The 72,089-nt window shown below is 40.5% G+C and overlaps 2 protein-coding genes across 2 annotated transcripts; one reads left to right on the forward strand and one right to left on the reverse strand.

Moving 5' to 3' along the window:
• Window positions 1-18,290: 18,290 nt before the first annotated feature.
• Window positions 18,291-19,860, reverse strand: LOC109432973 (uncharacterized). The gene is made up of 3 exons (XM_019709326.3): window positions 19,571-19,860; window positions 19,376-19,509; window positions 18,291-19,315 (listed from the first exon to the last, which is right to left on the reverse strand). The coding sequence occupies exons 1-3, from the start codon at window positions 19,647-19,649 to the stop codon at window positions 19,058-19,060; spliced, it is 471 nt and encodes a 156-aa protein (XP_019564871.3). The 5' UTR covers window positions 19,650-19,860; the 3' UTR covers window positions 18,291-19,057.
• Window positions 19,861-31,442: 11,582 nt separating this feature from the next.
• LOC109426049 (protein pangolin, isoforms A/H/I/S-like) lies at window positions 31,443-37,826 on the forward strand. Its single transcript, XM_062856547.1, has 2 exons — window positions 31,443-32,395; window positions 32,617-37,826. The coding sequence occupies exon 2, from the start codon at window positions 33,450-33,452 to the stop codon at window positions 35,709-35,711; it is 2,262 nt and encodes a 753-aa protein (XP_062712531.1). The 5' UTR covers window positions 31,443-32,395; window positions 32,617-33,449; the 3' UTR covers window positions 35,712-37,826.
• The last annotated feature ends 34,263 nt before the right edge of the window (window positions 37,827-72,089 follow it).

The following is a 72,089-nucleotide window of genomic DNA, read 5'->3' on the forward strand; positions in this document are numbered from 1 at the left end:
TCATTCTCCCTCCTGCCACGCTAGTTTTCCAGTTTTTTCCCCGTCTGCTTCCATCCGTTTTTACGTCCTTACCAAACCAACATGTAGAATTGTAGAGAGTCAAACAATTTGGAAAATTTATGTCGCTTCACCGTATGGCGTTGTTGTACCTTGCATTGTCCTGAGGCTTTCTGTTGTTCCTGTTTCTTGGGACCAGCCAGCGCTGCCCATCAGACTTTGCACAAACAAGACGAACTTTTTTTTTCTCGTCTTTGGATATGACAAATAAAATTGGAATGAGACGACGACGATGACGACGATTCTAGCAATAAGATAGACGTCTGGCTTGGTGGGATCAAATCTTGCGTGGCACTTGCTGAGTTTGGTGGAATTTTGGATCATTTATCATCTGGGTGTGGTAAGAAATCACTTGCAAAATTGAGTTGAGGAAATATTACTGATTTTTGAGCTTTTGGTAACACGACTCGAAAGTATTGCTGTTTTGTTTTCTTCTAACTATACAACTTTTATTTTTCTTTATTCGTTTACTTATAAATTTAACCCGAGAGCGGTCGCGTCTTGTACTGAGTACACGTACCATGAAAAATGCACGCTTGTGATACACAGCGTGAACGTGGTGCCGTTGAAGGTGGTCGAAGACGCGACTGCTCGAGGGTTAAGATGATCATAACAACATGTAGGTAGTGCCCAGTGGGCAACAACCGTTCAATAGGATGCAACTGCTTTGGGGCGATTTAGAATCTGAAGTGCATCATTTTCCGTTAATTACCCCTCCCCCCATAGGTTTTTACTCTTCTTTGTGGGCTTGTGGGCTTCGTGGCCAAGCGGTTAGCGGCGTCAGTCGTTTAGGTGTCTCGTAAGCCTCGGAGTGTGGGTTCGATTCCCGCTCCAGTCGGGAAAAACTTTTCGTCAAATGGAAAATTCTCCACTGGGCCACTGGGTGTAATATGTGTAGTCCGTTGTCAAATGTTTGTAATGTTCAGTCTGTAGAGGCCGTAAGGTCGAAGACGGTGTAATTGTCTTTTTTTTTTCTTACCATAGTAATACTGAACATACTTTTCCTTACGTTTCGTTATGCTAGCTCAAGTTTCAAATTTTATTTTGAATGTTTTTCAATGTTGTGACGGAATTTCCTTCCAAACAATCTAAAAACTCTCATGCTTTCACCTGCAGTAAATCGTACAATGCAAAACCTGCTATTATTGGCCTCTTCAACTTGTGAGGGCACCTCAATCTGGTAGGGAGACCTGGGGTAATATGCACCCACGAGAGCAAGACGCACTCACGCTATTTCACTAACTGTGACAATGAAGCTTAGGAATGTTAGAGTGAGATGGTTGTAGCTACTAGAGACCGAGACCACTCTGCGTCCCCACAAACAGCACAGATGGGGTGGTTGTTAGTAGGGTAGAATGTGAGATCTAGAAGTCACCTTTGGTCGGTGATGCGTTCTATGGACAGGGGATCTATTTAGTTAGACGGTAGATTTTATGTAAATAGATTACTCTGAAGGTGAAGCGGCACAATTCACTTGGCTGCATAACTTATGGGCATTATATGATAGATTGGCACTGTGCTGGGAGAATTGCAAGGAAGAGAAACGGCTCTTTCAACCCGTTCCTGTTGTACCTACACTGAAAAACGGCTTGCGGTTGAAATTACTATTCTGAGGGTCAATTTAAATACACGACGCCACTAAATTTGTGCAGAATGAATTTCGTTCCATTTCAACAGATTAATGTTTTCAATTTTACCATGAATTCGATTTACAATTAAAAAAGTTTCCGTTGGCAACCCGATTCGAATCAAGAACCTCGCACGCTACTATACTACTAGATAACTTCAGGCGGGATTCTTGGAGAAACACCAGCAAAAATACTTACAAGAAACCAAGGGAATCCCACTTCGAATTTCTTACGGGTTTCTAATGGATGAATCCCTGGAAGTATTCTGCCGTGAATCGCAAGTCAGTCCCATCTGCATTTTGGGCAAAAATGAGTTAATGGTTGTTTTCGACCTTTCTTCGGATGATCTATCTGCTACATGAATAAAAATATATAGTTTGTTCAGTAAAATTGAAAAACAACACCAAGCCAGATTGTCCCATAACGAAATGTAATCGCAAGTCAGTCCCATTACGAATACAGGGGATACTCAAAATAACTGGGATAGGTAAAATTTATACTTTTCAAAAAATGTTCAACTCGCTGTAACTTTTCGAAAAGGGCATCAAATATTCTCAAATTTTTACTGTAAGTTCATCAACTAGTTGTGTATCAGTGGTCAAAATTTTGAAAAGGTCGAGCCATTCTACACGAAGTTATAAAGGTTCTAGAAAAAGGTATAATTATCCGATAGCCAACTTTGAGCTGTTATATCTCCGCATTCAATGAACCGAATGCGATGAAATTTTGATCATTTATGACTTACATAATGAGCTATCAAAAACTTTTGACTAAACTTAAAATTCTTTACACGAAAGAAAATTATTACGATTGGATTATGTTTCTAATATACCATTAATTTATCCAAAACTGCATTATCGTTTCAAAATTTGAAATAGTAATTATAGTTCATTTAAATTCCCTCTAATTGACTTCAATATGAATATGTTTTGAAAGGAAGTAACAAAATAACTGACATTAAATTGAAAAAGTAATGGGATGCATATGAAAAATAGATAAATTTACTAAAAAAACATAAAATACATGAAACCGTCATAACTTTTTTTCTTATTAATTTTTTCAAATTAAGTAAACTGTTTTTCAAAGTTCATTATATGAGTCATAAATGATAAAAATTTCATTGCATTCGGTTCATTAAATCCGGAGATATAACAGCTCAAAGTTGGCTATCGGATAATTATACCTTTTTCCTGAACTTTTATAACTTCGTGTAGAATGGCTCGATCTTTTCCAAATTTTGACCACTGATACACAACTAGTTGATGAACTTACAGTAAAAATTTGAGCATATTTGATGCCCTTTTCGAAAAGTTACAGCGAGTTGAACATTTTTTGAAAAGTGAAAATTTTACCTGTTCCAGTTATTTTGAGTATCCCCTGTAAGTGTACCCTCCAGTACAACACCTAACACTGTTTTAGCCAGTTTTATATTTTTCACTGTAACGTTTTTATGTTTGACGCAATGTGTGAAAGTTTCATGATGATCGCAGAAGTTTTCAATTTATGGCGATTTTATGAAGTTTCTCATAGAAATAGTATTTAAAAACTTCAGAGTCCATTTTCTCAATGCCTACTTTTTACAGATGGGACTGACTTGCGATTCACGGCAGTATTCCGACAGCAATTTTTGAAGCAAATCCAAGTAAGAAATCTACAACACAAAGCTCCTAATAAATATCTGGAGCAATCCTTACAAGTAAACCTTGAGGAATCCCAGAGATGCCGGAAAAAAGAAGTAAATTTGATGACTTATGATCACATCAACAGGCAGCGTTTGTGGTTTGTTCTGTTCCAGAGAATATTAATTAAGAGAATAGCCTTTAAGCTCATAAAGCCGATGGTGAGTGCACTTGCAATGAGCAATACCATGCTAAAGGTGGTGAGTTTGATTCCCGGTAAGCCCTGTGTCCGTTTCATGATCGACATTTCTTAACTAGCCTGTGTATACATATGCAAATAAACATTGATTGTAGGGGTTAAAGTTTTTGAAAGTTCTCTTAAAATGCTAAACTGAAGAGCAGGATGTGTCCCAGTTGGAACGTTGCGCCAAGAAAAGAGAGCTGGAATATTTAAGCCATTTAAAACAATATTGATTTAAAACATTGGCGAGGGTTGGGTGTTAAAACAGCATAAATGTTTTAGAGCATGAGCATGAGCATGAGCATAGATGACCGCACAATTCGTAGTTGCTACTCCGTGATTGACCAGAGCAATCGAAATTGCACAGGGAACCAATGAATAGGGCTTGGGACTAGCTTACTATTCTCAATGTACACAGTTCGAGAGCTCTCAACTTTTATAGGGTCAATAACGGCGCCGGCCACGTCCTTACGGTCATCGAGGATGGGAGGGAATGTTAGTAAGACAAACGTTGTTATAAAGACCGCGAATCGCTGCATCCCAACGTTTGTCTCAGGAAGGATTTTTTGTTAGTAGGGTAAGGTACATTGTCAGTCCGGGAGTCACCTATGGTTGGTGATATGATTTGACAATGGATCAATACATATACACAGACCGCCGTTAACAACCGACCACTTTTCGACGCAAAAACTAGCCAAAAAGAAAATGCTATCGCGCGTCTCCATTCCACTAGGGAGCAGAAACCTTTAGTCTATTCCACACAGAAATACACTCAACGCGACTCACTTGTCGGCGCCCGGATTTTTTCTCGACCGGCGAGCCCGAACTAACACTTTTCACTCTTTTGTGTAAATGCAAAAAATGAAAGAAAATATTTATTATCAACTAAAAGTGTATTGGGAACTAGCGCCGACGGGAAGCGAAAAATTCGGAACCGACTCGATCCACCGCACACTAAATTCAACCGCGTCGATTTTATTCTTTCTCGTTCACACTGCAGCGCGATGGGAAGAGAAAAATTCGAAACCGACTCCGCCGTCGAAATGCTCACTTGGGAATAGAAAAGGAAAAAAATCGAACCACCGAAGCAAACGCGCGCGACACTGGCACCCGGACGAAATCCCATCACACACTCCCGTCGAAATGCTCACTACCGAATAGAGAAAAAGAAAAATAATCGAACGACCGAAGCAAAAACGCACGACACCGGCACCCGGACGAAATCTTATCACACACTCTGTTAAAACAGCATAAATGTTTTAGATTGCAAAAAAAGTTTGGCCGTTTTTAAAAGATAAAGGGTGTCCACAATGAAATTGGCAAACAGAAAATATATAACTATATGTATAACTTTTGATTGCGTTCGCCAAAACTGCTAATTTTTTGACCATGAATATTATATTATGTGTACCTAATACCATAAAATTTTCATTAAAATCGGTTGAGTATTGGCTCAGATATTGTCGATATCATAAAATGAGATTTTTGAAAATTTGGGCACCCATTTCAAAAAATTGCTTAGGCTGTAACTTTTTTGTTACCTCATCAAAACGTTTGAAAATTTCACTCGATATTTTTAACACAGTATCAAATAAGTGGTAAAAATTTGATCGAAATCGGTTCAGTATTTTTCTAGTAAATATACAAAGCTCAAATCGTTCCAAGGTAAATTTTAGGTACTTTTTGACCATTTTTAATTTCGCGTGCACTATTTTGACTGTAGAACTGGTAACACCGATTTTTATAAAACTTTGAGAGTGTAAAATTGTTGTGTTAAACTGTTTACAGTGAAAATTTCAGCCATTTTTGTTGAGTACTTTCAAAGTAAAAGTAGTTTGAATTTTACTATAGAGTAAGGTGGGGCAAAAGTTCTACCCTAGTTGAAAATTCAATTTTTCTCAAAAAATCGAAGCAGATAAAAATAAATGAATAACGTGTGGTGATTCTACCATCCATCAGCTAAAATTTTGCTGAACAAAGTTACGCCAAATGTCTTTTCAGTTTTGAGTTACAACACTTTTTGTATATGTGTGTCTTATTCGAACTCTTGCCCCACCACTGGGGCAAAAGTTCGAATCTTGTGTTTGTGGAATTTTGCTAACCGTAGCACACTATTTTGATACTTTCGTAATCGTATATGATGTTGGAACTCCAGTTAGCCTAGTGGTTAAGGCTATGGATCGCCAATCCGGAGACGACGGGTTCGATTCCCGTTCCGGTCGGGAACTTTTCTCGACTTCCCTGGGCATAGTGTATCATTGTCCTTGCCTCACAATATACAAATTCATGCAATGGCAGGCAAAGAAAGCCCTTCAATTAAAAACTGTGGAAGTGCACAAAGAACACTAAGTTGAAGCGAGGCAGGACTAGTTCCAGTGGGAACGTTGAGCCATAAAGAAGAAGAAGAAGAAGAAGAAGATGTTGGAACTGGAATACACTTTGAAGTTCGATCTGCATTTTACCGAAATGAGGGTTAAATTTACTACTCCAAAAATTAGTAGTTTTCCGCCAAATTCAGATAAAACAACATTTCTTTTCAACTTTGATCGAATTTTCCCACCAATTCCATCATTTTTAGAGATAAAAGGTACATTTTGCCGAATTTTAGGTTTTTACCTAAAGTTGCCACATGACTCGAACTCTTGCCCCACAATTCGAACTTTTGCCCCACTATGTGTAAAATATGACTTCCAAATCTTTTTTGCAAAAAGTTATACATGCTCAAGCTTCTTCAAAATATACCTAGTTACGCCCCAAAACAAAATATTGAATTCGATGTCATTACAATTCCATTCCATGCGTTGGAAGGATCATCGCATGATACAATTTTTTGATCAAAAACCAACATTTTGTCATAACTTTTCGAAATATTGATTAATTTTCATAATTTTTGAAGTGAAAGACTCTTTTTCAGAAAGGCTTCGAACAACCTTGACACCCGAGAGTAATAATTTGAAATGAGTTCGAAAACTTCAAAAGAAACTTTTGCCCCACTCGAACTTTTGCCCCACTTTACTCTACCAAAAACCACATCTGCTTATTGTGACATAGTGCGACATATATGGCTGTAACTTTTTAACGGTATGATCAAATTGAATGAAACTTTGACAAATTAGTTCTACATACATACTCTACGTACATAAAAATTTTCATTGAAATCGGTTCAGTATTTTTGGCGCCAGAGTTGAAACGGCAAAAAAGTGATATTTTCCTAAATGTTTGTTTGCACAAGATTCTCAAGTGGCAGTTCCGTTGTTTCAACGATATCTCCGCCAATACTCAACCGATTTGAATGAAAATTTTATGGTATTAGTTACACATAATATACTATTTATGGTCAAAAAAATTGCTATTTTGGCGAACGCAATCAAAAGTTATGCAATATTTTCTGTGTGCCAATTTCATCGTGGACACCATTTACACTAGTTTTGTATATAGTGTAATTTTTCTATGACGCCTAAAGACATCAACTGCATTACATTGATTATAAAATTAAAATTCTGAATGAAAAACATATTTATTTTATCACTTCAAAAAGGCTGACAAAATCGGGTCCTCACTGTATATCAGTGCAAGTCAGCAATACAAGCGGGAAATTTTACAGATTGTTTTCCCCTTTTAATTTTTCAGCTCCTAAAATATAAAGCAGTGTCTAAGTTAATGTACTACGCTACTAAATTGTAGTTTTATTGTCACGTTTGCATAGATGGTGCGTTATGCCCCGCCTTCCCCTACCGCAGAGTCAACAGTCGACAACCGCCACACAGAAAGCAAGCAAAAATGAAATGGTTAGTCGCATTCGCATTCAATGGTCTAACCACCAATATAAAAAATGTACGATCAGGGCGATTTGTTCGGGACGCTAGATAATTAAAGAACCTACAAAAAAGGGCTACTCGCTTTCAAGCAATTATCAAATCATCATCCTCTGATTCATAATTATGTGATTGATAACTGCACCACAGAAGCCTCACAAGGAAAGCAAAGTTCGTTACCTGTGCCTCATAAAAAAGGAAAACGACAAACCGTATAATTTCTTGTTAACTAATAAACAGTTTGGGCTCGTTAGTTCGACTGCGGAACCTTTTTCGAGGCTGCGGTGTGGCTCCAGGATCACCCATTCGCCGTGGTGGTTCCTTTCTTTCCTCTTTTGACATGTTTATATTGACACACACTTCCAACATCATCATCATCGTCCGCATCAACCACGGATCGTTACGGAACATGCAATCGATAAAGACCCCGCTCTTTGGTGCTGCCGACACCGCAGAGCAGAAGCATAATATTCTCCTCTTGCAGGAGATGAACCACCAGCAGGGGGAATCCTTGCGTTCTCGTGTCGAGGTTTTCCCTCCTTAGGAGTCCACATCTCGAACGGTATCATACCTTTGAAGTTTTTTTTTCGTCTTCCGAAGCGGCTCGGGCTCGTCTTGACCCTAAGGGCACGAATTGAATTATCAGGTGATGCCGCTCGCAAATGACGATCGAGGGACAGGAGGGATCAAAACAAACACGTGAGGCGCCCAATAAAACTAGGGCAAATATCTACACGAGGCGATGAATGGAACGAACCACCCGAATGGATGAATGAAGCGAAAAAATCCCGGAGGCATCAAAAGTCGATGACCTTCAACAGCCTCCGGCAGAGCGGTAAAATCGCGGTTCGTTTGATTATTTGTCTGACACGACGACGACGGCACAACAAGTCATTTGTGTCCCTTTTCTACGAAGAGATACACCTATTCGCTGAAGAAGATGTCCTTCTTTTGCAATCCCCGGCTAATCCCCGGAGGTATTCTATTTCAAGCATGACCGTCGTGGCGATTACCACCGACAAGTGGTGTTTGATCTTTATGGACTGGAAATACTTGTTTTCTGGATAAAGGACCCTCCTTCTGTATTGGAAGGATAACATATTTCAACTCAAAAGAAGGTCAGCAGAAAGGATATGAGACTTAAACTGCATAGTGAGATATTCACACCGAACATGTAAATGAAGTGATGCGTAGGAAGGGATTAGGGTTTTCAGAGAGTTGTCTATGGATAGGATGAGAGTTAGGGAGCATTCACAAACAACGCATCATATTTTAGCCACATTCTGGCTTCGTTTTCCCTATCATATCCCGTTGTCTTATACCTATCGCAGACTCCCGCCTATTTTCTCAAATACTACGTAATTTATGAATGTTCTGTTAGAAGATAGCTGATCTATGGAAATGAATAATTATTAGAATTGGTACTATTCGTGAACGCTATTGTTATATATTATCCATGAAAACTTTGGCACTGTCGCTCATATTTTAGAAAGTTTATGAGTAAAACATATTTACTGGAAATGGAATGAATAAACTTTTTTTATCACGTTGATAAGATGATACTTTTTAGCTGAATATAGGGTAAGTGTACCAGTTATCGCCATAGTGGTTCCCTATTTGGCCATAGTAAAAATTTAGAAAGTTGTCAAGCTTTGACCTATTATGAACATTTTAGTAGCAAGGATTTAAATGTATTTTGTCATCAAAATTCTGGAAATGATTTAATTTTTTAAATTATTACAAATAACCACTATGGCCAAATAGGGAACCACTATGGCGATAACTGGTACACTCAGCCTACAACAAACTAGTACTCAAAACTTTGTTATCATATCATCACTAGTTGAACTCTGTTACGATGCAGAGCTAATTAATCGTTATCTTGAACCATAAACTCATACTCATTAGTGTATAGGGTTAATGTACCAGTAGTGGTGCTATTAGTAGCTCCTTGTAGAAAAATAATTGAATAAAATTGATAATACCACAAAATAAAAAGCCTGAAAACGTTAATCGGTAGTTTTTCACTTAAATTTGCTAGGAAAAATGTAAAAACCATTGTTTATTACAGTTTTTGCTAATAAATCACTTGCACCAACTATAGGTACACGGTTCCTATTATGGAGGAAAAATTTAGCATTGGTTCCTATAGTGGCGCATCCCGTTGAATTCTTATGGGACCCACCACTATAGGAACACTACCACCACTATAGGTGCTAAGGAGCCAACAATTTAAGGAAAATAATTGTTTAAAATAGGTTTTTCGGCAAATCCTTAACACAAAACTGAATTAATGTCGAGCACTTGACACTGAAGAAGTCTGTAAGTCACAGACGAAATAGGCCTATCTGTCCGAAGATAAGCACAGTAGTAGAATTAAAAGGAATTTGCTCGTCCTTTCTAGTTTTTCTTTAAAAGAGTTATTCATTTTTTATTTTCTTTTGCAAAAGTGAAGTATTAGTGAAGTGTTTTTAAAACTAGAGTCTGAAGTGAATTAATGTTATAAATTGATTATGATGCATCTATTAAAAATGTCATTTGCATGCTTTTTGTTTGAAATAGTGCTAAATTGGCACTACCACCACTATTGGTACTACCTCCACTAAGGGAGCTTTTACCCTATTATATATTCTTGTGCTATTTTTGATCAGCTTAACTGGGTTATTTAGCCCAGGAATCCAGTGCTTGAACTATCCAAAATGTCCATTGGGTAGATAAACATGAAGACTGGGTCAACACAACTGTCGAATCCCTTTTTGGTCTTTGACAAAGTTTTTCGGCACATCCAAGACTATTTCTTAACGTCGGTCATATAGTTGATGAAAAAATTTCATTTTTAAATTTCTTATGAGAAAAATGCAAAAAAATGAGTTTTTCTATACAAAATTTCAATCGCAATGCGAAATGCGGGAACGCTACCAATCGCTCTCAAATTATGCATAGTTATTATGGACGCTAGAAACAATAAAAAAAATTGTGTTTCTGGTCGATGCGCTCAAATTTCAATTTTTGAACCTCGACAATACTTTTATTGAATTCCATAATAGCCCAACTATCATGGAACCCTAAAATCTGACATAAACTGAAAATGAACTGAAACTCAATGTTTAGAAAACAGAAATAGTCATCGTTCGAGATAAAGCTTATTGGCTCATTATTTGAAATGCCTGTAGGAGTCCCACCGTAGCTTATCCCGGAGGGTCCATCAGATTTTATTTTTCGGGAAATTAAACCAAGATCGGTGGTTCTGATCTCAGATTTCTTCAACAGTTCCATCTAGAATTTCATCAGCATTTCGGTTTAGGAGTTTGCCAGAAGCTCTATAAAAAAATAGTGCAGTTCTAAGTGGGATATCTCCAAGAGTTGCATCTGGCATATGTGCTGGAGTACTATCTAGGGATTTTCAGAAGTACTTCCTGAAATTACACAAAGAGTTTTCTCAGTGATTACCCAGAAGTTTTCTCTTGGATTTGTGGTATCCGGAGGAAGGAACCGACACAGCAGAAGGCTTTTCAATCGGCTGAAGCCCAATTAGAGGAAATCAAACACAATCTCCTTGTTTCGGCACGACTGACGTTTTATTTACATTTCCTTCATTATATGAGTCCTCCAGTAGTTGCACCCCTCAAAACCTTTGGAAGTTCCACCAGGAATTCTTGCAAGAGTTTCACCAGAGAATTCTTCAGGATTTCCATCAGGGATCCCTTCAGGAGATCCACCTGAGATTTTTCCAGAAGTTCTATCTTGAATTTCATCAAAAGTTTACTTGGAATGTCTCCAGCTATTCTATCAAGGATCTTCCCAATCCTCGTCAAATATCCCCTGGATGCATCGAAACCACCATTTCGGTACACTAAAACCTCCATTTAGGTAATGAGTCGGGACTGCCTAAATAGAATTTTTACCTAAATGGATTCATTACCTAAATGGATTCAGTTTATTACCTAAATGGATTACAAGGTTGCAAAGAAGTTCAACAAGGGAGAGTTACTAGGAGATTTAAAGGAGATCATGCGGAGTTTCAGATGGCTTTCAATGAGTTTCAGGAGGGGGTGGGTTTCAGGAGGGGAGGGGCTTCAGGGGCGTTTTCGGGGGGTTTGGAGGGTCTTAGATCAGAATTGTCATTCAAATGACTAGCTGGGAACGAAACACGAAAAACCTAGCGAAAAACCCTGCAAAATTCCGCCAGACTGAAAAATTATTGAATGTCGGGTCAAAGTCGGGTCAATTTTTATCGTATGTTGGGCCATTGTTGGAGCAACATCGAACAACTGTTGAGTCTATATTGGGTTTGGTGGCCAAAATAAAAACAGGTGAATGATAGGTTGATGTCGGGTTTGACGTCATCAATGCTGGAGCTGATATCAATGGAATGATGGAAGAATAGTTTATTATCTCAATTTCAACTGGAAATGACGCTGGATACTGGCACTTTCAACACTGCATGGGAGGGGGGGTGTTTAGGGGGCAACATTGCACCACCACCCCCCATACCCACCCCCTAACACCACTCACTACTTCTTTCCCATAAACCAGTCTTATACCTAATCTTAAGTACTCCAATTGATTTGAACACAATCAAATTCCATTTAGGTAACGTTACCTAAATGGAGGGACCTAAATAGATTTTACCTAAATGGATCCTACCTAAATGGAGGTTTGAGTGTAATAAGTCGGGACTGCCTAAATAGAATTTTTACCTCAATGGATTCATTGCCTAGAGGTCTCCAGTTAGCCTAGTGGTTAAGGCTATGGATCGCCAATCCGGAGAAGGTAGGTTCGATTCCCGTTCCGGTCGGGAAAATATTCTCGACTCTCTGGGCATATAGTGTATTATTGTGCTTGCCTCACAATATACAAATTCATGCACTGGAGCGGACCTGGTTTGATGGTTAGAACACTTGACTATCACGCCGAGGACCTGGGATCGAATCGCACTTCCGACAAACTCGCAAAAAATGTGAGTTCTTCCTTCGGAAGGGAAGTAAAGCATGGGTCCCTAGATGAACTAGCCTAGGGCTAAAAATCTCGTTAATACAGATAAAAAATTCATGCAATGTAGAAGTTCTCACGGAACACTAAGTTGGCGAGAGGCAGTCCAAGATCCAGTGGGAACGTAGAACCATACAGGAGTAGAATAAGGATTCATTACTAAAATGGGTTTGAACGTTGCATAGAAGTTTAAGAAGGGCGAGTGGCCTGGAGATTTAAAGGGGGTCTTGCGGAGCTACAACAGGCTTTATATAAAGGGAGTTTCAGGAGGAGGGTGGTCAGAGGTGTTGCATTGCGACTTCAGGGGTGTTTTCGAGGGTTTCTGAGGGTCTAAGGTTACATGGGGACCGAGGGGGTTTTAGGCTGATTTCGAAGCCATTTCAGAGGATTTTGGGCGTTACGTAGGCGTTTTCGGGGGTTTCAGGGGTTTCGGAGGGTGTCAAGGGCGTTACAGGCGGTTTTGAGGAGGTTTAAGGGGACCTATAATTTCCGTAGATACATTTCAGACCACTACTCTTAAGTGAGCTTCAGGGAGATTTCAGCGGCGCTTTAAAGCGTTTCATAAGCATTTCAGGTGGTTTCAGAAAAGATTCAAGTCGTTCCAGACCGATTACACTTGTAGATCCAATGACCTCATCCGATTAGATCATAAACAAACATTGAACTTACCAAGCACACAGTTGCATGACTTTGGGGCTGTCCATAAACCACGTGGTCATTTTTTTGGGACTTCTCAACCCCCCCCCCCCCCCCGCGTGGTCATTTGTCCATACAAAAATTTTTATTCGTCCATACAAAATGCTCATAGGCCAACCCCCCACCCCCCACCCCCCTCATGACCACGTGGTTTATGGACAGCCCCTTTCATTCAATCATTCAAGCACACAAGTCATGCATGTAGATGCTCAAGAAAGTCTTTAGGTAACCTTAAATCAAACCACCCCCCCCCCTCTCTTGTCGCTCCAACTTGAGCATGCCCTAAACTCCTCTTAATCCACTCGCTAACTCATTCCTGTAAACTAACCATATCCCTAGTGTTAAATACTTCAACTGCTCTGAACACAATCAGATTATATTTAGTGACGTTACCAAAATGGAAGAACCTAAATAGATTTTATCTAAATGGAGTCTACCTAAATGAAGATTTGGGTGTATTTTCAATAAGCTTTTCGTAAAAAAAAACAGAATATGCCCCAACATGAAGTTATCACGGGAGTTCCATTCGAAAATATTTTTAATATATGCGCTACGGATTTGTACATTGCACAGTGGTCCACGAACCAAATTTACGAGGAAGAAGCATTTCACGCCTTCAAATGAATTTTTAGACAAATATGGTCTTCTACAAAGTTGTCCCTAATAATAAGACCCTCTTTCCAATGTGCATGAAAATTAGGGTAGTCCATATTTTCAAAGAAATTGGAAACCAAACTTTTTTATTTGCAAGAATAACTATATACATTCTTCGGAAAAGTTCAATCAATTTTGAGCAAGTTTGCTGAAGATAGTTTTAATGTAGCTTTGAAATTGACCGATCTAGAGATATTTTTCTGAATATGCCTAGGGTGGTTCAAGAAAAACCGGTTTTTTTTTTTTTTATTCTTAATCACTTAACCTAATTTACAGCTCTATTGTCCACTAGGGCACTACGTGAGCGTTTTTCAATTGACAGCTATACCTATTGTACAGAGCCTAGATGTATTTTATTATACTTTATACTTTATCGAACTGGTTGCCTTTCTGCTGCTTTCACTTTTCTACTCTACATGTAGAATGATGAGCACAAGGATGGATGATAGGTGGCCGTTGTTCCTTTCCAGTCCGATTGGGGGTCCATTATGAGTAGCAGTTCGCCGATGTCCAGGTATCCGGGTCCGTCTGAGCCATGGGGCTCAGAAGAGGGTCAGTGTCAGCCACTCTCGGTGAAGAGCAACTGACGAAAAATTGCAAGTGCCGGGGCTGGGAATCAAACCCATGACCATCCGCATATGAAGCGAACGTGTGACCAACTACGCCACGGGCCCCGGCATAAAAACCGGTTTTCTGACATTAACTTTTCCAGTTTCGATTTTTCATCAAAGTCGCCCAAGAAACACGTTGCATTTGAAGACGCGTCGTTTCGTGCACTGAGATGGTCGTTATCTCTTTTGCTTCAATAGTTAAAGGTGTTTTTTTATAAAAAACATAGTATTTTGAAAAGGTGATATGACGGGTTGGGGCAAACATAAAAAATATCTTTTGTCATTCAAAAGAAGACATATTATAAATTAGAGGTGTATTATTTTTGTAACTCAAGTAAAAAATACTTTAAAAGTACCTATTTTTTTTCTAGATAATCATCAAAATCTTTTGAACAGAATGACATAGCAACATTCCCAGCGCACAAAAACGTGCGTAGTCTAAGAACCACTTTTAGAACTTCAAAAAACGCACATTTTCGTGCGCTGGGAAAGTTTCATTGATCATGAAATCATGAAAGATTTTCATGATTTTCTAGAAAAAATAGGCACTTTTTAAGTATTTTTTACTTGAGTTACAACAATAACACCCATTGTGCAATGCCACTATTGCAATTTTACAGAACTGATGCATCCATGCAAAATTTAAATTAATTACAGTAATAAGCCATACATGAATGTTCTGAGCTAATCTGAGAATTTTTAGGAACCTTCACAATGATGTCGTGAAGTAAATCTGAAAGAAATTTCCTAAGAGCTCTACAGAAAAAGAAACGTCTGAAAGAGAACTCCAAGAAGAACTCCGGAATAAATTACTGGAGAAACTTCGAAAAGAATCCCCGGAGGATTATAACTCTAGCAGGAATTCTCAGATCAGATCCGGAAATAGTTTCCGAAGTAGCCCTACAAGAAAGTGAAGTTCCGGAAGTAATTCCTGGAGGAGCTCCGAAAAAAACTCTCAAGGAGCTTCGAAAGTAAAAATCCGGAATTAATTCTTACTGATGCTCCAAGAAATATTCACCGATATACTCCAGAAGGGGTTTCCAGAAGGAAATCCATAGGAACGCCGAAAGAAATTCCTGGAGGATCAACTCACTCAGCAACATAAGAAGAAATTCCTATTTAATCTTCCGAAGAAATTCACGGAGACACTCTGCAAGGGACTCCCTGAAGAAGCCCAGAAGAACACCTGAAGAACAGAAAAAGAAATTTTATGAGAATCACTAGGATACGCTTAGGATAAATTTCCGGAAGATCCAGAAAGAATTCTCTCCAAAAGAAAAATCCGAATGAACTTTGTTACCAGCTTCCATAGGAGAGGTGGAAAGGTTTCCGAAAGAACACCGGAAGGAATTTGCATATAACCAGCGGAAGGAATTACCACAGCTAAAGGATTTTCGGTACACGGTACATTTCCTAAGGTACTTTATCTAAAGAATTTTCCATTTGATGAAATTGTCTATGGAACTTAAGGAAGCTGTTCTGGAAAAGCTGTAGAAGATTTTTTAGGAGAACCTTCGGAAGGAAATTCATAGCGACTGCAGATTGCCATTGCTGGAACTTCGAACTTTGAAAGGAGATTCCAGAGAAACTGTGGATATAACTTCGGAAGAATTTTCTGGATGATATTCGAATAGAATTTCCTGACAAACAGGAAGAACTCCGAAAATTTTAACAAAAACTATTGTTGGAGCTCAAAATTGAATACCTGAAGAATTACCGCAGGAACTCTTGAAGATATTTCCAGAAATTTACATAGGGTTTCCAATTCTAATTCCCGTCTATCTTAGTACCGACCAAAAATGATTGAATTTGTTTTTTCACATAGCCTAACATCTCATGGCCAATTTGGTATCTTTTACTAATTTATAAATTAGCTTCCATATCATGTAAAACATTAAAAAAACTACAATTTCTTGAATATAAAAAGATTGAATAATTGTCCCACGAATTATGTTGCCTTCTTTTCCATGTCTATTTTGGGCACAACCTGAATTCAGTTTCCGGTATACCTTCTTTGGTACATAAAATGGTTAAAAATTATGACTTGACCGTAGATGTTGTTTATTCTAAAAGTCGGTCAAATTCTTCCCAATCCTAATCAAATCATGCATTCAAAGAACGATTTAGCAGCAAGATTCAATTTGCGCTAGAATAACTCCCAAAATATTTCAAATTATATTATTCCCCACCAAATCGTAACACGCCATCACAGTGTAACGAAGAATTATTTTTTGTGGTTGTGAAATACGATATTTCATACGCAGAAAATCCACGCACACATTTACTTGCATCCTTCTTAGGCAAAGCAACTGTAAGCAAACATTTTATCGGCGCGAAAAAAAAAATGTTTAATTTAACAACTATTGCTGCATTCTACAGTAGTGAAGTCAAACTTTGAAGTGCTACCGAGCTATTTGGATCATCAATTGAATCTGGTTGACTGAACGGTGATGAAGAATAATTTGACTAGCTTTGCCTTCGTCGTACCCAAACGAGAAAAATTGTCAACTCGTTAGTGAAATTTAAATGTAAAATTTAATGTAATTATTTGATTTCCTGTGACAAAGAGGCTGGTTATTGATAGTCTAAATCCTTTTACTCCTATTGAATGCAGCATTGGCAAATGTAAGTCAGAATATCTGTAATGATTGACTATTTTCGGTGTGATGTGACGAGAATTAACGCATATGACGAAGTAAATGTTTACTCTATTTCGTCTTGGATGCCAATCTTAGACAATTTGGAGTGGCCCACACTTATATGAAAAACAAAAAAATCGAAAAATGCCAAGTCTTACCTCCTAAATCAGTTGCTTTGGACTCCCAGAAGCTACGTTCAAAATTTGAGCAAAATCAATTAAGCCTAAGGGGGCGCTCAAAACTCGTGAAGTTTGTATGGGAAAACTTGGCCAAATGTATGCAGAAATTTTAGGTTTTTGAGTTTTGCCGCTAGGTGGCGCTGTAAGCGTTCAATAAATAAACCCTTTGGTATTATTGTAGGTGACTACATGCCAAAGAACTTTGTCGAAGACCGCGAAGTGATCCGACGGCTGCGAAAAAAGTTATACCCTAGGCAAAGTAAGGCAAAGTATTGAGATTTCATTATTGATATTATTCGGCAAAAGGTTATTGCAGCCATAACAAATTACAAATGCTCCATAGAAAAACAAAAAGCGCTCCATAAAGAAAAAACATATGTTCCAGGAATATGTGCAATGTTACCCATAAATAATTCAAAACGTTCCATACTTTATGAAAAATGCACCTGTAAAACATAAAATTTTCTCATCAAAAATGAAATTTTGCACCAATAAATAATACTAAAATGTTCCATAATAAAATACAAATGCTCCGTAGAAAAATGCAAATGCTCCATGAAAAATTAAAATTGTACCCATAGAAAATTGAATATTGCTCCATAGAAAAAATAAATTTCACCATAAAAAATTAAAATAGCACCATAGAAAATAGACAAATGCTCCATAAGTATTATCAAACTGTACCACATAAAATACAATTTGTTCCATAAAAAAATGAAAATTCTCCATAACTTTAAACATTTGCACCAATAAAGCAGTGCAATGTAAAACAATTCAGCCCTGTCAAATTTAATTATGAGAATATGCTATCTATGGATGGTTTTTAATTTTTCATGGAGCAATTCATATTTTCTATGGTGCAGTTTGATAATACTTATGGAGAATTCATCTATTTTTTATGGTGCAATTTCAATTATTTATGGTGCAATTTAATTTTTTTATGGACTTCTGCAGAAACGCCTGAAGATATGTACAATATACCAATTCTATCCATGGGCATTTACATCATAACCATTATAATCATATTCTTGCCACATATATCATATCCCTCGGTGTAGAAATTAGACACTTTATCGTGCAGTCAAAGTTCGAAACAAAACCCCACCAGTAGGAAGAAGACCCACTTTGACAGGCACCCAGGGAGAGAAACTAATACACTCAGGAAAAAATCTTCATTTGATCTATGTGCCAACCCCCATGGATTTTTGCAATGGGGTTTGACTCATGAAGAGTATGTGCAAACTTAATGAATCATCGCCAACAGTTATTTTCATTGAATCGAAGGGGAGATTCCATGGAATCCATAACCAAGGCACATACTTTTGAAGGATTCTCCCAATGGAATGCATTGATTTTATATATCGTTTCAATGTGAGGTGTTTTATGTTTATAGCATTGGGAGCAGCACTCGAATAAAGCTTTCGTTTCATGTATCAGAAATAATTCAAACGAAATTACATTCAATTTGCAACTTTTAAACATTTTAAAATACATATAGTGAATGATTGTACATTGAATGTAATTTCGTTTGATTTTTTCTGATACACGAAACAAATGCTTTGAAGCTAATGTTTTACAATAGGCAATGATGAGGATTTTACAATATTTTTTTATACGAAATAATATATGACAGTTTAAACTTCAATCAAGATTTGAATACAATTTTTCAGAAACATGTATCATACTCTTTATGCAAGGGTAGTTATAAATCCATTGAAAGGAAATCAGTCTTTTTACGCACATAAAGTTTGTTCAGTACGTTATGAGGCATGACTGGCGGACCATCTACATCATTTAAGCTAAACATTTTGTAGCTGGAAGGTTTCTCTATTAATTCGTATGCAACATAGTGCTCATTCAGTTCGCCTACTTTCCAAAAAAGTGCTATCACGAAAAGATCATCTTTTTCAGTTCTCAAAATATCTACTACTTCACCTCGGAAATGTTTGGCTGAATAGCGATGGGCGAACTTGGTGGACTCGGAACAGAATCGACGTTATTCTGCGGCAAAACCTTTATTGTCCGGTTTTGGGTTCCGAGGACTTCAGATGTCTCCGTTGAATCTGTGTCATTTGCAGGCTCGTTCTCTTTCCTGGATGTGTTCTCCTCTGACTCTTCCGGACTTTCACAAATCAGCCAATCCTCGACGATTTCGACGTCTTCGAAGCCAATAATGCCGAATCCCTATGAATGAGAAACCAATGCAAATAAACCATATATGGCAGACATAAGCTAAAATCTTACAGATTCTTGGCGCCAAACGAGAATTCTTCTGAAAATTTCGTCGATGTTCCAAATATCAAGAGGTCCGGAGCCCAGTACTGCCTGCAATTCGTCTCTCGAAATTCGCGACAACCGTACGAAGTCGATGTCAGCACCTTGGAAAAAGTAATTATTTGTTATTTTCGATTGTAAATATATTTATAAAAATACGAATACCTTCAAAAACTGTTAAAATTTCGCCAGGTAATTGGAGATCACGCAACACGAGCTCGCGGAAACTGTTTTCTTCGGCCATCTTTGTTTTTTTTAATGAGTTTCGTTTCCCATCCGAGTATGAAGCTGGCACATACCTCGGATGAGATGTCAAATGACATATATGCTAGTCGCAAATGTGCGACATTTGAACATGGTATAATGAGTATTTGATACAAATGGAATTAATGAAGTTGATAAATTGACTATGGTATATGCATCTGCACATGAATCAAATGAAGATTTTTTCCTGAGTGTATGAACCTACCTCACGCCTAACTCGTTTGTATCTACACACACATTCCTAACCAGTATCATCCTCATCATCGCCGTTCTACCTATTGGATACCAGCCCTCGGTAATGGACCCGACTGAATGCATTCTCCCAGTCCAATCCAAACATTCAGCAGGACCTGAAGCCCCCTTACTGTGCAAGAGTGTCTCTAACTGCACCACTTTTGACAGCGTGTGTAATATGATTCTCCCAAAAGATATAACCCGTCGAGCATCCCAATCCCAATCTCAATCCCAATCTTGAAACCAGCTACAATCCAAATATTATGAGATGTGAAATGCTTACCCAGCTAGAAGCCGCACACGGATATCCTTGAGAGTCTCATTGCAACCAAAACCTTAGTAACGTCCCTTCGAGGGACTGCCCGACAAATTGAACTGCCAAAGATCGGACCCAGCTTTCGGAGTGGTTCTAATTTTCTCATTCGGAGGAATTCTGGGGGCTCAACGCAAAATCCGAAGCTAATTTTCGAGTGCAAAGGTATTTGAAAAATCTCAAACGCAAACACTGACGCACATACACGGTTTCCGAAGCCTTCGGGCATGTCCAAATATTAGCTCACGTACAGGGGGTAGACAAAATGATCGGGACAGGCAAAATTTTCACTTTCAAAAAAATGTTCAACTAGCTGTAACTTTTCGAAAAGTGCATCAAATATTCTCAATTTTTTACTGTAAGTTCTTCAACTAGTTATATATCAGTGGACAAAGCTTGGAAAAGATCGGACAATTTTTCACGAAGTTATAAAGATTTTAAAAAAAGATAAAATTATCCGATAGCCAACTTTGAGCTGTTATATCTCCGGATTCAATGAACCGATTGGAATGAAATTTTGACCATTCATGACTTAAATAATGAACTCTGGAAAACATTTAACTTAACTTGAATTTTTTAACATGCGAAAAAGTTATAGCGATTTTATTTTTTTTCACGATTTTTTAATAAATTGGTCTATTTTTAATATGCATCCCATTACTTTTTCAATTTATTGACGGCTATGTTGTTACTTTCCTTCAAAACACATTTATATATAAGTCATTTGGAGGGAATTTAAATGAACTATAATTTGCATCTTGAATTTTGAAACGATGTTGAAGTTTTGGATACTTTGGTGTTTTATAAGGAAAATAATCTAACCGTTGTAATTTTCTTTCGTGTTAAGAATTTTAAGTTGAGTCAAACGTTTTTTAAAGCTTATTATGTAAGTCATAATTGGTCAAAATTTCATATCATTCGGTTCATTGAATCCGGAGATATAACAGCTCAAAGTTGGCTATCGGATAAATGTACCTTTTTCTTAGAATCTTTATAACTTCGTGAAGAATTGTCCGATCTTTTCCAAATTTTGTCCACTGATACACAACTATTTGAGGAACTTACAGTAAAAATTTGAAAATATTTGATGCACTTTTCGAAAAGTTACAGCTAATTGAACATTTTTTGAAAAGTGAAAATTTTGCCTGTCCCGATCATTTTGTCTATCCCCTGTATAAGGCGAACACCAACCAAATCAGATAATTAAAGCAGACCAAAAAACGAAGATTGACAGCCTAAGAACAAAGTACCTGTTTGCTTTTGCTATCTAGACCAACACCAACGGCAAGGCTTTCCAAACACGTTTCCCTATCGAAAGAAAAAGCTAAAGGAATCCAGATTTCTAGATTTCGTGTTTATTTTTCTGCACTTTCATGCCCTGTGTTTTTTTTTTTCGACGCACGGAGCCAGAACAAATTGTGCGTGTATGGCGACGGATCCGACGGAGGTTGCAAGGAGGCTCTTTGTTTGCTCCGGCTCCTAATGGTGGAGGTCCTTTTTCTCTATTGGCATAACTTGTTGGTTGTTCTTCTACCACCACCTCACGCGTAATATGGGCCCACGTCGGAGCCTATATCCGTACATATTGAGGTAAATCACACCTCACAGGAGAACAAATCTTTTGACTATCACACGTTACCCTCGTTTCGCCGTGCTGCGCGCAGTGCAGGCAGTGTAGGAAGATTCAGCTTTTTTATAAGAATTAGGTATATTCTAGAAATATATTTTTGCGTAACTATACATTTTTATTATACAGACAGTTGACGGAACGCAAGCACACCTGAATACTCGTGGAGATTCCTCTTGGAATCTCGTGGAGATTCCTTCTGGAATCTCGTGGAGATTCCCTCCGGAATCCCGTAGAGATTCCTTCCGGAATCTCGTGGAGATTCCCCTCGGAATCTCGTGGAAATTCCCCTCGGAATCTCGTGGAGATTCCCTCCGGAATCTCGTGGAAATTCTCCTCATAATCTCGTGGAGATTCCAATCGGAATCTCGTGGAGATTCCCCCTGGAATCTTGTGGAGATTCTCCCTGGGATCTTGTGGAAATTTCCCTCTGGAATCTCGTGGGGATTTCTCTTGGAATCTCGTGGAGATTTGTCTTGGAATCTCGTGGACACTCCTCTTGGAATCTCGCGAGGATTTCTCTTGAAATCCCGTGGAGATTCCCACCGGAATTCTGTGAAGATTACCCTAGGAATCTCGTGTGGATTTTACCAGTAATTTTATGAGGTCCCCCCTGGATTCTAGCGAGGATTCTCCCTGGAGTCTCGTGAAGAGTTTTTTCTGGAATCGCGTGGAGATATTATCTGGAATGTCGCGGGGATTTCCTCGGGTCTCTCGAGGAGGTGTTCCTTAAAATCTCGTTGAGATTCCCCCTGGAACTAGCCCTGGGATCTTGTTGAGATTCCCCCTGAAATAATTGTGAAGATTCTCCCTGAAATCTTGTGGAGATTCGCCCTGGAATCTTGTGGAGATTCCCTACGGAATCTTGTGGAGATTCCACCTCGAATCTTGGAATCTCGTGGAGATTCCCTCCGGAATCTCGTGGAGATTCCCTCCGGAATCTCGTGGAGATTCCCTCCGGAATCTCGTGGAGATTCCCTCCGGAATCTCGTGGAGATTCCCTCCGGAATCTCGTGGAGATTCCCTCCGGAATCTCGTGGAGATTCCCTCCGGAATCTCGTGGAGATTCCCTCCGGAATCTCGTGGAGATTCCCTCCGGAATCTCGTGGAGATTCCCTCCGGAATCTCGTGGAGATTCCCTCCGGAATCTCGTGGAGATTCCCTCCGGAATCTCGTGGAGATTCCCTCCGGAATCTCGTGGAGATTCCCTCCGGAATCTCGTGGAGATTCCCTCCGGAATCTCGTGGAGATTCCCTCCGGAATCTCGTGGAGATTCCCTCCGGAATCTCGTGGAGATTCCCTCCGGAATCTCGTGGAGATTCCCTCCGGAATCTCGTGGAGATTCCCTCCGGAATCTCGTGGAGATTCCCTCCGGAATCTCGTGGAGATTCCCACCGGAATCTCGTGGAGATTCCCTCCGGAATCTCGTGGAGATTCCCTCCGGAATCTCGTGGAGATTCCCTCCGGAATCTCGTGGAGATTCCCTCCGGAATCTCGTGGAGATTCCCTCCGGAATCTCGTGGAGATTCCCTCCGGAATCTCGTGGAGATTCCCTCCGGAATCTCGTGGAGATTCCCTCCGGAATCCCGTGGAGATTCCCTCCGGAATCCCGTGGAGATTCCCTCCGGAATCTCGTGGAGATTCCCTCCGGAATCTCGTGGAGATTCCCTCCGGAATCTCGTGGAGATTCCCTCCGGAATCTCGTGGAGATTCCCTCCGGAATCTCGTGGAGATTCCCTCCGGAATCTCTTGGAGATTCCCTCCGGAATCTCGTGGAGATTCCCTCCGGAATCTCGTGGAGATTCCCTCCGGAATCTCGCGGAGATTCCCCTTGGAATCTCGTGGAGATTCCCCTTGGAATCTCGTGGAGATTCCCCTTGGAATCTCGTGGAGATTCCCCTTGGAATCTCGTGGAGATTCCCCTTGGAATCTCGCGGAGATTCCCCTTGGAATCTCGTGGAGATTCCCCTTGGAATCTCGTGGAGATTCCCCTTGGAATCTCGTGGAGATTCCCCTTGGAATCTCGTGGAGATTCCACCTGGAATCTCGTGGAGATTCCACCTGGAATCTCGTGGAGATTCCACTTGGAATCTCGTGGAGATTCCACCTGGAATCTCGTGGAGATTCCACCTGGAATCTCGTGGAGATTCCACCTGGAATCTCGTGGAGATTCCACCTGGAATCTCGTGGAGATTCCACCTGGAATCTCGTGTCCCTTCCACGATTTTGCCACTAGACGGCGCTAGTGAGTAGGCATGTTATACACTATTCAGTGTCGGACAAAACAATGAGACCACCGGTCCTATCTCATACAAAATGGCCACGTTTGACGATATGGTACACGGATGTAGTGCAAATATTGAGTACAAAAAGAGAGGTATTTTATTTCTGTTTGGTCGTGGCTTATAAAAATCTACTTCAAAACAAAGGGTAAAATTCCTAGCTATAACAGATTTGCTGTATTCTGTTCTCCTGCCAACCATGCCACTTACAGGTTGCTCAACAAGTAAACCCCTCTGATCAAAATACCGAGAAATATATTCGATACGGTAGATTAGAAAGCAAACACACAAAAAATACCTTCTCTACTTCGCACCTTATCCTCAGCATCCTATAGCGATCGCCGAAGCACAGATCCACCGCAGAGAGATCCTTTCAACGCCGCAGGTCCTCTACCAGCGGCCACATATTCCCCCAGAGCATGTGGAAACCCCCGAAGTGCACACGGAAAAGGGACACACACCCGAAGGCACCAGGGAATCGTGGTGTAAATCATATCTCCTCTAGCCATCGCCGAGACGATTAGGATTCTCCGATCACCTTCTTCATCTCGGAACCGGCCTCGCCGTACCTACATCAGAAAAGAGTAAATAAATAAACATAATAATAGATATTGAACCATATTTGCACAGCACGATAACAAAAGGTTTTTACTATTTATTTGTAGCTCGAGCAGCTCCGGTCGTTTGGAGGAACCTTCGAAGGGACCGCAGGATGTCGAAGCGTCGTCGGTCGTTGTTGTTGTCAGCCAGCCATCCAGCAGTCGTGTAGGTATTGTGTGCTTGTTTGCTTGCTCACGGACGACGACGACAGGAAGGTATGCTGCCCAAAATGCCTTGTACAATTTCTTTCTTACTAATTTTCTACCTGTCCTACCGTGACCGGCGATAAGGACAAGGGCGAGGACCAAGACGAATGCGGCCAGCCACACGGACGGAGATGATATTTTATGGCTTTGGTAGTTTTGTTTTCGTGTGCTTCAACGCGTTGAGAAAATGTGTGGACGAAGGGAGGTAAATAGGCAATGAAATTTTCCACGCAATCTTAAACTGGAATCTTGCCCTGCGCTGGATCAGCCACGTTCAGCTGATTATTGTACAAGAAGAAGGAATGGGAATTCCTAAGGACATTGGTGTCTTTATTTGGTGAATGTGAAAAGGAAGTGCATGGAAACTCTAGCTCAGCCTTGGGTAATCAATTCCGGTTGTAATTTAGGTTGTGCTTCTACAAAATGAAGCGCCTTTCTCCATATTAGGAGATCCCAACATGAGGAGTACACGTCCCTCAAGTTAGATCATCATACGAGTGCCAGTGAGGGACTCAAATCAATACTGTCAATACAGAAGTCGGAATATCCCACAAAAAGTCGGCTTGTCCACTGAAAAGACGGCAAAACCGTTTGTCGGAAGGCTTTTTCCGTTTATTCGTCTTGATAATCCGTGGATCCTTCAAGAATTCTCCTGAGAATTTTATAACAAATTCCTCCGGAAATTTCACCTGGAATAACTTCAAAGGCTCATGCAGTGATTGTTTCAGTGTAGTATTTCGGGAGGAATTAAATTCGTTCAAAATTTTTATAAGAGATTCAAAAGTTAATCAAGAAATTCCTTCAAAATATTGTACAAAAACTCCATTAGGAGTTCATCAAAGGATTCCTTCAATAATTTGTCCAGGAATTCGTTTAGAAAGCTCTCCTGGGATTTCCTAAGAAATTCCTCATGCGAATGCTTCCGAGATTCCTCATGGGGTTTCTTCAGGTATTTTTTCAAGACTTTCTCCAGGGGTTCACTTGGTAAATTTGTCTGGGATTCTTTCAGGAACAACTCCAGGGATTCTTAAAAAAAAAACCATCCAGGAACTCTTCTTGGGATTCTGTATAGGAATTGTTAAGGAATTCCCTCAGGAATACCTCTTGGGATTGCTTCCGGGATTCCTTCAGGAACTGTTACAGGGATGCCTCTAGAAGTTTCCCCTACAAACTCTTCACAGGTTTCCTTCAGGATTTTTTCAAGAAATCCTACAGCGATTTCTTCAGTACTTCCTCCTGGGATTTCTTCAGAAAATCCTCTTGGGATACTTCCGAGGATTCCTTCAAGGATTTTTGCAGGGATTTTTCTAAACAATCCTCCAGGATTTCCTCTATAGTCTATATATTTCTCCAGAAGTTCCTTTAGATATTCCTCCAGGAATTATTCTTGGCATTACTCCAGCAACTCCACCAGGGGTTCCTCCAGGAATTACTCCTGGGGTTCCTCCAGGAATTGCTCCAGAGATTCTTCCAGTGATTACCCCAGGAATTCCTTCAGAAATTGCCCCAGAAATTCCTCCAGGGATTTCCCCAGGAATTCCTCTAGAGATTCCCCGAGGATTTTCTCAAAAGATTCCTCCAGAAATTCTTACAGGCATGTCTCCAGGAACTTCTCCTTGGGTTCCTTCAGGAAGTGCTCCAGAGTCTCCTCCAGGAATTCCTACAGGAATTCTTCCAGACACTCCTCCAAACATTCTTCCAGGCATTCCAACAGAGATTCATCTAGGAATTACTCAAAGGAACCTTCAAGGAATTTCTCCAGGAATTCCTTCAGGTATTCCTCCTGAAATTCCTCCAAGAATTTCTGTAAGGATTCCTCTAAGGATTCCGCCAGAAATATCTCCAATGATTCCTCCAGGCATTCCTCCGGGATTTTCTCCTCCAGAGATTCCTCTACGGATTTATCCAGGAATTCATCCAGAGCTTTCTTCAGCAATTCCTACAGGAATTCCTCCAGGAATGCCTCCAGAGATTCCTGTTGAAATTGCTCCAGGGATTCCTCCAGGAATTCCTCCAGATATTCCTCCAAGTGTTCCTCTTGGCATTCAACTAAGCATTCCTCCAGGAAATCATGCAGGATTTCATGCAGGAATGCCTCCAGGGACTCCTCCAGGATTTTCTCCGAAAATTCCTCCATGCATTCCTTCAGGAATTCCACCTGACATTCTCCAGGAATTTCACTAGGAAATCTTACAAAAAATTTTCAAGAAATTTCTCCAGAAATTTCTTCAGGAATTTATTTTTTGAATTCAATCAGAGATTTCCCAGGGTGCTCTAGGTATTCTTTTAGGAAAATTAAGGGGGCTTCGTGGCCGTGCGGTTAGCAGCGTCAGTCGTCTAGGCGTTTCGTAAGCCTCGGAGTGCGGGTTCGATTCCCGCTCCAGTCGGAGAAAACTTTTCGTCAAACGAAAAATTCGCCATTGGGCCACCGGGTGTTATGTGTGTTGTCCGTTGTCTCGCGTATGTAATGTTCAGTCTGTGCAGCCTCTGGCTGAAGACGGTGCAGTGTCTTTTTTTTTGAAATCTTCCAGATATTCCTTCACAAATATCTCCAGGGATTCCTCTAGGGATTCCTCCTGAAATCCTAGGAGCAATTCCTGCAGAGATACCGCCAGGAATTTCTCCAGGGATTTGTCCAGACAATTCTCCAGGCATTCCGTTAGGAATATTGCCAGGAATTCCTTCCAGAATTCTTCCAAGACCTCCTCCAGGGATTTCTTCAGAAATTTCTTCATGATTTTCTTCAGAAATCCCTCAAGAAATTTCTCCAGAAATTTATCCAAAAATTTCTCCTCCATATATTCCTCCAAGAATTCCACCACAGATTCCTCTAGCGATGTTTCCAAGGATGCCTCAAGATATTCCTCTAGGAGTTCTTCCAGGAAAACCTCCAGGAATTGCTCCAGGAATCCCTTCAGACATTCTTCCGGTAATTCATTTAGTCATTCCTTCAGGAATTCCGCCGGAAATTATTCTAACAATTGTGTCAGGGATTATTTCAGGGATTCCCCCCGGAATTTCTATAGTAATTTATCGAAGAATTTCTCTTGGTTGTTATAGTTATTCTTCCAGATATTCCTCCAGAAATTTCGACAGTAATTCCTTCAGCAATTCCTCCAAAAATTTATCCAGGCATTCCTTCAGGTATTTATGCAGGAATTCCTCAAGGGATTTCTTTAAAAATTTCTCCAGGGATTCTTGTTAGAATTCCTCAGGGGATTCCTCCTGGAATTCTACAGAAATACAACCAGAGATTAATCCAGGAATTCCTTCAGGGATTGCCCCAGGAATTGATCCAGATATTTCTCCACAGATATCCCTAGGAATTGCTTCGGGAAAAATCAGGAAATGCTGCAGATATTGCTTCAGTAATTCCTCCAGAGATTCATTCAGGAATTCCTCCAAGAACTTCTCAAAGAGATTCCAGAAGTTCCTCCAGGGGTTCAACCAGGAATTGTTCCAGGGATTTATTCAAATATTTCTCAAGGGATTCCTCCAGGCGTTCTTTCAGCCATTCCTTCAGGAATACCTACTGGAATTCCTCTCGTTTCCAGGGTTTCTTTCCGAAAATCCTCCAGGTATTCGTTCAAGAATTCCTCCATGACTGCCTCCAGAGATTTTTCCAGGAATCCCTTCAGGGATTTTTCTATGATTCCCTTCAAGGAATGCTCCGGAAATTCTTCCAGGGATTGTTCCAGGAATTCCTCTAGTGATTCTTTCAGAAATACCTCTCGGGTTCTCTTCAAAAATTTATTCAAGGATTCGTTCAGGAATTTCAAAAATCCTTCCATCTTCACCCAAGAATTTCTCCAGGGATGCCTTCAGGAATACCTGAATATTTTTTTAGTTATTTCAAAGATTACTTGGGAAATTTCTCCTGCGATTTGTATTGGAATTCTTAAAGATAATTTAAGAAGAATGCATACAAGAGCCAGGCAATTCTCCAAGAAGTCATCCTGGAATGCCATCACAATTTTCTCCAGGAAATCATCCACGGATTTGTTCAAGAATGCACCCACGAGTTCCTTCAAGAATTCTACCTGCAGTTTCTGCAATAGAATTCCTTCAGAAATTCGTCCTTCGATTCTTTCAGGAATATATCTTGAATTTTTTTTTTCTCAAAAAAGTTATCCATTAAGTTAAAGTAATAAAAGTAATCCATAAAAGTAAAAGTTAAACATTAAGGGAGCATCCATTAAGTACGTCACGCTAAAATTGGTAATTTTCAGTCCCCTCCCTCCCTTCGTACGGGTTTTTTTTTTCTATACCTAATACATTGCTTATCACACTTTAACAAACCCCCTTCTTCCCTCTAAGCGTGACGTTTCTAATGGATGGCCCCTTAAATGCCTCAAGGCTTTCTTCCAACGATTATTTTAGGACTTATCCTAGGATTCCTTCCAGTTTCTAACCAGGGATCTCCTACTGAAAATTGTGAAGGAATTTCTTCAGAAATTTCTCTATGAATTTCTCCAAGAAGTTGCCTAATTTTTTCAGGGAATCCCTCCAGCAGTTTCTTTTGGAGTTTACTCAGGGATTCCATAAGATTTTTTTACAGGAATGCCTCCACGGATTTTCAGACATTCCCCCAAGAATTCATACAGGGAAAACTTTTTCAAAAATCCTCTCAGAAATTTCTCCTTGTTTTTTGTTTAATGCACCAGGAATTCCTACTTGAATTCCCCTAGACATTTCTTTTTAAATATATTCCGACAATTCGTCCCGGAGTTCCTTCAGGTGAGTTCAAGAATTTTCCCAAGGATTCCATTATTTGAGAGTTCTCCGGAAACACTTGCAGGAAATTCTTCAAGAATTTCTCTAGGGATTCTCTTCAGGACTTCTTACATTCCTTTAGGATTATTCTCTGAAGAGAATATAAGCAGTATATGAGTATATAAAAATATCTTTAATGAAATTCCGGCAAGGATGCACTCGGAACAATACCGCCGAAGGTTTATTCTTGAAAGATTACAGATACAGGACATTCCAGGATTGCTAACAAGGAAAGACTAACTGAATGAAAGGACTCAACAATTATTCAAGGAAGATATTATAAATACATTTTCAAAATATCTTCTGATGGGTTTCAATTATATTGGAGAAAATGTTGAAGGAAATCATGAAGAATCCATTAATCTGTAGATATTAACAAGAAAAAAAATGAGCTACAGAAGAAATATGGCACGAGTAAAGAATCTTTAAGTCTTTAATCTTCTAGAAATTGGCCGTCGCTTCCAACACCACGCTGATCTGTGTAGAACACGCGAGCTTTTTTCAACGTATTGTACAAAATATAGCAGCGTGACTGCTGAAGGGTTAAAGAATACTATTAGAATATAATGTTATTACATTCATTTTCCTCGTGCTGCGTTTATATAGTTATAAAAGCTAGTAGGTAAAAATTAGCTAAGGGTCGGAGACTGGGACCACATTACGAACTCAAATCTATTTTTCAAAATCACTCTAGGCTGGAAGGCACTAGGTAAACTAAGAGGCCACCCAAGTAACATATGGCACTATTATTCCTAGCGACACCTTGCGGCAAAACTGCAAACTAAAGTGCTTTTCTTTATGATATCAACGACCTTATGGACAACTTTTCCGACGACTTGAACTTTTTATCTTATCGGGATAGGGAGATAGAGCTGACCTATATTTACATGCTCACTAGCGTCACCTATAGTGGCAGAGTTGTGAACCAAATTGTTTGTCTTCGTGTTAGTGGGCTTCGTGGCCGAGCGGTTAGCGGCGGCAGTCGTTTAGGTGTCTCGTAAGCCTCGGAGTGTGGGTTCGATTCCCGCCCCAGTCGGGGAAAACTTTTCGTCAAACGGAAAATTCTCCACTGGGCCACTTGGTGTTATTTGTGTTGTCCGTTGTCGATTGTTTGTAATGTTCAGTCTGTAGAGGCCGCAAGGTCGAAGACGGTGTAATTGTCTTTTCAAGATGTCAACGACCTTCTGAACAACTTTACTGAAGACGGTTCCTTTGCAGATTATCAAGGTTTCGAGATATAGCAGCTTGAATTCACTACTACACTTTTCCAAGTGAGTCCGTACTTTTCCACATGCATCAACCAACAGCAAAGCATACGCTTGACATTTCCAATGTTTTGTAAATGTTGAGACCGCTGTTGGCCTGTTTGATTATGCGTGCGGAAAAATTTGCACACTTGCCAATGCGTGTACTAAAGACTTAAGCACGAGACATCAAAGCTTGGATTGAAGCTGACTAAAGTCAAGATCAAAATTGTCTTTGTGAAAGTTCTAGCTATAGTTTTCCAGCCTGACTTCAAAGCTTTCCCAGTGGCGTAATGATCTTCTTTTCCCATTAATACAACACACAAATCTAAACGAGGACGAATCCTTGAGGGTTGAAACCCGAATTCCTCTAAAACCATTCAACGTTCCACTTCCCTCCTTTTGCGCAGCACAGAAAAAAAGGAAACCCATTGTACGGTGCTTCTCGGTCCCTAAGAAAATTGACACCAGCTCATTCTCGGTTTGTTAACCGTAAAGAAAACATTGCGACGCCGAACGACAACATCGTGCCGAGGCTCGTATTTCACCGAGGCCGACCCCAGGGCCCGACAGGATCAAGTGCCGAGAGCAAAACCGAACAGGTTCATCCTTTTCGGTCTTCGCGCATCATTTAAGTAGGTTGTTCCAACGGCCGCTTTGAAACGCGCTGAGAGAAAGCTTGCGCAAGCGCTCACCCAGAGAACGGTGGCCGTACCAAGCGTGAAGCTTTCGCAGTTTGACGTTTCTCCACAGCGGAGGGTGGCGATAAGCGTTTGAGTGTTTGCGTGAGAGGGTGGGTGTAGCGCGATCCGATGCAAACATACCGCTCGGAAAACGGAGAGAGACGTCAAGCACAGGCAGTCATTCACCGTCAGAAGAAGCAACCAGTTCACACGGAACGGGGCTACGACAGATCGCGCGTCGATATATTGGAATTTTATTTTTCTTGCCCACTGAGAGAGCCGTTCGCCGCCGCCGCCGCCGCTTGTCAGTGCACATAGTGTTCCTGCGAGTTCAATCGAGAGCAAAATACCGAAATCGGACAGTGTGTCATTATCCGGTCCGAAACGGGAACTTGCCGATCGATAAAAGAAGAATTGGTTGGCAAACGGGAACTTCCTCTCGGACCGTATCTTGTGAAGTGATCAACATATTTCAAAAGCGCAAGAATTTATGAACTGTCAAAGTGGGAGTCATCGTCGCGAGTGACACAAAACATAGCGCCTATCGAGAGCAGTAGAGAGAATTCCTGCTGCGAAGAGAACGAGCGGGACAAAATACACGATTTTTTTTTCTTGTGTCGCGAATAAGAAAGAAGTCGCGATTTCTGATCGCCGAAGCTGTCGCCGTCGCGCATAATTCAATGAGCAAACCAGATTGATACGGATCAAGACATGAATAACAAGTGCCCAAAGTACGGTCGGAGAGCGAAACATTCAAGTTGAAGGTGAGTTGTTGTTTTCTTTTTTAGACAACTGCTTGTTAGCAGAAGGGCGTCAAAGGAGTAACTCATAAGCTTATTAAAATGACGTCACGTAAATTCTACCAACACGGGGAAAGGGGAGGTAGAGGTCAATTACGCAGCTCTGATTAATCTACGTCCCCTCCCATCGTGCGCAACTGTTTACTAATAAAACATTTTTTCGGTTGTCAAATATTTATTTACAGATCATCTCGCACTGAGTCCATCGAAACGAATTCCAACTAAGAATTTTGACTCTTCAAATCGAGCATTGGCCGACAAAAAAGCTGGTGAAACAAGAGAAGAGGGCGAAGTAATTTCATTTTAACAAGATTCCTGTTTCTTCGCTCTTCGTTGGCAGTGTGTTTCGCCTCCGCTTCGCGCTGCCTCAGCACACCACACTACTGTAAAAGTTTATTCTGGTTTCCTCGGCCACCTCAACTTGCTCGAGTATTCTTGGTCGGAGAGTCAAGTCTGAACAGGCTAGTGTCGACGGTCGACGGCTGTGTGCACGTGTATGTGTGGCAACTTGGAAGCGAAACCAACACAAGCTAGGCGGCGCAAGTTACCAGCTTCCAAGAAGTTCAAGAACTTGAGCACCACGACGAGTTAGTGGCAGAAGCAGCAGCAGCAAACAAGAACGCAAAAACTGGCCCGGGAGTTTTGAGTTTTTCAACTACGCACGTACAATGAACGAATCGAAATCTCTGATCATTGCAAATTAGTTTTTTTTTTGTTTCGCTGCGATTGCGTGAACCCCGAGAGTGCGTCGGAATGTGCTGGAACGGGATGGTCCACCGAATCACCAGTTTTAAGCAACGGAAAAAATCCAGACTCATCTCAAGAGTCGAAAACAAGTGAAGTGGATGTTCGAGTACGGAAACCTTAAAGCAATAGTGCAATGTGAAACCTAGTTCAAAATTGTTATCGCAGTTTATAGTTTCGGAGAGTAAACAAAGAAATTCAATCAAATTAGTGCCTTTCGAAGTGTAGCGCAGAGCGTGAAGAAACGTGTGCGGTTGATGCAAGTGTCGGGAAAATGCCTCACAACAGTTCCACCGGTGATGAACTCGGTAGTACGGACGAGGTTAAAGTATTCAAAGATGAGGGGCGGGACGACGAGAAGTTGTCCGAGAATCTGCTGGAGGAAAAATCCAGCTTGATTGATTTGACTGAAAGTGAGGAGAAAACGGTTAAAAATGGAACTAATCGGCATGAGGCGGGACCGGTTTACGGGAAGCTGCCACACGGCCATCCCGGGTTTAACATGGGATACCTGGTGCCGCCGTATGCGTATCCGAATGGTAGTGCTGGAGGTCTGCCGGTGTCAATGGCTAACAAGATTGGATTGCCTCCTTTTTTCTGCCACAACGGCGATCATCTGTCGTCACCTCCACCTGCCCACTGTGGAATATTACCGTACCAACTGGATCCGAAAACCATGGGACTAACGCGACCTCCTCTGTACAGCTTCCCCACTAGCCAGTATCCTTATCCAATGTTAAGCCCCGATATGCCACTAGTGGCATCGTCATGGCATACACCTTCAATGTACAGTCCAGCGACGGGATTTCGCAATCCGTACCCAGCATCGCTTCAGATTTATACATCCCTGCCGAGCGACTTCTATCGGTACTCACCCAGTCTCCTTCCATCGGTACATTCCCATCCGATGCTGAACTCACATCCAGCCATAATTACCCCAGGTCCCAAGCAGGACATTCCCGGTCAAGACTCCAGATTTGGCTCGGGTCGATCCTCAAATCCGCCCACGATCAAACAGGAGAGTGGCGAAGAAGGATCTCAGGGCGGCCGATATTCGTCCGGTCATAGTCGATCGTCCAATAGCCATCACAATCATTCACATCACGAACAGAACAATCACAGCAACAACAACAATCACCATCATCATCACAGTGGCGGTGGTCAGCATAGATCACTGTCGGAAAAGGAGTTGGCAATGGAGAAGAAGAAAAGTCATGTCAAGAAACCGCTGAATGCCTTTATGCTGTATATGAAAGAGATGCGATCGCAAGTCGTAGCGGAATGCACACTCAAAGAGTCAGCCGCAATCAATCAGATACTGGGTCGGAAGTGGCACTCACTTACCCGGGAACAGCAGAGTGTGTACTACGATAAGGCCCGCCAAGAGCGGCAGCTTCACATGGAGCTCTACCCAGGCTGGACAGCACGGGATAACTATGGATATGGGGCTAAGAAAAAGAAGAGGAAAAAGGATCGAAGTCCCGCAGATCCGGGTGGTAATAGTATGAAAAAGTGTCGAGCGAGGTATGGTTTGGATCAACAGAATCAATGGTGTAAGCCGTGTAGGCGCAAGAAGAAGTGTATTCGATACAAGGAGATGACGGACAGCGAGGAAGGCAGAGACCAAGGGTCGGATGATGCAATTGGAAGCTGTGGTAGCATGGACGATTCCAAGAGTCCTGAAGACGACAGGGAGTCATTGAACCAGTCGATGTCGAGTCCACGAAGTATGAGCGTTCTATCCAGTTTACAGTCTCCGTCTACGAGTATAGCATCACCGTTGAATCTGCTGGCAAGTCCGGCAACACCAACCAATTACTATCATCATCACGATCACTTGGGATTGGCCTCAATTATAGCGGCCCAACACCAGCAGCAACAGCAAGCCCTCCAAAACAGTACCAGTGACAAGCTGAACAACATCAGCAGTGACAGTGGCCTTAGTTCACAGCTGAACAACAGCTACAGCAACAACTTTAGTCCGTACAGTAACCATCATACGATTCGGAACAGTTCGAACCAGAACAGCAATAGTACCAGCAATAACCTCAGCTCGGCGGTCACTAGTCCACCAGATCTCCTGAACGGTGGCACCAGTAGTAACAAGAATCATCACAGCAGCTCCGGTAGCAATAGTCTTCCTCCACATCACCAACAACCGCATCCACCTGCCACCGGGCCTCCTCCAAACGGAAGCAGTAGCAGCAGTATCTCAGCGTTACAAATTCCCCCGCATCTTCAGCAACTGAACCTGTCCAGCTCGTCACCTCCCACATCGATCAACAACAACAGCTCATCACTGCCGACGAGTCAAATCAAGGAAGAACCCGGCTGCCTCAGGAACAGTCCGCCCAACTTCCTTCTGCACCACCATCATCTGGCGATGGCCGCAGCAGCAGCAGCAGCTCAAATGCACAAAAACAACGGAGATCTCAGTTCGACGGGAGATCTGTCCCATAGTTCCAACAGCACGACGAACAACGACAGCGGACGAAGCACCGGCAGCAGTCAAGCCAACAGCACTAGTGATAGGTAGTTAACGCCCAACAGGGAAAGACAGGAGATAATTCGCAAGGGCAACGCATATCCTCCGTATCCCCTGAAACGATGCGACGCCAAGGGGTAGAGGTGAATGCCAAGTGTCAATGTTCTAACTGTGATCCAACGAGCGAGAACGAGAAAATTGCGTTAAACACATCCTTTCGAGCCTTTCGGGAGCTCTCCAGGAACAAGAAGAAGTGCGCCAACCCTACTTAATTGATCATTTTCGAGGCTAGTTTCGAAGCCCATTATTATCGCAGTCATTGTTTGCATTGAACCTGGAAGCAGCAGCCCGTTTAACAGCGCACCACAACAACCACCACAGCGTGGCCACCACAAAACCAGGTGATGAGAAGCGAAGAAGTGAAGCGCAAACGAGCGACCGGGGAAAGAAAACGGAGAGAGAGAATGCTTAATTTGACACATTGTACCCCTGCGCGCAATCTCCCCAAGTTCACGCAAAGGAACCCTTCTTTATTCCCTGCTACAAGTCGTCGTGGTCGTCGTCGTCGCCATCGTCAGGTCCGTCCGCCATCATCCTCGCCGTGCCCAAGTTCCGAGGCATTTACGAAGTTAATGGCATTCAAAATCGAAAAACACAGCATCACTTATTAATCGTTTGTCCGTTGTTTATGAGCATGATGAGCGAACGAGCGAAGAAAGAGCCAGACCAAGGGAGTTAACCACGAGAGCCCACGAGACCGGAGTATGCGCAAACGGGAAGCGACCGGAGACGAAAAGGTTTTTTTTGTCTCCTCTTTAATGGTTAAGTTTCTGTTTTCTTTTAAGACATTCTTTTTATCTCCTTTCTCAAAACAACAACAACAACAACAAAATAACGAAGAAATTAATGTGAGTGTGTGAAACGATCAATCTCCTTCTTGGAAATGCAAGGCCCAAACAGAAGGGAGTACGCGTCGAAGAGTAGGAAGAAGGAGAAGCAGCAAAAATGACCAGAAGAAGAATTGTTTGGAAACAAGTTTCTTTCACAGTCAGAGAGATAGCCAAGAGTGAGGTCAGGGTAGGAAGCAACAAGTTCAAGAAGAAGCAAGAGAGAAAATCAATCAAGTGTGATACAAAAGCAATAATAATAACGAAGCGAATGAATAACAAGAAGAATCGGAAGAAAAGCAAAAGCAAGCAGATAAATTAAAGGAAGAGTTATGAAGTGAGTACACACTTTTCGAACCTCACCCCGTCGTCGTCTTGATCGTCGCCGTTGTCAGCCCTCCGAATGTGTGTGCGTGTCTGACGATGTCTTTCGCGCCCGCGTAAGGAGCTTCGATTGGGGATCGTTCCTCGTGTTGCCTCCTGTGTTGCGAATAATTGAGCCCAATTGAGCTCTTCGAAGGGAAGGAGGCAACCGATCGTGTGTGCCGAACATGTGCGTGTGCTGTTCGTTCGATTTTTGGGATCATCGTGATTGTGTCCATTGTTTGTCGAATGCGTGCGTGTGAGGGTTGTTTTTGGAAAGTGTTCCGAAGAACACTGCAGGAGGTATCGAAACGCTGTGCACGCGCTTTTCTAGAACGCGACTTGTCCGGGAAAGAAACCGTGAAACTCAACTCGACTTAATTTGGTTCATTCGGTTGGTTGGAGGCGATGAAGAAGAAACGCAGGCAGAATTGACGCACGTCGGTTGAGCCTTGCTGGAGAAATCCGGCGAGCGAAGAATGGTGCGGAGGATAATCGGTTGGTGGTGCTGCTTCCGGGGAGTTTCGGTTTTGGTGAGCAAACAAGTGCATCTTATTAAATGGAATTAGTGACCGGTAGCCGGTCGGATCGAGAATGCAATACACATAATGAGGCCTTTTACACTTGTTCAAGGAGTTGCACCCGAAGTATAAGTAAGTCCTAGCAAATCTCTGTTTGGGGTTATGTTGTTTCGAAATTTTATTGACGCAGTGTATGACTGGCTGGTTCAGTGAAGAATGATTGATGTAGATATTCTGTATTTGTATTGATGTAAAATATGACTAGTATATTTGAAAGATGTGACAAGATATAGAGAGTAAGACTTATTGATGAGCACATATTTAAAATGTGGAAGCGATTGTAATGTAATAAACAAACTCAATGATCGGAATAATCAAAACAATTTACCCATAAACGTTTCTTTGGCAACTTTTCTATGAAACAGAATCTTCGAAAACCTTTGTAAATTTGGCTTAACATCAAGGAGTGGATAAGTGACGAATCTTTTTACATTTGCATCAATTTATACTTTTATTGGGATTTTTCTAGCTTTTTAGTTTGATGGTGAGATCAAAAACAACCTCACTCCGACGTTGCGATCCATAGCACATCTTTTTCAAGGATTCTGTGGATTAATCATAGAAAAAGTTCACAAAATTACATTCGTTTTGACAAGACACCTAACAATCAACAAATTACCGAGCTATCGATTCATTCTCGTCATTTGATCTTTTGTCAACCTCAATTAGATTTTCGTCTACAAATGATGAGAAAGCAATCCATAACTCGGAAAGGTGTTGATCGTTTGTAAAGTGCCTTGTTGAATGAATGAAAGTTCTGTTCACTTTTTCTATAATAAACCCACTTAGTGTTCGAAAAAGATTTGATACGGATAGGAACGTTTGAGTAAGAGAACATAAGGTTGTTTTGATCTCACAATAAAACTGAAAAGCTAGAAAAATTCCATAAAATCACCAAGAACAGCCGTTTTCAATTAGCAAATATTATTTTTTACTTAAAGCCCAAAACAAAAATCGACTTACTATGAACTCTTTCTCTCACCGGCCCCTGTTTGAATGTTTCCGCTCTTGCTGCTCTCTAAATGTGTCTAAAAGATCCTCCTGATCATAGCCATTGTCTGCTACTTTTGTTCTCCCAGGTTTCAGTTGTATTTATTCTCCCAGATGTTTCCGACTCCTTGTTCCATATTTCTACGTATATTCCCAGCCGTTTACAATGAATCACACCATTTTGTGGGTAAGACTTTTTAAAATTAATTTTAATTAATCGTTTCTTGGTCCATAGCCTATCGTATCGTAAGTCGCTGCTATTCTACTGTCCACCACCGTAACATTGTGCAGAGTCCTAACCGCTAATGAATGCGATTTTTTTTCCTATGCTATAGACCTGGCTACTATACGAGGGTATCAATATGATTACAGCTGATAATACTTTCAAATTTGATCAAAAAATTGTAGGATTTTTTTTTTCTTAAGAACTTAGTTCTTATATATCTATTTTGGTCAGGATGTTTAGTAATTGGCCTCTCTCATAAGAAATGCAGGTGATTGGCCACAATATAAACAAGAGTAGAGATGATTAGTTAAGAGCTTTTCTTTGGGTTATTAGTTATTAAAAAAATAATTCCTCTTAGACTAGCCAAAGCCGGTGCAATGATGGGGCTGCACAAAATGTTACCTCACTGGTAACTAGACTTGATTTATCCAATCCTGAGCTCTCTTTTCCATGGAATGCGTTTACAAATGATTTTTTTTCATAGCAAAATAGGGCGGAATTGGAAGGTACAAAACTGATTACACTCATTGCAAGAGGGTATTCTGCTTAGAGGGTTCAAAAAGTCGGTACAAGGCTTCGTGAACATTTAAAATACATAATTCAAGTTATAACTGAAGTGTACTAAGTGATCAACGTACTGAAAAGTCTTTCTGATTATTGGCACATGACTTTCTGAAAATTAGATACAGTAGAATTGCAATAGGTTTGTCTGTTCCTTAAATTGCTTCTCCCAAGTAACATTCTATAGTCAAATAGACTAAAAGAGGTTCTTAGAACCATCATAACACCAAAATAAAGGGTATTAGGTTTTATGACGATTCTGAAAACCTCTACAAAGCTTATTGACCATCAAAATGTTACTTGGGCTACCCGAGTTCTTGGAACACTTTTGAAGGTTTTTGGTAAATCTCTCGATGTCCTTAGTAGATTTCTGCGAAAACGAATTCGTTACGTCTTTATCTATGGTATGATTCTTGACAAATTCCTGATTTCTCAATGCCGATAGCTAATTCTTTTCATGGCTCTAGTGTTTATGTACACTTTTTTTCATGAAAGCGTTTGTCATAATGAAAAATATGTATCATTTTTGAAAAGCGAATCGTCCATTTGCATATTGGATCATCCACACTACAGATATCTGTAACCATAAGTACCCCAAAATAAAATAGAAAGTTCTATTACCGACTTTCAGAACCTTTTCAAAACTAATTGGACTTCGAAAACTTGCTTGAGTTGTAATTGGGTTCGCAAACGAAGTATGGCTCCCGTACAATCCCTGGCAAGATCATTGAGGGATTTATTTCAAGGTACTTCATGTACTTCTAGCAAGAACAAAAACTTATTCGCTTTTTATTTAATGTATGATGTAGAAGTACAACTGTAAATGTTGAGTGATCTCTTCATAAGATGTTTAGACAAGTTTCGGAAAAAATATCAGAATATTCAAGGAGAAATCATTACAATATCCTTGGCAATTCGGATAGCAAAATTTTTGTAGGAAATCCCAGCAAAGTTATATAACAAAATCATAACATGCCCTGTAATAAGGTTATCGCGTGCAAATTTTTTTAAATTTGTATGGACCGTGATCTTTGCCTAAATAAAAACATGACCACGTGGTTTATGGATGGCCCCAAGTTAAGTTATCATTGAGTTCAAGTTGATAACTAGTTGTGTTGAACAGTATTTGTTTCAATCTATCTATAAAAAAATGAATTTCTGTCTACCTGCTTGAAAACTAGTGGACGGATTGGCTTGAAAATTTGCATGCATAAGCTGCGGAAAGTGAAAAGCGAAATATTTTTTTTTAAATCAAGGTTCATCAGCCCATCAATTGGGAAATCTTTGAATGTGTGTTTGGAAATTGTTATCACCTTGTTATCATGAATTAAAAAAAAATGATAACAAAAATAACAAAATGATAACACCGATAACGTAGTTTATTTTCAAAGACATATGAATTTGTTATCCGGCTTTGCTCGGGTATCTGGAGTGATCCTCGGCAAAGTGTTGCAATGTACCTGGAATAATTATTGAGTCTTGGAAAACGATTCGTGGTGTGCTCGCAATGGACTTAATGATTTCTCACTTCTAGTCTTGTCCAGTCTAGACTAGACTGGACTCGAAAAAAATGAGACACAAAGAATCATGTATAACTTTTGATTGCATGCCAAGCTGATTTTTAGACCAGGAATAGTACATTATTTGTTGCTAATACCTTAAAAATTTCATCAAAATCGGTTAAGTTTTGGCGAAGATATCGTCGAAACAAGAGACTTACCATTTGGGAATCTTGGGCCAAACAAACACTTTAAAAAATATCACTTTTTTACCTTAAACTGTAGAGCCAAAAATACTAAACCGATTGCAATGAAAATTTTTCTGTACAAAAAGTATGTATGTAGAAGTATTGTGTCAAAATTCCATTCAATTTGACCACTTATTATGACTTACTTGGAGAACTTACACTCAAATTTTCAGACATTTTGATGAGCTAACAATAAAGTTATAGCCTAAACAATTTTTAACATGGAAGCCCAAAATTTCCAAAATCACATTTTATTGTATCGACAATATTTGCGCCAATACTGAACCGATTTTGATGAAATTTTTAGGGCATTAACTACACACAACATGCTATTTCTGGTTGAAAAAATCAGCTATTTTTGTCAACGCAATCAAAAGTTATACATTATTTTCTGTGTCTAATTTTTTTCGAGTCCAGTCCTTATTGCAATTCAGTAGTGTAGTAGTAGAACCTAAGGTCTTCGTGGTTCTGCCATATCACTACTATACCACACAAATCCTTTCGTTCGTTGACTCTTCAATAGTCGTCCAGCTCCTCCGCTGCAACCCATCAATCTGAGTAAGCCACAACTTATGTGGCCGATCCTTCTCCAGGCTAATACGTTGGTAGAACATGCTTCTGGAATCACAATCTGCTAAAACTACGATGGAATAAGAAGGCTTCTCGATTTCGCAGGCCAGTCTTTGATACCTGAACCAGATATTGGCAAATTTTACGATCTTTTCCCGGAAATGTTTGTTAAAACTTGTTGACTATTTTGCACGTATAATGACCCTTCAGACCGATTTATACGTACTTTCATGCAGCAAAGTTACATAGCATCATTGCTATCACATATTGCATCGCATTATATCAACATAAACGATTCTTTCTAAAGCGAGTTTGTTTGTATGCTTCAACGAGTTTTTTTTTACATTGATACGATTACATTTATACACCAATGCGAGTATAACTGGCGTAATAAAAAAAAAATACGAAGTGAAACAATGTAATAAGCATTGCAGTATATAATAATTAAAATTTGTTTGAAACATTGTAAGTGTAGAGTTTCCAGTAAACGAATTTACCGGATACATCGCGATAAATTCAAAAAATTAAATAAAAAACGATGAAAGTTGTCTCTCCACCGTACATAACGCGAAAGTTACTAAAAATAGTACTTTTTTATGTATTCAGTACATTCTTAATAACAGATCATTTTAGAAGCTGAACCTGAGAATATGGTAAAAAAAAATTGTGTGCCACTAGACCAGTTCTACTCACGGAAAACAAGCTCTTTTTCGAATATCATTCGGCATTTTTCGAAGATAGTCCGTGACATCTAGCTAAAATATTCGAAAAGTTGTGGTTTTCCCGCGACTTTCTTGCAGAACTGGTCAAGCCGCACAAGTTTTTTCATATACCATATTATCAGGTACATCTTCTAAAATGAGCTGCATGTGGTTGGATTTAGATATGTCGAAATGACATTTTCAGCACTGATTCTTATACGACTCCTTGTTTCCTGGGCTTTGAAGGAATATATGAATGTCTACTGCTCCTTTAAGGTCAAATATTTTAGCATCCAGGCGGGTTTTTAGCTGTCATTTTCATTTCATCATCCACAATGTGCATGATATTGAAAATTTGACACAATGATAACTACGAGCGACCAAGCAATGAGTAGCGTTTTCAGCTGTTTGGGTGTAGCAATATCCGTACTTTCGCAATTATTGTCTTGATGAACTGGGAATTCAAGAAGTTTATCCTTAAGACTCTAAGTAGTTTGTAGAGTCTGCCTACTGACAGTAGCATTCATCGTTATACCTGTAGATCTACTAAGCTGTTACTTAATAGGCTCTTAGTGATATATAAATGTACATAGGACCGCAGGTCGGAGACTATGAAGATCTTCAAACTTGAAACTCCTATTTAATTCATTATTTGCATGATGAAAATGTTTTGATACTACTCAATCACCAACTGGTATAAGGTCGTAGCAAGAACCGTTTTTGACACGTGGAAGATGTTACAGCAAAGAATGTTCAGATGCAACTAAATTTTAGGAATTTTGGATTGAACAGTTTCGTTTTCTTTGTCATGGGCTATGGCATATTCTTGAGACGAGCTTAGTGGTCTTGTGGTTATCGCTTTTAATACATATGCAGAATTGCAGAAGTTCCTGGGATCAATCCCTGGCTCATCTCTTTCAAAGACTCGCTAGAATTAGGAACGAATTGAAAAAAGAACCATTTCTTTCATTTCCAAACGTTCATAGTACACAGCAAAAATTTCTGAAAGTTTCACCCGACGTAAACAAATTTGACATTTAAGTTTCTATTCTATCTCACTGAATTTTACATTAAACAATTTCTTGTATGGAATGTTGAACACAAGCTTCATATTGAGAGCAACCTGTAAATTTTAGAACAGATGGGAAAATGTGTGTGATATGACGGGGTCCTTTTGTTACAGGTGATATGATATAACATTTTTTAACTGTGTACAGTGTAAATCTATCATATAACGTCTACAAGCTATGCAACCAAACGAATTTTGCCGCATCACCGTATTTTTCTGTGCCGCTTCACAGTATTAATCTATCACTTTACGCCGGGCATCCACGCACCAATGCGTGAACCCCTATATCAAAAATAAACATTTTTCAACAACACTCCGACATCCACATGACCTTGTGCAGGCGCAGAGGACTCAAAGGGCCTGTTGACAACAAGAGACTGCAATCTTAATTTCCCTCCCCTTTCCAACATTGACATGCAACCTGACGTAGCAGGCGCCATTGTCGCCTAAAACATAGAAGATCATCAATACTCACATACTATGGATGTCTGTTGTTCCCATGCAGCTATCTCATTGATTCCCTATGTGAGTGTAGCTGGTCTAGCGATACTGGAATAGCAACTATGAGCGGTCAATTAAGCTCAAGCTCAGGCAAACTTTCATGGGTTTTGGCATATTCTTGAGGTATTCGGCCGATTCTTGGCCATTTTTATTTCGTTCCTGGGAACGAATTTATGTCCATCTGTCTGTCTGACCCTTATAGACTCAAAACCACTGGACCGATTAGCGTGAAAATGTGCATGCATGAGTTATTGGGACCGGGGAAGGTTCTTTGCGTGGTGGAGACCCCTCCTCCCTCTGGAAGGGAGGCTACCATACACACGACTTAACGGGGACGTTCCTATGGTGCTGTATGTCAAAAAACAAAGTAGACAGGCAGTACGATGCTTCTGGAAAAATCGTTAATAAACACTCGTTGAAAACATGAACTTAGGAAATGATTTGAGCTTAACATTTTAGATGTTGTATGATTTAACACCAACCATAAGTTTCCAGTTTAGTAAAGCCACGTGAACTGCAGACAAGAACTCATAAGAACTTCGGAATTCCGAGAAACATGTAAAGAATTGCTCCGTCGTTAAAGAGATTAATCGCTTAGACGTCAATTATTGTGAAGAGCATCCATGATGCTAATTTCCATACTATCACAAACCAAGCTCAACCATTTACTATTGCCTATAACCAGTGGTTATTAACCACTCAACTATGACCTCGCTGGAATTCCAATTCCTTGCCAAAACAAATCTCGGAAATGGAAGCCAAAATGCATACAGTTACCTACTTTTTAAAAACCCTCGTCCTCGACGTCGGAAGCCCCATCCAATCGTTGTGGTTCCTCGGAAATCCTTAATGGTCCGAGGAAGCACATTGGAAATAACCGAAAACGAACCAACAACAGCGGACAGTCAACCAGTCAGCCAGTCAGCAATGCAATTCGAACACGAACGGAATAACGGAGAAATTTTTCGGTAATCACTTAAATCTGTTTTTCGTTCCGTCGTCGTCGACGACGACGACGTCGTGTTCTTCCTCTGTCCCGTCCTCCTCGACCACCCACCCGTTCGCCAAGAACGAACAGTTTTCGATTTTACAGAGAAAGGAAAAGGTTCAAGAGGTTACTTGAAGAAATATTTATTTTCAACTCCATTACATTTGGACTCTTGTCGACGTTTACGTTTTTTCCTTCTTCTCCTCTTCGTCTGTTCCGTCCGTCCCGGACCCCGGGTCCCTCGAACCCCGGTCATCATGTTGTTGTTATTCGTCCCTTCACTAATTGATCGAATGGCGACCGTCTGGCTTAGGTTGGTTGGTTGGTTGGTTCTTTTCCGTCCGTTGTGCACTGTCCGCCATCCGTGGGCCTGGGCACTTCTTAACGACGTCAACGACGGACGACAACCACCCCGAAGGCTTCTTGTACAACAACAGTGCACAGGGTCCTTGGCCGGGCCGGACCGGACCCGGGGCACACAAATCCCGGGGCAGACGGGCATCAGAATCGGTCGGGAAATGTAACCGAAATTGTAATCTGCGATCTGATAAGCCCACCACCACTCAGTGCCGTGTGTGTATGCGCTGCGATGCGGAGTCAACTCGGTCAACTCACAGTTTTCCGAAGGGCACTTGACAAAAATGTCTAAATATTGTCGGGGCTGCCTTTCAGACTGGAGCCTGAAGGTTTGTGGTTTTGCACTTTGGGTAAGTAGGTACGGGGGCGGTGATGGTGCACACTGGGATGGATGCAATGTTTTTTGGACAAACTGTATTGAGGCTTTCAAATAACTCAACGTACATATTTACAGTACGATACATACAGATGTGGATAAAAAAAAATTTTGCTGTCTGTAGGTTACACCGTTCAACACTTAATTTTGTTATGGGATGAGAAAAAAAATAACAGGGGTTTGGGACCCCAGAAGTATCATAGTGAAAGAATTTTTGAAAAATATTGGACCAGGCCTTCGCAGTTTAAGACCGAAGTTTGTATGGAGAACTTGGGGTGTTCAATTGATATGCGCGTTAGAACGGGCTGTGCATATATTTAGGCGTTAGACAATAACGAAACAAACCTGAATACCGAAAACGCCTAAATATATGCACCATACTTTCTTATGCGCGTATCAATTGAACACCCCAAGTTCTCCATACAAACTTTGGTCTTGAACTGTGAAGGATCGGTCCAATATTTTTCAAAAATTCTTTCACTATGGCACTTCTGGGGTCCCGAACCCCTGTTATTTTTTTATTATCCCATAAACCAAATTTTGTGAAATTTTGTCGAGCAGTGTTATCATTGCAAGATACACAAGGTAAGAAGTATATCTGGCAGATATTTTATTCAGATTTGGTTAATTTTACATACTTTCCACCTCATCGTCATAGTGGCAGCGTGATAGAGCATAGGATACTCATGCAGTATCTATCCTTAAACTAGAATGCTGGTAGGTACCTTCTGTTAATTTAAACCCTGAAATGACAATTTACTCCTCCTCAGAAGATGAAGTTATTAAAAACTCCTTCTAGCAACTTGAAAGTTCGTATTAAGTTCCGAAAGGAAACTTGACCAGCTTTCCAACTGAATCAAATTTGATAGTATTCAAAGCAATTCGAAGATTTAAGGTGAAGCTACGTAATTAAGTTTCCTTTTCAGTAAAGTTGATCAGGAGAACATGGGTCACCTAATGGTAAACTTGATGAACCACTCGCTATGTGGCACCAGTGAACTTTAGAAACTTTGAAATGTCTGTATCTCTAGATGTACAATTTCTAATTTGACAGAGTTGGTCTCCGATGATCGACTAGTCTATTCTAGGTTCATTCGTTGGGTCGCTCCAATGAGCCATTGGCCATTTTTAAAAGTCTGTCTCAAAAATCTGACTACATAGAAAAAAAAAATGTCTTCAGCAACTTTCATCAGGACATTAGGAGCCTATTCGATGATGAACAGATTGATTATGAATTTATCCGCCAGATGGCGCTAGTGATACTTAGATATACATAACATCTTATATACCTCGAGATCAGGTGGAACAGAAGAGTTAATATAAGTGTAGAATCAGCATTTACGTTAAAATACACGTTAATGTAAACAAAAAAAAGAGTTAATAAGGACACCAAGAGCTATCAAATGTTGAACTGGTTGATTCTATTTTTTTCTGCTAGGTGACGGTAATGTCACAGACAAACAGACGTAACACTCTTCAAATCGGCTTGGCGCATACATTTAACGATCAATTCACCAGATGCGCTAGTGTTCAATCGCTTGGACGTTTGCCAGTGTACACGTTGCTGAATGACGCAAACGAAAATTACTGGCAATTTGTGTAGTAGTGTACGTGTCAGCAAAACTTCAAATCGAAATCCATCATGGCCGACAGTGTCGCGTGCGGTTCAACCAACAGGTGGCAGTGTGCTCATGAGAATGACACCGGGCAAATTTTTTTTATGAATTTCCTCTAAGAGTTACGTCTGTTTGTCTGTTCTAATGTGTTTCACGAATTCTAAGCTTCTTCATCTCGAGAACTAGATGATGAATTCCATCTTCAGCGAAGTTGATCAGAATACCATGGGTCATTTGAAGATGAACACTAGTTGATTATAGGTTTGATCTCATAGTGGCCTCAATCTCAGTAGGCCTGGGAAATTTTTAAAAAGTATGTACATTGTAACCTGTTTAATTAAATTAGAAAGAGGGCTTCAAAAGAGGGACTTTTCTGCATATATTAAGTCAGGGCTTTAATGAGGGCATCCAAGTAGTTCACGACAACAGGTCTTGCTCCTGGGCTGGGGGCACGAACCTAGTTTTCTCCAGCCGAAATATCCCAAAAAAAGCTGAAAAAAGATAATAAAAAAAACGGTAAGACCAGCAAAAGTTTTGCGGGCCTTTTCCTTTTTTTTTTTTTTTTTGATATTTCGGCTTGGGAAAACTAGTGTCGTCCCCTCTGCCCCTGGGTATTTGAGCCGGGCCAAGGAGGTTTCTTGAAAGCTACCAAAGAGCCCATAAAATAGTTTTGAAAGGGGCTTCTGAGGCATTTCTGGGGTTTCCAGAGTCCCTCCTCCAGCTTTTGTTGGCGTTTTAATGGAGGGCTTTAGGAAAGTTTCTGGGGACTTTTCTAGGTGTTCCTAGAGGTTTTAAGAGCATTTGATGCATTTCAGGTGCATGTCAAGGGGTTCTCATGTGCGGCTTAGGAGAATTTTGGATCCATTGGAATAGCGTTTCATGGTGTTTCAGGGGCATTTCAAATATATTGATAATTCCAGGGACGTTTCAATGAGATTAAGGAGATTAAGGGGCGTTTCGAGGCATTTCAGGCTAGGGTCGTATCAGGGGGTGTCAAACATCCTCCGAAGTTTCCTTGAATGTCCCCGAACTACCTCGGATCCCATTTAACCAATATGAGACATTCAGGAACCCCATGAAACCCACCAGAGAAGCCCTTAAACGCCCCTGAGATCTCCTAGTAACCCGCTGAATCCCCTTGGGGCCCCCTGAAACGCTCCTAAAACCTCCCTTGGCTCTACCTTATAAACGCCCACTTTGCTATACTAAGCGTCTTCATTACATTTTGTTATGCACAATCTTGGCTCTGAATAGCTCTCCTTCTTATTATGCAGGGCATAGAAAGATGTATACATTAAAAGTATATCAAAATAGCCTGCATGAAAAGTGATTTAAGTGTATCTCAAGATGTATTTTACATAGAAAAGTTCCGTATTCGGCATCAGTTGATGAGTTGATTGGGACATGAAGAGTTTGAGTTGGTTCTTGATTTATTTGCAAGGTGGTAAGTCAACTGATTGAAACTCAAGATGTATTCTACATGGAAACTTTTTGTTTTCGGCAGAGTTCAATCATTCAGAACATCAAAAACAATCTCTGATGATGAGCTAAATGATTCTGGATTCATCCGCTAGATGTCACTAGTGAATCACAGATAATAAAAAAAATCTGTACTATTTGCTCAACCTCAAATAGACTGCTCAGAAAGAAAAAAAAATAGTCTACAGCCAATGTCAGGACATCTCAGGTTTTCCGATAATTCCCTAGTTGATTCTGAGAGTAGGTGGCACTAGTGGGTCTCATAAAAACCAAATTTCTGTAAAGTTTTGAATTTTCTGGGTAGAAATGTCCTTCTGTTAAAAAGCATCTAAGATAACATTTCGTTTTTTTTTTTCAGTTTCTATGGTAGAGCATCAGCTGATTTTTGGTTTGGCACTCATTCCTCTACACTACAAACATTTATTTCGAATGACTACATCAAATTTATTAAAATTATATTTTTTTTTGGAAACATTCAGGAATCGAACCACCTTTTTCTTAACCCCCAGTAAGATGTTGGGGTCAATATGACCCAGACAGGCTTACTGAACGTGCGCAGCGTCATCGTGGTGCGCCTAGTTTAACATCTTAGGAGGGTTAAACCTCTAGACGTAACATTGTGGCTCACGTTATTGGTTATTAATTCAGTGCTTATCAAATAGTTTATTACATAGCCTTCCAGATATGCAGTGACTGAATTGCGTCATCTAGGAATGCTTATATGTCTAAGAAATTGTGGCCTGAATACGTGGTCTTTGAAGGGTGAGACCAACAAGGAACTACGATCCGGTCATCTAGTTTTCATCCACACACGCGGTTAACCAAGGGTGCGATCTTGTATATGCGCTGGGGTCAGATTTTTTTTATGGCATTAGATAAAATATCTTGTGAAAATAATGGTGCGGTAGTCCAGACACACCGTGGACTAATTTTTCTTTAACTGTCGTTATGAGAAAGAATTCCATGTAAAAGTAACAACGCGGGCATTCAGACACGCTCTGGACGAACTGATTTTTTCAACTGTCGGCACGAGAAAGAATTTATTGTATACATTACAGTAGTGCGGTCATCCGGACACGCTATAGGCTAGGGTGAGGTCTTCTGGATGCGCTGTGGACTTTTTTTTTCTTAATTGTTTCCAAGAGACAATTACTATAGTGCGGTTATTTGGATGCGCTGTGGATTAGGGTTCCGTCATCCGGACACGCTGTGGTTTGGAGTGCGGTCGTCCGGACGCGCTGTGAACAAGATAGCGGTCATCCAGACATGCTATGGACCTTGTTCATTTTTTTTTACTGTCGCTGAGACGCTTTGGATTTATTGCGAGCAAGCGTGAGCTGCTGGAATGCACTCGCACTTTATACTTAACACTTCTGACATTTTTGAAAGTAAAACTACGACGCGGGTCAGTGTGTTCGGTGACGCCTACAAGATTGCTTGATGAGCCGTGAGTAGTTCGCGAGAATTCAATATATTATCATTAGGCTACCATCACACAAAGGTCCATAAGGGATATGGTGAGGAGGGAGTTCAAAAAGTTTCCAAAGGCATCATGGGGTTTCAGAGAGGTCTTTGAGGGCTTCATCGGGCTTCAGGATATCCCAGGAAGAGTTTCAGAGGGTTATCCAGTAGTTTTAGGGTTCTTCACAGGCCTTCATGTCTGCTTTCAAGGGATTAAAAAAGGGCTTGAAGGCGTTCCAGGTTATTTCTGTAGGTTTCAGAGGTTCAGGGACTTTCGATGAATTTCAGCGGGGTTTAGAGGACTCCCGGAGTTTTTGGGGGCTTTATAGGCTTTCAGAAGAGCTTCAGTGAAGTTTCTGAGACGTTTCAGGCGTTCAAGACGTTTCAGTGGATTTTCAAAGTTGAAGCCCTTTCACAGTGATGTTTCCAGAAGATTACGCTTTGAAGATTTGATAAACAGCCCTTGGGAGTTTTTGGCCACTCTTAAAGAGGCATTGAACCCACCACTTGATAGATCTTAGGTATCTGAGGCTGGGTGAGTAAAAATAGTAGGAGTTCTTGACGATCCTCAAACAGACATTAAACAACCTACTTGATTTGATGGCCTATATGTATTCCAGAGAGGGATTTTTAGACAGTCATTGAACTCATAGCTAGATAAAATAACCTTTGTGAGTATCAATCGTATTCATTATTTATTATTCAGTTTTTTCATGAGCTTCCGCAGAAAGTGTAGTTTTCTAACTTATTCTATCGAGTTATGAAACGCTTAATAAAGTCGTCAACGTTTAAGTAGACCTCTGACGCCATCAAACGCACAAAAAACCAACTTCAACGACTATAGAATAATTTCTCCTGACGGATATCTCAATTTCCAATTCCAATTCCGGCACTCGAAACCAGACAATCAAGTGATGATTTACCACCCAACTCGGAATCGGAAATAAGAGGCTCACGCGCGTAACAAAAAGAAACACTTGCCCCGATCATAACTCACTTTTTATTGCGAATTACCACGAAGCCAAAAAATTCATCATCGAAACCGATCCTAAAACTAACAATCGCACACCATCCATCCTTCCATCCATTCGTCCAGCCGTCCATCCATCCGAAGAAGAAGAGGGCGGAGTGTGGTGATTATGATTTATAGAACGAGCGCCCCCCCGAAAAGGAACGAGTTGAGGGTTGTAAAACTGTTGATCCGATTACCTGGGTTTTAGCCTGAAATGAGCCTCACCAAACAACTAGACCTGCGAGAGGAGTTTTTATAGCACACGGATAGTAAGTAGTAGATCATCCTGACTGGAAGTTAATAGCCCTCTCAAAGAGCGAGGGGTCTACACTCGCTGCGGAATGTTTGACCCCTCAGGCTAGCGAAGCTGGTGCCTAACAAGGTGAGAACGTCGTAATTCTCGGAAGACAACAGCCGAAAATCATCACGGCGCAATGTCAGCTCGTTGTTCGTCCGTCCGACCGTATCTTCTCCCTGAAAGGAGACAAGTGTCCGAGAAGAGGTGCATTTAAATGCTCTGGGATGGCGACGACGGCGACGCGATCAGGGCCTTCAAGCACCACCAGGGACCCAGTGCCAGTGATAGCACTTGAATTCCCAAGGAAGTGTGGGTAATTGGGAATCGGTGTGGTGCGCGAGAGGAAATTGGAAATTGATGTGAATCAAATCAATGGTCAAGAGGAGCGCGATGGGGAGGAGACAAAAAAAAGTAAGAATACTGCGGGAGCTACGGTTTCTCGAGAAACATGAACGTTGGACAACGACTACGTCTGCGAGCAGCACCATTATTACCTGAAGTAGTGTGGTTGTGGCAGGACGAAGACGTCGTCGACGACGACAACGCAACGGTGGAGACCAGTTTGAAAATAATCGGAAATAATTGACATTTGTGTGGTGGCTTTTCGAGAGCAGCAATGCCTTCGCTCTGCTGGGCTTCTGCTGCAGCACATTCAGGAGAGAAAAAAAGTACACAATGGAAAAGCGATAAATTTAAAACCACGATCAGGAATCGGATCCAGTCACAGTATGTAGTATGTTTGGGGCACGGTGAGAGATAAACATCTAAAAATGGTCAAAATTCTAAATGTCTAAACATGTTACAATTATTATTTACGCCTTGGTCCAGAATGTGTTTTCTTTATGCCGTGACCTTTTATGTACAGTCATTACACAATTATGGGTCACTCTGTCACAATTATTAGTCGGACAGTTCACCATGCAATTCAAATGGAATTGACCCATAATTGTGGGTGACCCATGATTGTGCTATGACTGTATTCTCTATTTTGCATTTCTCTAAATAACAACAAATAAATTATTTTAGAATTTTAGACAAAAAATACTTTTTTACCAAAAAAAAACACGACTAAAATAATTGGTTTACAGTTTTGATTAAAAAAAAATATCACGAATTTAACTAACGCGCACAAAAAGAAAAAATGGTTTAAAGAATAATTTATAAATCCTTATTAATCCACCTAGCAGTTATTGCGCCTTTCTCGTGCCTTCGAAACCCCATTTCAATAAAACTCAAGTGACATGTTAATGAATATCGCACTTTCATACGTTCAACAAAAATCCATTTCATGGCACCAGATATGATTCGCTTCAAGGTTGCGACCATTCATTTGCAAAGATTTACATTCATTTGCTATTATCTCAGTTCAGAAGCATGCTATCGAAAAACAATGTATGGATGAATTTAACCTTGTAATTTTATCTGAAAGTTTGCCAAATAACATTGGGGTCGCAGACGTATGCCAAAGTTGTGAGTGAGCTGTGAAGGCAACTCTCCACGCGGTGAATGTAAATTCCATTCATGCTGTGGAAAGTTGCCTTCACAGCTCGCTCACGACTTTGGTATGCGTGTGGGACCCCAATGTTATTCGGAAAACTTTCAGATAAAACTACAAGATTAAAATCATCCATACATTGTTTTTCGATAGCATGCTTCTGAACTGAGATAATAGCAAATGAATGTAAATTTTCCCAAATGAATGGTCGCAACCTTGATTCGCTTAACTGGCTTTTGATGTTTGAACTGAAAACAATCTTTTGTGCCGCTATTTTGGATTTAAGTCTGCAATCTTGAATATTGTGGGCGCAATTTTTGGACCCTAGACTTCTGCCCTATGCCAAATGTGCCCATACTGCACGGCTTTTGAGCCTGAAACTCCATTAAACAACCGCCATCTTGAACTTGGAGCCGCCATCTTGGATTTTGGACCTCCATCTTTTATATTCTAGCCGCCATTTTTGGACTCCGGACCGGGCATCTGCTTCATATCAAATATATAAATATTTCATGATTTTGGAGCCTTTGACAGCCGCCACCTTAAATTTTGTGACGCAATTTTGGAATCCAGACTTCTTCCCTTAACCAAATATACCCTAAAACACCATTAAACAGTCGTCATCTGGAATTTAAGGCCTCCATGTTGGATTGTGGGCCGCCATCTTGAAAATTCTGGTCGCCAATTTTGGACTTCGGACATCTTCCCCATACCAAAAATACCCATATTGCATGGCTTTAGAGCCCAACACACCATTAAAAAGCCGTCATTATTGGAGCAGCCATCTTGTATTTTAGACCGCCATCTTACATACTCCGGTCGGCACTTTAGGACTCCAGACATTTTTCCGTACCAAGTATACCGATATTGTAAGGTTTAAGAACGTAAAACACCATTGAACAGCCGCCATCTTGAATTTGGAGGTGCCATTTTGGACTTTATACCGCCATCTTGGATACTTTTTTCGACTCCGGACATCATCCCCATTCCAAATATATCCATATTGTATGGTTTTAGAACCTAAAACACCGTTAAACAGCCACCATCTTGATTTTGGAGCAGCCATCTTGGATTTTGGATACCACAATTTTGGATATTTTGTTCGTCGTTTTTGGACGCCAGACATCTTCCCCATACCAAATATATCCATATTGCAAGGCCTTAAAGCCTAAAACACCATTAAACAGCCACCATCTTAAATTTAGAGCCGCCATCTTGGATTTTATACAGCCATCTTAGATTTTGGCCGATATCGCGGAATTTGTGATGTCCAGTGTTGATTTCCGCACAAAACTCGTCAAAACATGCTTAAGGTTTCAAAAATCACCGCAGTTCGATGTGTCGCATGATGGGGCTTGGTTCAGTTTAAAATACGGTCAGTTCTACCGGTGCTGGTCCGGATCACTGAAATGGCCATTACTCCGGAATCCCTTGACCGATCTCGACCATTGTTAATAGCAAACAATGCGGTAGAATTCCGGTTCGATTCGAGCTAAAATCCGAAAAATCGCCCAATGGGAAGTGACTTAATAGTGAGTGTACTTATTTTGCGCACGGACATACATACATACACACATAGAAACATCATCTCAAATCATCGAACCGAGTCGATTATGCGACTTGATCCTCCGAGTCTTTTTTCGAAAAATCGATTTATGTGTGAACATATGTATTGCCTTTCCAGTACACTTAGTGTACGAGAAAGGCAAAAAGTAACATGGAACGAGCTCACCAGTCTTGAGAACTGTTTTCCTTCGTATCAGGTATCAGGTATCAGTAGGTCGGCTCCAGAGGCACGTTCTCCTCCATCTGGGAAGTTTGTGCCATCGCCCTGAACACGAGCCTATTCATCATTTACCTGACGGAGAAGGTAAGGGAAAAAAGGACAGGACAGGGGAAAGGACAAGTAAGAGAATAGGATTGTCATACACGCATAAGCGTACCACAATGGGTTCAAACAGCGCCCTGAAAAGGGCACTGTGATAATGCATAAAGCGTAAAGATAGCTCTTTACCACAGCAGGTCAAGAACATCAGAACGTCCTGAAGATTCAGGTTTCTGAAGTCAGTTTCACTTAATAAGTGTTTTCCGAGTACACGGAAATTTATGCATAAATTAAGTTTGGACTTTAATTAGGGAATCTAGTTCGCGAGAACAGGTCTTGCTCCTGGGCAGTTGAGATGGGGCTAACCGGGTTTCCATAAAGTTCCCAGAGAGCCCAAAAAGGGGATTCCAAGGGGCTTCAGGAGCGTTTTAAGGGGTTATTTCGGGGGATTTGAGGAGCCTTTCAAGGGCGTTCTGTCACGATTTTTTGGTGTTTTCATTAGATTACGGGGAATTCAGCGGTGTTTCAATAGTATTAAGTGGATTTCAGGGGCGTTTCAAGGGGCTTCAGGGGCAATTCAAGGAATCTCAGGAGCCTTTGAAGGACGTTGCAAGTGGTTTGAGGGGCGTTTTAAGGTGTTTCAGAGTCATTTCAGAGAGTTTCAGCGTGTTTCAGGATCATTTTAAGGGCTTTTTAGGGGCGTTTGATGGCATTTAAAGTCAGGGTCGTATCAGGGGGTTTCAGGACAATCTTTAAATCAAAGGGTTTTTCAGGGGTGTTCTAAAAGATACTGTGTTGGGGTCTCTAAAAATCCTTTGAAACTTCCTGCTTTGACAGATTTGTTAGATACTTCGCCACCCCTAGAGATGGCTCAGTACAATTCAATTTTGTTTAACGACATGACTCCAAACTATTCCAGTACTAGCTGTCCCGGCAAACTTTGTCTTGCCAAGCTGTGGTGGTTTGACAGCTGTTGAGGACATTGCAGCAACGCGCTCCAGATTGATTTCATTTCAATCACGCCAATTTTCTTCCCGGCTCATGAAAAATCAGTATTTTTACATTCTTTATTACTTCTTTAATGATTTTCGTAACTTTTTATACATATAAACACAGCCACCATGAATGCGAATCAAACAGTTCAAGGGTCAGCCTGATCGGTTCAGCCGTTCCTGAGTTTTGTTGCCTCAAAGGAACTTCAAACTCATTTTTATATATATGGATTGTTTGTGCTGTGTGGCAGCCCAGGTGTAAATCTGAAGTTTTACCCAACACTTGGATACCGGAATGCTTCAGTGCGAGCTAACTCATCAGCCATTTCATTTCTAGCGATGAAAGAATGGCCAGGTACCCATACAAGATGAACAGCGTTTGCTGAATTCAGCTCCTCGATTTCAGTTCGACAAGCGATAACTATCTTCGACCTAGAGTTGGCCGAAGCAGGTGCTTTAATAGCAGGCTGGCTATTTGAACAGAAGTACCGTAAACCGGGGTCAAATTGATCTCCGGGTCGAAATTGATCAGACGTTTTTCTGTTAGATAAAGAATACTTTAAATGGTTTCCTTGCAAGTATCGTGCTGTTCGAATCTGATACTAAACGATATTTCTAGGGAATCTATTTCAAATATGCTTTATCTAACAGAAAAATGTCTGATCAATTTCGACCCGGAGATCAATTTGACCCCGGTTTACGGTATATTACTTTGCCCATTACGTGCTGCTGAAGTGTTGATTGCACTCCGCACATAAGATCAAAGATTTCGGCCTGAAAAACGGTGCAGTGTCTACCAAGTGAATACGACTGATGCAGCCTTAGCTCACGAGAATAAACACCAGCACCTGTTCGACCTTCGATAAGGGAGCCATCGGTGTTACATACAATACCATCTGAATTACTTCTCTCCAGATATCCAGACGTCCACTCTTCCCAGGAAGGGAATTTCGTGGAAAACGTCCTGTATGGAACATTACAAGCAATTGTAAGATCACTTGGAGCAAGGACAATTTTATCCCAATTCACCAAAAGTGGAAACAACAAGATGTGTGTTGATCCGTGGTTCACAGGAGTTTCCTCTAGTAGATCGAGTACCCGTAGCCGGTAAGTGCAAGAAAGTTCTTCTTGTTTGAGATGAATGTGTAGTGGGCCAATCTCAAAGAGAACTTCGAGCGCTGCCGTGAGAGTAGAAGAGAACGCTCCAGACATCGCCATTAGGCACATCCTCAGGAGATCCGTTCTCACTTCACCCTTTTGCCACCACACAAGACATCCATAAGCCAATATTGGACGAACAACAGTCGGGTAAATCCATTTGATATACTTGGGTTTTACCCCCCAAGTTGTACCAAAGGTTCGCCGGCATTGCCCGAAGACCATACAAGCTTTCTTGATTCTGAACTCAATATGAAGTGTCCAGGAAAGCTTGGAATCAAGAATGACTCCAACGTATTTTACCTGTTCGGTCACATTGATTTCAGAATCAAAGAGACGCAAAGGTCGAACACCATTACGGTTCCGCTTTTCCGTGAAAAGAACAATAGATGTTTTACTCGGATTTACCGAAAGGCCATATTGGCGACACCAACCCTCAACTACCTGAAGGGCACTTTGCATCAGGTCGAAAAGGGTGCTGATGCACATACCAACTAACAATTAGGTAGTCGTCGGCAAAACCATAAGTAGGAAAACCGCTATTATTAAGTTGCCTCAATAGCGTATCTGCTACGAGATTCCACAAAAGCGGTGATAAGACTCCCCCTTGGGGGCATCCACAAACACTCAATTTCCTACTCCCTGCTAGACGCAATGTCGAGAAGAGATATTTTTGAGCATTTGGTGAATCCAATTGGAAATCATTGGAGATATACCATGATCCCTTTGCGGCTTCTAATATGGCATCGAAAGGCACGTTGTCAAAGGTACCCTCTATATCTAAGAAAACACCCAAGCAGGATTGCTTTTGAGCGAATGCCTTCTCGATATCGTAAAAAACTTTGTGTAAAAGAGTCACAGTGGACTTTCCAGATTGGTAAGCGTGTTGGTTCACATGAAGAGGCACATTAGCCAGATGAACATCACGGATGTGATGATCGACTATGCCCGTGGTCACCAAAGTGCGGCCCGCGGGCCGCACGTGATGTCCAGATCTCTATGTTGCCGTAAAATTCCTTGCAAAATTTCTTGTGGAAGTTGTTCTACTCCCGAAATCATCAAGAAGAACGTGTTGAATGATTCACAAATCGATTCAGGTGTTGCAATACGAACAGTTGAAAAAATAGCCTTGAGGATCACTGGACTATGCATTCTAAGCATAGAGGTCAAACTGATAGGTTCTTCATACGATGCACGACCCAGTTTCGGAATAAACTTTACAGTATTATCCCGCCAGGATTTGGGAATATACCCTGTAGCAAAACTGCAAACAAATAGTTGTTTCAAAACATGTTTTAAATGATCAAATCCCTTCTGAAGCAAAATAGGATAAATCCCATCTGCCCCAGGAGATTTGAAAGGAGCAAAGCAATTTAGTGCCCATTCAATCAATTCTAAAGTTATTATACTCCGAGCCGCTAAAGAATCATAACTACAAGAAAAGACATCAGGTTCATCTGAAGATGTAATATCCACACATCCGGGGAAGTGTGTACTGAATAAACATTCCAAAACTTCCTCATCAGAGGAAGCGAAATCATCACTTGGCAAACGAAGTTCGTTCACTTGAAAATTCTTAGATTTTGCCAGGATTTTGTTCAACCGGCTGGTTTTACTCAAACAGAAAACATTTGTACAAAGGTTTTTCCAGCCGGAACGTTCAGCAGACCGAGGAGCTTTCTGATAGGCCTTGCGAGTTGACCTGAAGGTCTCCGATCCAGCTAAACGTCGTCTGTTCTAACTCCTTCTAGATTGTTTCCTAAGTTTCACCAGATCAGAGTCCCACCTAGGGGTTCCTCTTGTGGTCTTCACAGACCGCAGAGGGCAAGCTTCTTCAAAAAGCTTCCATGATGAAGGCCGTAATAGTGTCAACGGCATCATCTAAATCACTTGGAGTGTCAATGGATGGTGAGTAGCCATGAAATTTGGCTGCAACTAAATCGGTAAAAAGATCCCAGTTGGTTGACAGGGGGTTCCTGAAACGCAAAGTTTGCGTTCAAAAAAGATGTAGCGATGGTCAGATAAAGATTCTTCATCTGACACATGCCAGTTGGTCAGCTCGTGACTAATTCTGCTAGAGCAAAGCGTTATGTCTAACTTTTCCTCTCTAGTAGATACCATGAAGGTTGGGCGGTTGCCTATGTTAAGAAATCCAAGATCTGCACTACTTAAGTATTCCGTCAAACCGGAGCCTCTCAAATTAATGTCTGAGCTGCCCCAGATGATATGGTGAGCATTGGCATCACTGCCAACAATTAGCGGAAGGCCTTTTGAAGTGCAGTATGCGATGATTTGCTTGAAAGCATCCGTAGGAGATGGTTCATCATGCGGTAAATAAACCGAACAATAGACGTATTTCCTGTTGAGGTTTCCAACAGATACATCGATTGTGATAGCACATACATCTCTAGTAGTTAGTTCAGAGATGAGTGTAGCAACGATTGCGTTGTTGACAAGCACACATGCTCGAGGCATGACACGCGAGTTTGCAATTTCACTATTGCCGAAATTAGCAAACACCGGATTCACAAGGTTGAAACCATGAAACCTTACGAGAAACGCATAATTTCGTAGGACCCTTCAAAGAGAAATCAAATTAACTGTCATGCTAACCCGATTCACTTTTCAGTAACTTCCAGATAACGTTCGTCGATTTTTTTTTATCTGTATTAACGAGATTTTTAGCCCTAGGCTAGTTCATCTCGGGACCCACGCTTTACTTCACTTCCATAGAAAGAACTCAATTTGTGTGAGTATGTCGGGAGTGGGATTCGATCCCCCTCGGCGTGATAGCGACGTTCGTCGATGATTTTTACCAATGTTCTTCCGCTGGAATGTTTTACGCGTGAGGTCATTTAACTCTATGGGATGCATCATAAACCATGGTTTCATAAAAAGGATAATTGTGCATTCTCATAATCAGGGTAGTTTAATCCACGTGCTGACAAATCGTCTTCCGATATTGAATATTATTTCAATCACGAGATTTACCTATATGACATCGCAACGACCAATCAAAAAGCTCATTTACGCCACCATCGTGACTTGCGACTTCCCAGTAGTTTTTTCAATCGCTCACATTTTCCACGATTCTAATCCAACCAGATGATTGACTGATAAAGACCTGAGACTCGATCCGTGATGATCCCCCCGCAATAACACTCGATGACCGAAGTTTGGCTTTGCGCCCGGCCAGGGTCAACCGATTGGGCCCATCTACCAGTCAATTTTGTTACGATTTTACAATATGTATTCATATACTAGTACGTTCTGTCGTTGATTTACGATCTTCAATAAAGATTAGTGTGTGGCACTTGCTCGCGATTGCGCGCGTGAGCTCGCTCCGCTGCAGCAGTCCATACATCCCATAAGCCTGCCTGGGCCTGGCCTGGTGTGTAACGATTACGAACTCTCCGCCGCAGCACAGCGCAGCGCATACACATAGAGCATTCTTCTGTTTTCGTAATCTGATACTGATCCACCACCCCCCGATCCCCGCGTGGCTTCCTGTGCACCTCCCCTTCCAACCATCCACCCCCTCGGGGTCGTAATTTTTATTACGGAATAAAGTCTTAAGTAAACAAATGGTCGGTTTTATTTTAAGCTCGCTGAGTGATAGTCATACTCTCTTTCCCCGTCGCATCGCCATCGCCGCGTCGATGATGCCCCCATGTGCACACAAACGCGCACCACGACGTTTCACCACTATCTAAGCGCTGTTGCTGCTGCTGCTGCTGGCCAAAGGAACACCAACAACAGCAACAACAAAAAGTGATGACGGGTAGCATCGATAACTGCTGCCTTTTTTTTCGAGGTCTGATTAGTTAAACAAATATTTGGATATCTCGCTCAGGGCTCAGTGTCTAGTGTCATTAGGCACGGTTTCCCAAAGCTGGCAGAGATATCAGCAGCGCAGCAATGCTCTACATATCTGGTGCTGTTTTCCTGTGTGGCGTGTCCGAGCAGCGCGAAGTAACACTGCGGAGCAGTGGTTTCAGGTACAGTTTGGAATTGGAATTGAACTTCCGGAACTAGAGTAGAATTACAGTTGAGCCTCCGTCAACGCCTTGCAACCCACTTTACGCCCATCACAATATGTTGATCGTCTCCAAACTACTTCAGACGATTTTTTGAAAATACCAAGCTTAAGTTGCATTCTAAGCACGTTATGAGTGTGTGATATTTTCGATACCACCTCTAACAACATACATCAAAACCTTACAAAATTCTCATTTTTATTTTTGTATCGGGCGCCAATGTAACAATACCGTAAACCGGGGTCAAATTAATCTTCGGGTCGAAATTGATCAGACGTTTTTCTGTTAGATCAAGCATACTTTACATAGTTTCTTTCCAAGTATCGTAATGTAGGGAGCATATACTAAACGATACATGTAAGAATACTGTTTAAAGCATGCTTTACCTAACGGAAAAACGACTGATCAATTTCGACCCGGAGATCAATTTGACCCCGGTTTACGGTACATATTGAAACTCTACAAATTCTCAATTTCATTTCATTGGGGCTCGTTCAGCGCCAATGTGACAGGAATTAAACTACAAACACTACAAATGCTCTTTGCGCATCGGGTCCCACATTTGGGCACTTATGCACACAAAATGGAACAATACAAATGTACGTAAAAAGACAACATAGAAACGTACAACAAAATACCTTCAATTAATAACTGTGGAAATGCTCGAAGAACATTAAGCTGAAGAGAGACAGGACAAGTTCCAATGCTAACATAAAGCCATAAAGAAAAAGAAGAAGAAGGATAACGTTGTTGAATCCCAGAATGACGAGGTTTCATTATTGCTCTTGGTCCATCAGTCAATCCTGTAGTCTTTTTTTTCTGGTAGGTTGCCGCTCACGTTGGTTGCTTACATATAGCTTATGTTCGGTCTGGGAGTTTCTAGTCCTAAGGGGGCACTCCGATTCGTGCTTCAATACAAGACCGTATACATTTTTATGTGCGTGTTAGGGGATGGCTTGCAAGTCTTGTATTTAATGTGACTTGGTTTACGTAGAGCTTGGTATTTTTCGGCTTTCAACCAGTGAAAAGCGTTGATTATTTTAGATCATTGTCAACGTTTCCATCCTGTGGTTGGGTTTTTCATTAGGGCTCGATGTGAAACAACTTGTTTGAAATTCGTGTTGATCACACGGCAGAATGTTTTTTTTTTTATCTATATTAACGAGATTTTTAACCCTAGGCTAGTTCAACTCGGGACCCACGCTTTACTTCCCTTCCGAAGGAAGAACTCGAACTCGATTAAAATGGGAATAGAAATGTTCCCAAAATGCCGCGTATTGTGACTCAAACTGTGGGTGGGTTCACCATTTTAGAAAAGTTGTTGAAATTGCTTTTGGTTGGTTCTCTCATGTTTTACTCTATATATTCAGGGATTCTCTATGTATTTAAAAATGTAACTTGAAAACTCTGAAGAGATTCTTGTGAAAGTTTCTACGAAAGTTTCATTTCTTTTAAGTTCTTCTTAGTAGTTATTCAAACCTTTCTGCTGGGATTCTTACAGAAATTTTATCGGAAACGCTTCAGGAATTTTTCCGAAGAACCTCTCCGCAACTTCAGCAGAAATTGCTACAAAACCTGTTCCTCGGCATTTTCCAAAGATTTTTTCAAGAAATTCGTTTCTGATTACCTGCAGAGAATACTCCAGTCCTTCCAGATATTCCTCCAAAGATTTCTTGAATTTCCCAGGTAACAATTTGATGCTGTACAAACGTTTCTCCAACTTTTTCAAATCAGCCTTCAGTTGAACAAAAGCTGAGCACAAGAGGTACAATCCTATACTCAGCTCCTAAACATCTAATTTTGGTGATTTTATTCAACCTTAATCTGATTTCAGGTTCTTTGGAAAGCTGTTTCAAAGCTTAATAAGCGCTTATTCAGTAATCAAATGAATTTATGAATTGTGTAAAAATGGAAACACCTTCATGAGCCTATTTCTACCGTCAGCTGCTTTTATTTCCAGAAGAGGTGTTTCGGAATGTATAAATTTATCTGTGGGAAAACTGGGAATCGAACTCGGACCTCCTGATTTATAGTCACTCACCTTAGCACCTACACCACACATTATTGTATACGTATCCTCGAAAACAAGAGCATTACTTGCTGTGTCTGAATAGTGAAGAACGTTAGTTGAACTTAGCCTGTATTAGGGATGAAGAAGCGATGTGAACTCCACGAAAACATGCTTGGGTGAGCTGTCAAAAATTATTTGATTAAATGCTGAACATCAGATGAATAATTCTACATGTTGGTGTATGCTTTAAGGCTGGTTATACAGATGAAGAATATAGTATTCAACTTGATATTCAGCCATCTATGTATTGCTAATTAGGCTGATACAAATTTATTTTGACGTTTTGTCTGCCCTCCCTTCAAACAATTTTGGCTGGATTTTTCATGTTGAGAAGGCAGACATAACATATTTATCAAAATATTGAGTTTTTATAAAAATAAAAACTCTTTAACAAATCCGATGAGTTTTTATAGTTTTTAGATTAAACGCTTTATTATTTTTATCCCCCCACGACCAACCAAAGAGTGGTGGGACAAAAGGTGAAATAAATATTTGTAACGGCCTTATAGAGATTGAACAAGCCATACTTCAGACCAATATTCAGCTGTCATTGTGTTCAGCCACCAACCAGCCACTTTTCAGCTAATACTCTCACTGTTCAGCATTCATTATTACTAAGGTTGTTTCATTACTAGGGATGTTTTTCATAAGTTTCTTCAATGGTTCTCCAAAGAATTCCGCCAGGATTGTTTTTGTTTTTGAAATTACTCCCTGTAGGATTTTTTTTATACTACACTATTCAGAAATTGTAAAATATTTTTTTTAGTGAATCCCTCCAGAAGTATCTGTAGGAGTTTTACCAAGGATTCATTCAGAAAATCCACCAGGCAAACCTCAGAAATGTATTGAGGGATTTCTTAAAGAACTACCTTAGTAACTTTTTCGGAAACTTCTGCTGGGATTTCGGTGGAACATTTTTAAGAGATTCCTTCTGAAATTCTTCTGCGGATTTATTATTATTATTAGCTTTATTAGGGAGATTTTCAGCCCGAGGCTGGTTCATCTCCAAAATCTGCGGATTTATCCAAAAAATCCTCAAGTATTTTTTCTTGGAATCATTTCCAGACTTCTTGCAGAAGCTTGTCATGATTCTTTCTCTAAGGAGGTATCTCAAGGAGTGTTTTTTTCAACTTTTCTCATAGACATCTGTCCAGAAATGCTTCAAAGATAAGTTTAAGATTGAGTTTAGAAATTGCTTCAGGCTGTTTTGTTTGAGAACGGTTCAAGATATCTTCTAGGAATGTTCAAAGGTATCACCAGGAGTATTTTTAAGGAATTCCTTCAGACAATTTTTCAGGGATAATTTTGAAGAAAACAATTCAAGTAATATCAGAAGCAACCCAATCGAATATCTCAAAGATCTCTGTAGAAATCTCAGGCAGTTGAATGAATCTCTTCCAGAGGAATATCTTAAGAGATCCCAGGGTTATTATTGGTGGAATCCCAGGAGAAGCTTCCGAAGAACCTTCTGGAGAAATGCCTGGAGAAACTCCTCGGGAAACGCTTAGTGGGATTTCTTGAAAAGTATATTGAGGCTTTTGTAGAGAAATCGCTCAAGAAATCCTTGATATTATTCTTTGAGTATTTTTCAAAACTATTCCAAACGTATTTCTGAAGGAAATTCTGCAGGAATACCTGGAAAAACGCGTAGATAAGCAACTGTCAACATCCCTAGAAAAAAAAACTCTTGAGATAATTTCTAATGGAATTACTTTAGAAATTCCTAGAAAACATATCTGAATAATTTGTTTTTTTTTTATTTAAGACGCTTTAGCCACACGGGTTATTCGCGTCATACTTTATTCATTGCTAACATAATATTTTATTTGACAGAGTCATCCTTAAAGGAAATGCTGGAGAAATGTATGACGATATACATGTAGCAATATCTGCAGAAAGTCCTGTAGGAATCTCTGTAAATCTCTGCAGAAATCAATGAAGAATGTTTGCATGAATCACTGAAAGTAATGATGCATGAGTTTCTGGAGAAATTCCTGCTTGATTTTCTGAATGACTGCCAGAAAAAAAAAAACTGAGCGAATTCCTGCGAGAGCAATTCCTGAACAAATGCCTGGTGGGCTTCTTGAAGAAATACCTGTATAAATTTCTAAAGGAATCTAATCCCTATCGGAGTTTCGTAACGAACCCATGGAAATCTACCTTAAAGAGTTCTTGGAGAAATTACTGTTGAAATTCTTGAGAGAATATGATATATAAATAATGCCCTAGAGAAATTACCTTCACTGAAGGAGCTTCTGAAAGAAACCTTGGCAGATAATAAGACCGAAATGTATGAATAATTTCTGGAGGAACTCATGGGGCAGTTTTGGAAGAATACGTAGAATATTTCTTAAAGAAACCTTTGGACAAGTTTATGGAGGAATCTTATAAACAGTCTGAAGGAATCTACAGGGAAATTTATAATATAAGGAAGAGAAAGGTATCCTTATCTTTAGATTTTCAGAAGGAATGGCTGAAAGCATTTCTGAAGCACGGATTCCTGATGATTTTCTGGAAAAAAATTTGTACGGATTCCTGAAAGAAACTATTTCTTATGAAAGTCATGGAAGCTTTTCTAGAAACATTCTTGGATAAATTTCTTTAGGACCGCCAAGGGGAAATTCTGAAGGCAATTCTGGGGAGAAAATGGAGGAATTTCTGAAGCAATCTATGGAAGATGTTGCAAAAACTTGCAAAACAATCCATAGAAGACTCTTCGAAAGGACTTCCTGAAAGGTTTTTTGAAATCTATACAATAATTTGGCCAAAGCCGGAAGGATACGATGGGCAGGGCATGTTGCAAGAATGCCGGACAACAACCCTGCAAAGTTGGTGTTTGCTAACCATCCGGTAGGTACAAGAAGGCGTGGAGCGCAGAGAGCACGATGGGCGGACCAGGTGGAGCGTGATCTGGCGAGTGTTGGGCGTGACCGACGTTGGAGAGCTGCAGCTGCAAATCGAGTATTATGGCGGCAAATTGTTGATTCAGTATTATCATGAATTTGATGTTCACTAAATAAATGAAATGAATGAACAATAATTTGAAAAGGAAGGTTTTATGAAAGGATTTCTCAAAATCTCAAAAAAAAAATCAATGTTTAAAGCACCTTGCTTAACTCTTAAATGAACGATATACATATTTTAGGAATTTTTCTAGAGCATTTCGATTTTCTCAAAAATCATTTAAAGGTTCCACCAGGGCAATTTTTTTTTAAATTAAAACAATTTTATGGAAATTCTTTAAAAAAAAAATATTTCGTATTTTTCAATTTCTGAATTTATTCAATGTTTTTATTTTTTTTTTCTATGGACCTCTAGGCATATTGACAGAAGAACCTTTTAAACGCTGATAAAATTACTATTTTTTGAGCAGTTATCATCAAAGTTCCCAAAAAACCATATGTACTATATATTTTACGACCATGAACAAGTTATCTGATAGTACTATTCATATGCGTCATTTCATAAAAAAATAAATTAAAACTAGCTGTCCCGCCAAACATCGTTCTGTCTGCCTATTGTGTTTTTGACATGCAGCTCTGTGGAAAAATGCCCCGCAAAATAGAATTTCAAACTTTCCCAATTATTTTTTCGTACGAACACGTCGGAGCCCTGCACGAATAAAACACTGAAAGAATTGTGTACATCCATTGGCCCGTTCCCGAGCCTACAATACACCATTAGAACCGTGACATACAAACACCATTAGAATAACTTGTCACAGAAGTTCAATGTCGCGATTGTTCGTGTGACTAACATCTAGTTAGCCTCGCCCTTAAGGCTTCAGCAGATATAAATTTTGTTTACCAAAACAAAAGATCCTCTACAAAATGGACACTTTTAACCAATTCATTTTTACAACAAAAGTTATTAAAATAATTGAGCAACTACAGCGCCATTGAAGTTCTAGTGTATTTCTATTCAAACATCATTCCATTTTGATTCATATGTTTTTAACAAAAATTATTTGGAATTCTTGGCAACAAGAATGGAGTTCAGCCAATCCTGGTACTCAACTAAATGCAATTAAAGAGAGTGTTTTTAAATGGGAAGATCAAACAAATCAATATAATCAGAAAGTTCTAACCAGGATCAGGATTGGCCATACTCGCGTTACACACGATTTTCTTTTCACTCCGTATGCTGATACCCCTCTTTGCTCAACTTGTAACTGTAGACTAACTATAAAACATTTGTTATTGGATTGTAAAACATACGATAAAATAAGAAAATCTATCGGTATTTCTGGTACACTATAAAATGTTCTGCAAAATGATAAACGAAAAGAAGATAAAATTGTTCGTTTCATCAAAGCAATACATTTGTACAAAATATTGTAAAAAAAAAACTTATGTGTATTTACAAAATATTGTAAACTTAGATGAATAAAGTATGACGCGAATGACCCGCGAGGTTAAAGCGTCTTTAATAAAAAAAAATGTTTCATATAGCTATCTTGTCTAGAAGATAAGATATTACGTTTTCATGGAATGGACAATTTTTCGAACATTTGCAAAATTGATGTTTGTGACACTTTAATGCACGGTTTGGCATAATATAAAACACTTACTTTTGGCTAGAACCAGAAACGGGTCGAAATCCGTTTCCCTTCCTCCCAACTTTCACTGCACAGTATCTATCAGATCACGCCTACAAAATCATGCGAACTGTGCCGCACATCTTCAGAATCACACAATTCCATCACCTTACGTCTGGCATCCACACACCCATGTGTGAACCCTCTGCCAACCATATCCCACCAACACGCCGACATCCGCATAAATTTGTGCAGACGCAGAGGAATATTCGGTCTGATGTGGATACAAATGATTACAATCATCACTTCCTTTCCATTCCCCACATTGACCTGCATCCCAGACGTGGCAGGTGCCATTGTCGCCTAAAATAGAAGATCATCAACACTCAACTCACACACTGAAGATACATGCTAGTCCCCGGCAGATATCTCATTGATTCCTTGTAGAGGAATATAAGGGTAGAGGTATAAGTACGAGGTATATGTATGCAAAGGTATATAAGGGCTGTTGTGCATACAAAAGATTCCAATCATCACTTCCCAAGTAACATTTTGATGACAAATTAGTCTTGTAGAGGTTTTGAGAACCGCCATAAAACCTTATTCCTTTTATTCGGGTTTTATAATACAGGTACTCTTCGATATAACGTACAAAAAAATTCTCTTTGTACGTTATATCGAAGTGTACGTTATATCGAAGCACAGAAAATTTTAATATTGTTTATGCTAGTGTTGATGTATTCGACGTGAAATGAACCCCGGTGAAATTCACAAAAACCAATAATGAAAAACATGAGTTTTCACGAAAAACTAATTTCGTTTTTTGTGCTTCGATATAACGTACATTTTGCTTCGATATAACGTACACTAAATTTTTCGCCAAATTGCGCTAATTTTGAGTAACAATGTTGATGCTGCAGCACAGCATAGATTTGAGTGATTTCGTAGTCTATCTGAGGGTTATTTCTGGGAAAAATAAAAAATTTCATTGTTGTACGTTATATCGAAGCAAAATGTACGTTATACCGAATTCGCTATATCGAGGGTACGCTATATCGTGGGTACGTTATATCGAAGAATACCTGTAGTTCTAATAATCTTTTCTAGTCTATATGACTAGAACTTGTTACTTGGGTTCCTTCCCCTTCCCCACATTGACCAGCAACCTGACGTGGCTGGCGCCATTGTTGCCTAAAATATTGAAGATCACCAACGCTCACATACTGAAGATGCCTGCTAGTCCTCGGCAGATATCTCATTGGTTTCTTGTGTAAGTGTAGCTGGTCTGACGATACTGGAGTAGCATCCGAGCCTGTTCCTGTATATCACTGTGGTGCCTAATCGTTGACCAAACGTATCCTTTGGACTTATCCCTCCCATATTTGGGTATTGTCCGGTGACACCTAGGATGAAGAGGACGTAGAGGTCTCCACATACCTATCTTAGGTGTCCAACTAATGTTCCTTTCCCACCCCTCAGCTGTCGCAAGGACGTGGCCAGGACAGCTCTAGGCCGTTGGAGGATTGCGTCAATCTTGTCTTAGCCTCAAATCTGTGAGCTTGGTAATGGACGGGAAGGAGGCAGTTCTTTTAACAGCGGCCTGAGACTGCCAACTAAGAAGTTGTGCTACTTGCTTAATACTAATGCTAATGCTAACGCTAATGCCAACTCTCAATACCTTTACTGTTCAATTCCAAATTCAATGACATCAAAGTAAAGCTTCTGACCAGTTATTTGATCCTGCTCGGGTTATCGCACCTCCGGATCGTCCTCGTCGTCAGTCAAAGCCAGAAAGACAAACAACGACGACGCGACACGGATACGGGTGGGGAATAGAAAAAAAAAGTGGTGGATGATAATAGCTAGGCTCTGTTTTATCGGACTAGACCAGGGAGCTAATAAAAAATCCAACAGCATTATTTCAATGTAATGATTCGTTCGTGCACAATTGAAATTAGGCAGAAATGTGGGTGGCGAAAAAAGCAATATTGTTTTATGACAGTAGAAATCGATTTTGAATCGACCGGGCAGCGCTGCGCTGCGCTGCTCCTCGATAGCATCTTTATCACGTTCCGTTCCCGCGAGGTGCGGAGCGGAGCTATGGGGTCTTGTATCTTGTGTAGGTGTATCGCTCGCGCGGTCAACAATCTGCGTCTCGCACACGAACACACCAGCGAACTAACAACACCGTGGGGAGTCCGGAAGGTGCGCAGTCCAAACACACGAAGCATGATAAGTATTAATAATCGGAAGTATTTGACACGTTCGAAGCTGTGCAACTGACTGCGCGGGGTGCGCTGCTGTCAAGTTATCGAACCCGTATCACAACACACAGCAAGCACCACAGCACCAACCTACACGGCGGGGAATGATGGTCGACGACACTTCGGGGAATCGTCCGTCCGTCCGTCCGTTTGGCGTAGTCTAACACACCGTTTTCGATCCTGATAAGAGGCCACTTCTTGTCACGCAATCGTCGCCGCGTCGCGTCGGTCGTCGTTTTGGATGGTGCTTCTTTCGCGCGCTCGTTTCGAGTATTTGTTTTTTATTGGTACAATCCAAGCAGGCTGGTGGTGGTCGAGAGGAGCAAGCAAAGCAAGCCAAGATAACGTCAATTTAATTTGTTCGGAGTTTGTTTGCTGCGCTGGCCTACTAGGTTTGGAGGGGCTCTTGGCATAAGACACCAGACATGCCAGGGGAAGTTTGTTTCAAAATTGCAGGTGACACATGACTAGGCGACCGATTGGAATGCGACTGCATACATACCAACGAAAATATCATTTACGCAGATACGGAAACCTGTTGCTGAACCCTTCCGGGAAGCGACTTCATGGCTAATCCAGCCGGGTAAAGTTCGGAATGGCTTCTTCCAGGCAAAACGCATTAAGCCAGGATCGAAGAAAATTTTAACCGCCACCTGTATGGATGTTACTGTTGTGAACATAAAAATTCTTTCGTATTAAAAAAAATCAACCTAAGTAAAAATACAATTGTGTGACAAAACAAACAAATTGACCCGATCTCTTGAAAATTGGCAGTATAAGAGTTGGATAGTTCATTCAAAGCCTAGCGTTAGACACTAAAAGAGTTTCCAACGATAGAAATCTCTCACGTTATCAATCCATGATGTACTTGACTTCAGAATTACGCTATGGAAGTTAGACGTGTGCGCCGAAGCACACTCCACTGGCGGCGGCGTGTACAATAATTTAGGGCAGCGGTGGCGACAGCGTTGCTTAAGGTCCCATTAGGCATGTCAAATATTTGGACAAACAAGCCCAACAAATGACCAGCACCACATAAATCATAGCTACCTTGGATGAATATCGGACGCCAATGACAAATCTGAGATAATTGCAGGAATCCTTTTCATTATTTTGGCAAGAATTCCTCCAAAGATACCTCCAGGAGTTCCTCAAAAATTTTCTTCGGGATTATTTTTGGGATTTTTCCAGGAATTCTTCAGGATATTCCTCCTTTTTCACCCAGCCATTGAAAGATTCCAGAGGAGTTCCTCTAGAAAATCCTTCGGAAGTTTCATCAAAGATTATTCAACTTTTTCCAGTGATTCCTCAAGACATTCTTGATCGAAATTCTGCAGAGGTTTCCCAAGTATCCATCCCCAATCATTCCTTTAGAAATTTACATATTTTTAGCACGAATGGTTTCTGAAACTTTTTAAGGAGCTCCTCAAAAGATTCCTTTCTGGAATTCATCCGGAGATTTTCTCATACATTACTTCAGAAATTCATCTAGAAAGTTTCATCTAGAGATTCTTCAAAGAATTTGTCCAGGGAATTTCTCAGAATTTACTCAAATATTCCTCCAGGGATTGCACCCTACACTTCTATTGGGATTCAATAAGACCTTTCTTCAGAGATTCGGTCAGACTTTCTTTCCGGAACCCCTTCAGGAACCCCTTTAGAGATTCTATCAGGGATTTTTTTTTTCAGGAAAATCTTTCGCATTCTTTAGATTTCCAGGCATTTCTTTTGAGGTTTTTTCAAAATTCCATTGCTCTAAAAATATAGTGAATTCCAGATTGGTTTCAAATTTCTGCTGGGTTTCCAAAAAAACTCCTCTTGCGATAATAAAAAAAAAGTTTCAAGGATTTTTTTCCGATATTTGGCAGGATTTTTTTTTAGAACTCCTGAAGCATATCCAGCAGTTCTTCCTGGGTTTTCTTTAGAACATCCTTGAAGAGTCCCTTCAGAAATGTATTTATGGATTTATTCAAGAACTCATCCAATACCTTTGTCTGCTCGAATTCCAGGATTTCTTCCGAAAGTTTTAAAAGGTTTACTTCAGAAGTGCCTCAAGAGTGTCCGTTGGAAATCTCTTTAGATTTTTTTTAACTCTTCCAGGAATTTTTCCTTGAACTCCTCCAAAAGTTTCTCAATTAAACCTTCTAGGTATTTATTCAAAGCTATCTCAAGAGGTGCATCTAGGTATTCCCCAGTGGTTCCTCCAGAAACTCCTCCAAAGATTACTTCAGATTTTATCTCATATAGTTATTCTAGAAATTCCCCCC

The sequence above is a fragment of the Aedes albopictus genome, chromosome 3, assembly GCF_035046485.1.
Source record: "Aedes albopictus strain Foshan chromosome 3, AalbF5, whole genome shotgun sequence".
In the NCBI taxonomy this organism is placed as follows: Eukaryota; Metazoa; Arthropoda; class Insecta; order Diptera; family Culicidae; genus Aedes; species Aedes albopictus.

Coding starts and splice junctions, on each gene's coding strand:
- LOC109432973 (XM_019709326.3), bottom strand. CDS start 19,649: ATGGCCGAAGAAAACAGTTTCCGCGAGCTCGTGTTGCGTGATCTCCAA. Junction 19,510..19,570: donor AATTTTAACAGTTTTTGAAG/GTATTCGTATTT, acceptor ACTTTTTCCAAG/GTGCTGACATCGACTTCGTA. Junction 19,316..19,375: donor TCGTTTGGCGCCAAGAATCT/GTAAGATTTTAG, acceptor TCTCATTCATAG/GGATTCGGCATTATTGGCTT.
- LOC109426049 (XM_062856547.1), top strand. CDS start 33,450: ATGCCTCACAACAGTTCCACCGGTGATGAACTCGGTAGTACGGACGAG.